The 60948-nt window shown below is 40.5% G+C and overlaps 1 protein-coding gene across 2 annotated transcripts; it reads right to left on the reverse strand.

Moving 5' to 3' along the window:
• Nucleotides 1–14773: 14773 nt before the first annotated feature.
• On the reverse strand, nucleotides 14774–60155 carry RALB (RAS like proto-oncogene B). Of its 2 annotated transcripts, none has more exons than XM_040069436.2 (5): nucleotides 59750–60155; nucleotides 22984–23140; nucleotides 21671–21879; nucleotides 18806–18983; nucleotides 14774–16681 (listed from the first exon to the last, which is right to left on the reverse strand). In XM_040069436.2, the coding sequence occupies exons 2-5, from the start codon at nucleotides 23095–23097 to the stop codon at nucleotides 16562–16564; spliced, it is 621 nt and encodes a 206-aa protein (XP_039925370.1). In that variant the 5' UTR covers nucleotides 23098–23140; nucleotides 59750–60155; the 3' UTR covers nucleotides 14774–16561. The 2 variants fall into 2 exon arrangements, with proteins under 2 accessions (XP_039925370.1, XP_039925369.1); XM_040069435.2 differs by lacking the exon at nucleotides 59750–60155 and adding an exon at nucleotides 38733–38818.
• Between the last annotated feature and the right edge of the window lie 793 nt (nucleotides 60156–60948).

Consider the following 60948-nt stretch of genomic DNA (forward strand, 5'->3'; position numbering starts at 1 on the left):
CTTTAGTTAAAGCACCTTTTATACTCTTAAACCATTAATAATATCTATTAGGTAACCTTACCAATCCTTTTGAGGTAGGATTTTCTCTACTGTACTGATCGCTGAACTGAACATAAGCTTCACATATGAGAGGCCTGGTTTGCACTAGAGATGCTTCTCCTTTGATCGCCAGCAAATACAAGTTTTACTAGCACAAGCATCTTTTTCTGCAAGCATTTCCCAAATAAAATAGGCTATACTGGCAAAAGCACTTTTTTTTTTTTTTTTTTGCTCATATAGCTGCATCTATATGGGGGATTTTTGCACGTAGTGAAACGCAATCTGTTTTAAATGGCACTTGGGAAGAGCATTGCTATCCCACAGAAGTTTCAAGGCTAGACCTTGAAGTATATACTTCTGCCTCATATCTGAAAGAGCTTTTACAAGGTAGCCATTGTCATCTTGCAGGAAATACAGAGAAACTGAGACACACGGATACAGGGGCGGGCTGGGAGTGCAGTGCTCTATCTGGAATTTGTATTCATTACATTCTTTAGCTTCAGATGAAATTATGTATCCATAATCAGACTCATTCCTCACTACACAAAATTACTTCTTGAACAACTATGACAAAGACAGTGGATGTTTCAAAAGCAGCGTAATTCTGTATAAAAGTCCTATTGAAAATCAGGTAGGTAAATGCCAGTCTGAATGACCTAGACATTTTCTGAGCTGTCAAAGGTAGACCTAACTCATGAAAAAATAAAAACACTAAGAGGTTAATCTGGCTTCTTTGCTCCTGCCCATGCTTCTTTAATCGAAAACTGTTTGTTAACAGAGATTTGCTCTCTGAAAGAAAGGGTCCTACCCTTGGAAACAGCACTTGGAAAAAGAGCAGGTTAGCACACAGAAACAAAAGACCTGCCCAAAGTGGGAACTCTTCATCTAGAGCAGGTACAATGAGAATCTGAAAGATGAGTCACAGAGAGATACAGTAGAGCCCTCAACAGGTTTTGAAGGGCACCTATTGAATGCCAGCTTTCAGCACAAGTGCCAGGCAGGGTGGGGGACATGAGGGAGACAGCAGGACAGGGTGGCAGGGATATACTCACAGCCTCAGCCTCCTGCTCCCATGGCACCTGCTTCAGCGTGGCTGGAGTCCCGCTCCCCTCACCTCAGCTACCTTGCTGTGCTTCATGGGCAACGTGTTGACCGATTGATCCTCTTCAGTGACCCCTCCACGCTCTGGGAAGGTTTGCAGCCGAGCCCCAGGTTCGCTGTGGGGAACGAAGCGTGGCTGAATCTCGTGCCCGTGGTGCGGTGCAGTCAGGTCTCTGCACACAGCAGCGTCCCCTTGCCAGAAGGGCTGACCTCAGGGATCTGCTCCAATCTCCGGAGTGAAGGGACCCAACTCCAAGAGCTATCTGCTGCTTGTTGGCGGCCCCGAGCGTTCTTGTTTTCCTCGCACAGTCTGTCCTCTGCCGTCCAAAGCCGTGGCCTCATAACCAGGCAGTGACTTCCTCTGAAGTTGCTTATATTGACCTAAATAGGTTGGGGCGGGTGAGGACACACAGAGAACATGAAAAAGCTGTGCTGGTTGCCCAACAAAGAAGTGTCTGCTTTGTGGTGAGCACTTTTAACATATAAGCACTTTTAACATACTGTAAAGAACATGATTTTCATGTTTGTTTAAGTTCACACCAAAAGGCTTGCAAAGTAGCAAAGTGGGTAAAAATAAAATCTGCATTTAAGTGGTAAACAAAATAGTTAAAACTTGACTTTTTGTAATTCGAACGCTACTTACTGAGGCAGCGCATTTAGAAGTCCACGGGTGCTTTTCTCCTGTACATCCACCCATGACCGATGTATCTGACAGATCTAGAAAATGAACTTTAGGATGGAGCAATGTCAAAATCAGCTGTCCTGAGAAAAGCGGTTATTATTGGGGAGTGGTGACAAGATGGAGATGTTTCCCTCCGGTTTTAAATGAAGCTCAGAATCAAAAAATGGCTGGTAGCTTTGCAATGCCGTAAGAGAAATGGAGTAGTCGAGTCATGTCACAATGGACAATCAGTAGCACTCCATGAGTACCTGAACATAAGCTACTTCTTTTTTTTTTTTTTTTTTTTTTTCCCCACAAGCAAGTAGCACCATGTAGAGGAAATGTCTACCCCTACTTCCTGTGGACAGGCTGCAGCCAGAAGTCCTGGGTTTAGGCCTGAATTTCTCTCTCTTTACCCCATTTTCACTGGCTGCAAGTTAGGATGACAGTATTCAGTCCTCTGTAAGTTGCTTCGAAATGAAGAAAAGAGGCATACAAGAATTCATCTTTTCCACGGAGCTTGACACAACAGCATGGCCTGGGTGCTGTATGTCAAAAGTAATTTTCAATCTGTTCATAGTTAAATTGCACAGTTTTGTTTCCATGAACCTTATTATATTAAACCAAAACTGTTGTGCAGTTCAGCTGTTTGCAAAAGAATGTCAGAGTGAGATTTGAAAGATGACTGTGAGATGATTGACTCTCTGCTAGAGCCAGGATCGAGGCACTCCTGTAAGAGCACCAAAGTGCCCCGGTTCAAGCACAGAGCCTCTTCCGTTGGGCCAGAGCAGTAGCACTGTCACAGTCAGTGGAGCTCTAGAGATTTACCCCAGCTGAGATTTACCCCACCCCCCACAACTCACCCTCATCTGCCCAGTGCTATTTAGTCACTGCAGGCCTCTAGCCAGAACGTTCACACTGCCTCACCCACCGCGTTTCTGCAAGGACATTGACTCCAAGCAAGGGCCTGTGCTACCGCGCAAAGTCACAGGAGAAGGTTATTAACAAAAATTTCTGAATCACCTTCTGCCCTGCTCAGTATCTATCAGTCATAAGTCAGTGCCTGAGTATGCTGTGGGATTAAAACAAAATGGGCTGCAAACTCTATTGCGGCTTGGGTGCTAACCTCTGCCATTTCTTCCAAAACGTGAAAAAGCACTTACACTGTGACAGCTTTTTCACTCTCCAGGCTACAAGCAGGTCTTCTTGTTCTGTTATTTCCCTGCCATGATCTCCTCAGAAGTGGGGGAGCTTATTAACAAAGAATAACCTTAAAACTTCTCCACAGCCCTTTGCCATTTCTGAGTAATAATCTTGCCCCCTCAGTGTTTACAGCTGTGGTTGAGATACTTACCAAGAACATGATTAAGAATAAATTATAATATGTGGAAATATTACTGTGAAATGTACCGATACTATTACACCAGGATAAGAAAACAAACCACCGCTTCAGAGATGGCAAGAGCAGAAGCACACGGATCATGCTAAGCAGACATTGGGTCTAACAAACCTACACAGGTACTGAAGTGTTAGCAGGGTGCAGAGCTGCAGCAGGAAAGAGTGTTGTTCTAGGGTTTTTTTGCTTAAAAGATGAGAGAGAGAGCCTAGGGGAGGGGAATGCATGAAAAAGAAAAGGATGAACTTTTTTTTTTCTTTTTGGCTACTCCACATGGGGTTTTCCTCTGTTTAAATGCTGAAGGACAGAAAGATTTTAAATTAAAATCTTAATAAATATAGCCCTGAGGCTAGTAACATTATTACATCCAAGATGATTACAGCAACCAAGCCACAAAATACATATATATATTTAGTTGAAGCATAATAACCCTCAGTATTTAGTTAGAAGAAGGCTAGGCAGCTAACTGACTTCCAAACTACTGAATTTTCCATTCCACTCTACCAAAAGTATAAACCAGCGTGGCATCTGGTTTGCAGAGTTTGTTTCATTTCTGTACAAGATAATGTTATTACTACTTATATTTTAGATACACATATATATTTTTCAGATCATATGCATGAGAGTTGGGAGGAAGAAACCCAAGTTCGCAGTAGGAGATATGGATAACTATTCAGCTTCATTGTGAAAGAAGGATCTAGGTTCCCCAGATTGCTCGAGTGAGGCGTGTTTTCCTTGAGACATTTGCCTTTTTCAGTCGATCCTAGTCTCAATAGAAGATTCTGCACTCTACGTGTTTATGTAGAGCGTTGGGGTTTTTTTAATTATGGAAATTTTTTAATAAAGGATACAGGGAAAATATGGGATACAAAGAAAAGGATACAAGCTGATAAAGATGATTAAATCATAGAGCGACTGCGGAGTGGGTCATGAAGTGTTATAATCCCCAACTCCCCTCTGCTTTCTGCCTCAATGTGTTAATGCATCACACTTTAGTACAGTGACACTTTCAGCCCTAGGTGGAAATTCACACATGATGAAGAGGTGGAGGAGGATTTCCAGATGGTCAGACCTCAGGGAGTGCGAAAAGGTGGGGGGAGGAAGGGAGAAACTGCTGAAAGGAATCGGACTTTGGTCACATCAGTAATTTCCAGCTGAAAATGGAATATTAAAAAAACCACCCAAACCCCAAAAAACAATCACAAAGGATCCCATACTGGGGCCAGGTGCATTCAGGTTTGGACATTATGTGTGATAAATCCTCACCAATACTGGTTGTGAAAGATCCCTAGGAAATATTGGTTTATTTGTGTGCAACTGAAAGGTGTGAGCTTCGTTTCTTTGGCCAAATTTTATCGTTGGTACTAAAGCACCCTGACACAGACCCAATTAGTTGTTCTATTCTACACAATTCCTCTTTACTAGAGGTTATTGTAAACTGGTACTTGCTCTGAACTGTGCACAGATTTTCACTCCATCAGATGCTGCATCCTTTGGGACCCTCTTCTGCAGGGCCACCTCTACAAGAACAGTGAAGGGCACTGAGAGAAAATGCAAGTTCTGCATCCAGTTGGTCCCATCACACCCCACAACAGGCCCCACTTTCCCTGTAGGGGAGCATAAGGCAGCAGCTGCTATCACACAGCTGGACTTCTCTAAGAGGACCTCAATTACTGTGGTCTTTCGGGGCGAATGGGAAGGTTGTCACAGGCCAGAGTTCAAGGGGTCTGGTCCTTCAGGGTGAGAGGTGCTAGAACTGTATAAAGAATTAGCAATTGATGGTATTTTGTAGAGCCACAGCTTTTTCCAGATGTCAGAGTTAGAGAAAATTTAAGATAACCAGTCATTTAGGCATTACATTACCCCTGTATATTGTTGTGTATGTGTTAAATGTAGTTTCTTCATAATGACATGAAAACTGAGCATTAGGTCTGATGGCTCAGATTGCATTTCTGAGGGCCCTTGCTTCATTCAGCTTCAGGTGTTCCTCGGGTCATGGGCATTTCCCCCACCACAAAATGTGCACTCGAGCTGCCAATGGTGTGCAGTCACACTGGAAAGGTGCTTTTGTTTAATATCATCAGTATGATTTCATGCTATTTACCAATATTTCCTGGACAGCAACTAAGTAAATTGACCACAGCCTGGTGAACTACTGGAGCAAATATCATGAGAAATAAGGCTGTTGCACAGATTTCACTTTGGGGAAACCTTTGTTGGTTGTCCAATCCCTGTCACTCCCAGTACAAATCACGTTTTGCATGCAGGTCAGGACAAAGTTCAAAGAGACAGAAGACAACTATTCAATTTCTACTAGAGCAACTTCAAATTTGTGAAATGTGTAGTTTTAACTGATGCTAAATTCCCACCCCCAATTATTGACTTTCTATGTTAAAATCACTTGGGTCATAGCACAATGCAAAGAAACCTTGAAAAATCTGATGTGGTAGTGACTTCCAAGATGATATATTTAAGATGCCCAGGTGCCTGTCGCTGGCTTTACTGGCAAACCAAAGGCCTCCAAACCTTGTAAAGCCTGCAGCATCCATCTCAGACTACAGTCCCTTGCAATTACTAGATGAACATCTCTGAATTTCTTCCCTAAGGACTCAATGCAGCAGGTGTTTTGAGTCTGCCCACCTTCCAGATCAGGTGTCCAAAAATGCAGCAATAAATATATATTTTTTTTTTCTTTGCTGTTTCTGAAAGAGCTCAAGGTGGGTGGAGGATATGGGAGTAGGCTATTTTTATTCATACCTTAATTTAGTCAGTAGTCCAATGGTTCATGAAGAGGAGCTGGGCTCAGTCTCCTTTTCTGCCTGACAGGAGTCCCAGGGAGCATGAGAGGCGGCTCAGGTCTTCTCAGAAAGAGCAGGCCATGGGGCGGTGCAGGGACAGGAGCGCTCGCCAAGCCTCCAGCTGAGTCAGTGCGTGACCAAAGGGAGCAGAAACCCGCAACTCTGTAAATAGACAGCTCAGAGAGCCACAAGCCCAGGCCTCCCTTCTTCCCACCCTGCTAGCCAAAACATTTGGAACTGGCTAACTCATGTGAGACCAGCTTTAAGAGGAGGGAGGCAGTCCCCTCCCTGGCACCAAGCGCACCGTGGCAAGCGCACTCTGCTGGGAGAGGAGACATACGCATTCCCCGGGGCAGAAGGGAATTGAGCCATGTGAAATTCCCCATGTTCGGCACTAGCCTTTTGAGCGCCGAGCACAGTGTATACAAAACACTGCTGCGCTGCCAACCATCCTGCCTTTCCCTTGCATGAACGGACCCACGCTGTGTTCCTGGAAAAAAGCCAAGAGAGATCCTAAATTGTGAAGCCCAAGGGATTCTCAGCCCCCAAGCGAGGTGGATTTGAGAGGCTGTGTTGCCCATGGCTTGCTCGGGCAGAGGAGCAACCTCTTGGTTTTGGTGGCTGCCATTTTGAGGTAAAGCATGGAAACATCGCTTCAAAAGGAAAAGATTTGTGGTGGCTGCCAAGAACTGGGATTGCAACACACCCCAGTGATGCTCAAGACCTTTTCCAAGCCTGCTTCCCCCAATCTAAAACATCTCTGTCGTTGCCATGCTATCACTCCACAAAGCAAGAGCAGAAGCAGCACCCCCAGAGTCCAAACAACTGCACGATGAATTCTATACAGACCCAGGTCTGCCCACAAAACAGGCGCTACAGGAGAGCAAAGCAATTGTGAGGTAAATGTGCCAAGTGACTCTCTTCCCTCTCAAAGTGACAAGGCACAAACTTGCAGGATTAAGCCTGCAGCAAAATTAGTCCTGCTGGAGCTTATTTTCTGTCTAGGTAGCAAGGCAGAGCTTTGTTAACAGTAATGGTCAAAGGACAATAAAAGGGGTAAGTAAGGGGGGATTTAGACAAGGCAAACCATCTGTAATATATCTGTCTGTATTAAGAATTGAAAGTAACCAAGTGGTTGGTGGCTGTCAAGGAAGACAGTACTTAGAGTAGAAGTGGAAGAGCTGAATGAATAGAACAATACATTATAGAATATTTGCCCATAACATGGGACTGCTGCTGTGAATGGCTACAGGCATGCAACAAGGAATAAACAGCTCCCCTGCCCCATGACTGGGATGTTTTGTTATTTAGCAGAGACCCCCTGGTGCACATCAGAGAAAACTTCATCTTCTCACTATGGACTTCCAGCCTTTAGAGGTTATACTCTGTTTTTGGGCTTCTGACACAAACACATGCAAAAGGCCTTCCCAGCAGGAAGTGCCCAGCTCCTTTAACTGGGAAGTCAAAACAATTAACAGTCTTGCTAAGACACCTTTCCTACCCTCACCCCTTGGTTATTTCCCAAAAACAAGAGGAACCACAAAGGAGCTTGTGATGACTGAAAGGAAGACTCTGCCAGCAGCAGAGTTTCCCCTGTGCATGCGTCACTTGCTGCAGCCTGTCTGGGGTGATGGTGCTGTCAGCAGGAAGGGGTTACCGGGAGAGGTGGGGCTGCAGAGCTTTTCACCTTTCACTTCCCTAGCTTTTCTGCAGCTAGGAACAGGCTACAAGTCCATTGCAATTTCTACATTTAGGATATGTGTTCATCAATTTCTTTTTTCTTTTTCTTTTTCTTTTTCTTTTTTTTTTTTTTAATTTGAAGTCCTGGGAAAGGATTTTAAGAAAAAAGAAAGAAAACAAAGTAAAGCACACATCCCTTTGTCATAGACTTGCACTTCAAAAACTCCAAACCTATTTAATACTTTTGACTTTACCCGATTTATGTCTCATAGGGAAGACTATTTCCCTGGAATCTATATCCTTATTTCTTTCCAAAAAAGAAGAACAAAAGATAAGTTTTAACTTGGTGTTGATGCAATATTCACCCCACCCAGAACCAACTTTGAAAGCTCATGTAAAAAACATGAAGAGTAATTTTTACTTAGCTCTTGTTATGAACAATTCAGAGATAAGAAACAAGGCAAGACACGTCTCAGCTGCAAGTGTGAACATGATCTCAACACTGCAACATTTTCCTTGCCTGGCTAGAGATGGGTTGGCAGCATGAGGTATATGAAGGTAGGTTACAGGTGACAAGAATGTAAAAAGCCTGTTATTAAACTAGGTGTAAGCAGTCTTGGAACTTCATTAGGGCCAGGGAATTCAGCCCTGGACATTGCACCTGCTTGATTATTCACTATTAAACAAATGCTGTAAACTTAGTTTCAAGTTGGAGAGGATTCACACAGCTCTTCCTGCCCTCTGACTGGGCAGCGGATGGAAAGCAGTTTGTGTCATGGACAAACTCCATGTGTTCACCTCTTCCAGGAGAGAAGCGAAATCTTCATCACAAGTTTTCACCAGGTGCAGAGTACAAGTCATTTGCTGTCCTCCAACTGCAACTATAGAAGGGGAGTGAGCTCCAGTGTGTTAAAGGTACATCTGGGCACTGACCTATTTTTGTTCATCTGCCATGGGAGAGACATGTGGAAACATTGTGGTTTGATGGATTTGATTAAAAATATGCTAATGAATAAAGAAAATTAAGTGCATCCCTTGGGCTCCTGGCAAGCTGCCAAGACAGATACTGGGACCACCAACAGGGGATCCTTATGTTCCGGCTTTTGCAATCCTTCAGATTCCTACTGCAAAGGATGGTGACCCAGCATAATGGGGCTTAAAGTTGGGTGGTTTGCATGTCCGGCCTCCTCTTCTCTCCAAATGCTACAGTATTTTAAAATTTATGCCCCAGGTGTTGGAATCAGCAAGCATAAGAACTTCTTAAATTTCATTGAAAAAAAGTACTTCTGCCATCATTGAAGAAAGAAATCTTGCAAACATAAAGCAAGGGTACTCAAAATGCTTGGAAACAAAAAGACTGTGAAAGAGAACTCCAAGATCATTTTCTAAAGCACCTCATTATTTCTAAACCAAATGCAGTTTTGGAGGCCTGACTTATGGTTTTTCAAGCTCCTGAGGCAAAGCTGCAAATGCGGCCATTATTCCCACGCAGGAGAAGCGCTGCCTGCCCTCCTCCCTCCGTACTGTTCAGGGAGGGAAAGGGGGGAAAAACAGCAAATCAAAACAACTCAAGCAGGCACAGTGTTACCCTCTGCTCCACAAGTGTTTGGTGCACTACTGTCACCATTCAAGCAGATTTACTCAGGGCACCATATTAGAAAGCTCTAACCTGGCTGCAGAAGTAGGTGAATCACATGTTCTGCTGCTGTTCTTCAGGTAGGAAGCAGCTTTCATTAGCAAAGTCTGAAGCGTCCAGCTCTCCTAGTGCTCATAATCCTTCTGTGAGCAGTTGTTCTTCCCATAGCGTGATTCATTCTGCTGTCCTGCAGTCTTCAGAGCTGGAATGAGGCAGCCAACCATAGCTGGGGGTGCAAGTACCTGTCACACACTGTGGCACTGCTCAGCACTAATTGGGGTGCAGTCACCAGGAGTGAAAGGAAAAGAAGGGCTCGTGTTTTATTAAGCTGCCTGAACCCAAGCAGACCTAGGAAACCCTCTGAACTCCTCAAGCAGTCTGTAGAGAAATGGAAACAGAGACCCCTGAGTGAAAGATGTTCTTTCACACCCATGACAGGGCACAAACTAGAAAATTAAAACCAAACACCAAGTCCATCCTGCAGGCATTTTTTTTCAGCAACTTAATAGGTTTGGGTTTTCATAACACCAGCTCCCAAGCAAGAAGCAGTTTTAGTTCCTGATTTCTGAAGCCTGTCATTCTGGGAAAGGAAAGGACACTTCTGTCAGGAAGGTCTGTGTCTGACCAGGACCATCTCTCACCGGTTCTCTGCAGACTTTTTAAAACTGAAGAGCCAAATTTCTAGGAGTAAAACTGCAATGTCGCCATGATGGTTTTCATTTGGAAGCAAGGAAGAATTTGGCTATTTTTTCAGATAATTACTCCTTCCCACAGTCCACAGTTGTTTTCCTTGTTTACAGGTATAGAATTGTTAATGCCATCATTTTGTGGGGAGAGTAATCATGTTACAGAGCACTCTTACAGACCACAGGTTGAAACACTCATCCAAACAGCAGGTTCAGTTTGTTGTATGTGTTTTCCTTTTTAAAATAAAAACAGAGCAATATTAAACAGTAGAGAGTAAGTTTCCTTGTCTCTCAGTGCTACAAGTGTGCACAAGTTTGTCCTTGAATTCAGGTATTTGGCCTATGAAGCCAACGTGCATAAAGTCTCCAATACCCCAAACGCTAGGCTTTAAAAACAAACCCTGTAAACTCTGATTATATCAAAAACATGATTCTGCCTCAAAGCCAAGTAACAAAGCTCATTGAAGGGAACCTACTGTAAACTCTGGATATTAATCAGCTCTATCAGGAAGGCAAGTGCAGAGCATGTGCTCCCAGTCTCACCTCAACTTTTTAGTTCCCTTTGGAGTTACAATGCTTAAGGGGCCATTTGCTGCTATATCCCCAGAAGAACCTATTCCCGTAACAGACACTGAGTTGTTTGGGGGAGGAAAAACCAAGGGCCAGGAAAAAAACATTAAATTGAATATTCTCTGCCCCACCCCCAAATTAAGGCTTTATTTCAAAGAAAGCCCAGCATCTTTAGTTACCCTTAGAAACAAAACATTTAGTGAACTAGTACACGCTCTCAGGGAACAATAAGTATTCTTTCAGGCATGCAAAATAGTGCTCAGCAAGCAGAACAAACTTACACTTGCAAAGCAAACTGGTTTAATGCCAGAGAAAACGTAAATCCACCATCCTCATGAGAAATTGGGTGTTCTGCTGCACAGAAGAATGTTTAGGCAAGATTTAACATTAGCATTTGCATGCAAAAGGAAAATTTAATTTTAGAACAAAGTCTCATACCACATGAGAGAATAATACGTCCAAGCAACAAAACCAGAAGAATCTAGCTAGTGTGGATTTCTACATGTAATTCAGGTGGCAGATAAATAGCAGTAACTTGTCTGCTCGTCTGAGCATGCTGAACAGCCCCTCTCCACAGCAGAGCTTCGAACTCCTAAATCCACAAGATGGAGCCAGCAGTTCTCAGGAAGAGGTGCCTGTACCATCCCAGGAATTGTCAGCACCTAGTTCACAGAACCACATTAAAATGTTCTGGTTGAGGCAGAATAGAGGCAAACACAAAGGCAGAAGCCCAGCTTTGCACGAGTCATCATCCTCCTGTTTCATCCTGCTGCCAACCAAAGGCAAGCCTGCTCCTCACAAGCACCTGCAGACCATCCGAAGGAAAAGGTGCCAGTCTGGGCTTTGGGTACAGCTGTGTAACACAGCTGTGCTCAGAACCATTTCCTGCCTCCTACACGACACTTTCCGTGCCACCCTTTCTCTGCCACAGAATATTTTAAAAATTACTTCACTGGGAAGAAGAGAAACATAAACCACCGTGGCAATCAGAAACACAGGGCAAACACCAGGCAAGCACAGTGTAAACAAGATTATGTAGATTGCTGTAGTCCTTGGCCAGAACTCATCAGCTAGAGAATGTTCCACTTCCAACTTGTACAGCAACGGTGGCAGAAACTGCTTGAAAGTTTACTGTGAATCCCATTGCTCTGCCACTCCAAATTAAGTGGCATTAGAGAGCAGTGAGTCTGTCCTGAGCCATCCTGCCTCAGAAGCATCTCAGCTTCTCTCCTCCAGTTCATTCACCACAAACCTAGACAGAGAACGGAGTCTGGCACACTCAAAAGACTAAGGACTAGTTTTTCCACACAGTGATGCTTATTCTGTTATTCAAAGGCACAAGACTGTCTGAAGAAAAGACAAAACAACTCTGTCATTTATATAGTAGATACAAAGCTGTCTGATCCAATTAAAGTCTGGAAAAATTACCTGTGAATGAACTAAACTACTATGTCAATTCAGTCCTGAAAAGCACACGTATCATTTCCAGAAAGCCAGTAATGAGCGTCTCAGTCTCCACTTCCTCCCCTCCCATAGTGTGCAGTAAAACCTTGTTACACATTTGATAGAAAGGTTAGTTATAGATATTGAAAATCAGTGGCTGGGTCATTCAAGAATTTGGGGATTAGGCATGCTTTTAGAATGCTGTAAAAATCAATAACAAACAAATATGAAGCTCTTTTTTTTTTTCTTTTTATTATCAATAGTAATACAAATCAGTTGTATTAGCATGATAATGAAAAGTGACCAGTTTTACAGACATTAAAAATGTTTGTGCAAGTTAGAGACAAAGCTCTGAAGCTATGTAAGGAAAAAAATAAGAATTTACATTATATAGTATAGCATATATAGTTTAGAGGCAGTTTCATTAAGTCTTGCATTTCACAATCACTTCCTCTTACACTAAACCTCTCACTTGGTGTTAGAGATAACACCTTCCCCTCCCAAGAGGAACACCTGCCATTTCCATGAAGTGTGGAGATTACGGTGAAAATCATAACTTTTTTTTTTTTGTTCCTCTTCCCTCCTTCTCCCAACCATAAAGTCATCAGGAGGTGAACACTGCAACATATGCTTATAGTAATTAAGGAAAGTTTCTGTCTACAAAAGCTCTCAGCTGAACTGGTAACAGTATCCTCTTTTTGAGCAAGAATTGATAGACCTGTCAGGCCTAAGAACTGGGTGAATGATTTGGAAAGCTTTAAAAAAATATCTGGGTGAGCATTCAGTTAGATATATTTTCCCCCTACATACCTCTTACTGCATTCCAAATTGTAGTTTTGTGCCTTAGACCTGAAGTATTCTTGAGCATTACACTTAAGCCAGACAGGACTCAACTGGAACCTCAGATGGTTATTAACATCTTACTAAAGTTTAATGCCCAGTAAATATGTGTATAAGTCTTTCTCCTCCATCAAGTCAAGTGTTCTCCTAGAAATTGCAGTAGAGGTGTATCAGTCTGTGTAAGAACGCATATGGCACAAGTCATTGAAAACACATTTCATGCTGCATCTGTACTCCCACCTGGAGAGATGCTCCTCTACAAGAGTCAAATCTGCCTTTGCATTCCTGGAGTTTAACCTGCTTTTCTTCATATAATGACTTAGCCCTTGTTATAACAGGGGCTTGTTTGCTCTGCTCAAACCAGAAGGAAAACAGGAGCAATTGAAGCTAAGCCACATATGGAAGATTGCACGTAGCAGTAAACAGTTCCCTGACTTCATGTTAAGCCATTGCGCAAGAATAATACTTGAATGTTTAAGTGCAAGTGCATAGTCAAGTCTTGCATGACCTCCAGCTGCAAATATCCAGTTACCTGCCTACAGCCATGCTCCAGAATGATTTAAGACATTATACCAACAAAGAGAAGTCTTGGTTTTTAATTACCCAACATGCAAAGGCTGATAGAATACGTCAGCTTCAATTCAGCTTTCAGTTTCCTCAGCTACAGAGCAGGGCCGGCAGGCAACCACACAGCCCCTGCTGCCAAAGTCATCCCTTATTTGAGGTACCTGGTCCCGTTACTCAAAGCTCCATTCACACTGCTCACAGGAAGCTGTACCATGTTATATTCATTCCATTCAACCCACCTGATGCTGATGTCTGTTGATGTCCAGTGAAGTACACCTGGAAGCCACTCAAGAATCCCCAAATCATATTGCCCCAGTTCAGAAGGGCATACATTCAGGCACTTCCACCATGAGGTGGAGGCAACAGGATTCCAGTCCAGGAGACCAGTTTTATTGCCTTCCTGGTACAAGTCAGAAAGCTTGCTGCCCACTGTTCCAAAGTAGGCAAGGTAGCTGCTTTATTGTGTTTTCAGCTGTAACTGGCAAGTTAGACTGAGTTTGTCACAAGTACAGAAGAGGAACACTGAAAAGCTGCTTTATTCAGTCTCCAGGCCCAGTCTTTTTGGAGCAGGTGACAAGAACAGAACACTGAAGAGATGCAGCATCAAGCCACGAAGCAGCAAGCACCTTCTTCCAAGCAAGTCCACCTCAGTGGCACAGCTTTATCAGCTGGAGAAAAAAATAACCTGAGTGAAAACAGCACATGGACTGTAAGAACACGCTGTTCTGAGAAGAAATTCATCTGTCCTATCAAATACTGTCAGGTAGTTTAAGACTAGAGATCAAAGGTCAAGGCATGCAGATCTCTTGAGCCAATACAGCTGAGCTGCTCCTTGTGAGCTTTGCTGAATTCATTATTCATACAGCAAGGACAGTCTGTTCAGTTTTGTTAGACACATTTTACAACCTGCCTTGGAGGGGCTTGACCTAGATAAGCTTGTAATGTGAACTCAACTGTTGTTTATCCTTTAGGGTTAATTAAGGACTTAACCTTTAAGTCTCAACTAAAACCAAACTCAACTGAGCTGCCTTCCTCCAGAAGAGGACATTCATTTGCTTTATGCACAATATACAGTCAGAAATGGACCTTTATCCCTGGAAGTTCAAGAGGAAACTTTGTTAGATGTATTACAGCTTCCGGTGTCCTATTAGGTGCTTAGGCTTTAGACACAGGTGACGCATCTCAAGTGACAAGTTTTGTAAGTCAGCAGGCTTCCAGCCTCTGCTTCAAAATACTATTGGGTATTACAAAGCCAACTTCACAATTAATTACACTGTCCACAGAGAAGCAATTCCAGCAATTCTTTCTGCCCATACAAGATAAGAGTAACAAAGAAGGAATTTAATTTGACAAGAATGAAGATTACAGCACCTTTTATTTAGTACAGTTTCCCCAATCCAGTGAGTTGCCTGACAAGACGAACTAGTTATGGAAGACAATGAGTTTGTGGTAAGTCCCTGTGAAACCTCAGGTCAACAGAGGTGCTGATATGAATACATCTTACTTTTTTCAATGTTCAGAGATGGAATGCACAAAAGCAATCTAGTACATGTGAAAAAATATTTTTCAACCTCAAATTACAACACTAAGTACTGAACAGTATTCACTACTCCATCTCAGGAAGAAACACCATTAGTTAATTTAGTGCTGCAGTGAGCTTCATCGAACAACCACTTAGATTACCTTTACCAAGCAACTGTGTTTTAAGCATCCAGCTACCAACAAGATACAACTACTCTCCAAGTTCCTCTATTCAATGGAGGCAGAAGATAGCCACAATTCATTGACAAACTCCACAACCAGAATAGAGTTTTTTTTCCACAGTGACAGAAGTGATTTTTGGCAACTGCACTTAATTTAAACTGCATCAGAAAGTTAATTTCATTCAGCTGACAACAGAACCTGCTAAGTACTGACTTTTCCCCTTTTAGACTGTTTTTTGTTGAACAGACACGATCACCACTGCATAACTGACAGCAAAACTCATCATGTGCTAGGTTGCTGTGCATCAGAAACAGTACATATAAAACCAACAGTGAGTAAGAGATGTGGCAACTGCTTGACTTCATTTCCTTTTTGACATCGTACAGCGCACTAGACAACTAATCATTGAGAGGTAGCATATATGCCTCACCAATTCAGGTCATGATTGTGTGATGGGACCCACCCTTATTGAACATTTTCATCTTCAGCAAGACAGGAGACAGATGCAGATGTTCTCACTTTCCAACACTATCATCACAAGTGTTCCAATATAAACATAACTGATTAAATCAACACCTATTTCCACTATTCCAGTACAAGGGAAGAGAAGGATGATAGATGTAGAGTGTAATTGAGTCGAGACACAATACATGGAAGAAACCCCAGACAACATTTCAGGGAGATGGTGATAATACTATTCCTTTTGAAAAAAAGGCTTGCAGTCATTTTCTCACCCCAAACCACTAATTTAAGGATGAGAAGACAGACCCCAGCAGGGAATGCATCTAGCCTGTATTTAAATATCAATTTTTGCGTTTCCTAAATAAGTCTGAATTGAGTCCATAGGCTTGATTCATGAATGCTGTATTGACTAAACAGAACACAGAAGAAAGTTTGTTTTAAGTTGACTCTCAACTGTCAGTTGCTATTTCTTACATGGAGTGTGGGGAGGAAGTCAGCAGATTTCAGTGTAAGAAATATCAGTGACAACTAAGAGAAGATGGAGACTCAAACCCTTTACTAGGTGTCATCTAGCCTTTCTGCAGTTTGCACCATCAAGGAGGGCAGCAACAGCGGGAAAAAGTGTTTGAACCTGAACAGCTGTGCTTGTTAAGGCCAATAGAGGTTCAAGAGAAACACGGAGAAACATTAGAAGGAGTTAATACAAAAGTACGTTGTGTAACCAAGTAGAAGGATTGTAGTTTTGAAACTATTTCTAGTTTTGAAAGTTGGAAGATGAAGCCCATTTCAGTTTAAGGAGGCAAAGGTTTTGTTGGATACTGGAAATGGTTGCAAAGTTGTTTTCACATTTTGAAGGTGTGATATGCAAAGCAAAAGGTAAGGGAGTCAATACAGACTTCCTTTCATGAATCCAGCCCTATATCCTTAGTGGTATTTTATCCATGCCACCTGTAGATAGATATTTACAGTTCCAAAGCATCACAGTAAGCAACATCTTTCTTTAAAGCTTTTCTTGTTCTTGCCGCTCTTCTTGCCATTCTTGTCTTTGTTTTCTGACATTTTCTTTGCTCTTATTTCTCTCATTAAATCAAAGAATACCTAGGAGGGAAAAATAAAGCAAGATTAAACAAGAACAGCCACAAGAAATCAGATAAAAACTACTGTATTCAGCAGCAAATAAAGACATAGAACCACACTGTACTCAGCACAACTAAGTCGAGACAAAGATTCCTGTGACAAACTCAACATCAGAATTATTTAGTGTCAAGCAGTGACAAAAAGCTGCACAATCTTACCTGGCTATCAAAAAAATTATACAGCCCTGTTTTAACAGCTTTTTATTGAGTACCATTCTTGCACAAAAGTATCATTCAGAGCTCACATGAGCATTTGTTGGTACCTTGCAAACATTTCCACTGCTGTTAACTATGGAAAGCAGTTGGTCCAGTCCTTTCCATATAGTTACTCCCCTGCTTGGTTTATAATTATGATGGTGCAGCATTCAAGTGACAGGGCACAAAAAATTCTCAAAACTATGTTATAAGAAAAATTCAGAGAAAGTAATGCATCCTTTCATGTATCTCTCTTTTTTGTCCAAAATTTAGGCAATTTCACCACTGTATTAGTGATATCTAGGTACATACCACTTAAGATGCAAGAGCTCTTTTGCTGTACAGTTACTGAGTATTTATTTTTAGGATTATTTTTAAAAAGTTATTACTTAAAATTATTTTTAGGATTACAGAACAAGAGTTTAGCATCACTCTGTAGAACTAGAGTGTGTTTTTTTCCAAATGAGGAACACTCAAGCCTTTGATACTTGGAAACAAGACCATGCTACTGACCAAAAGTAGATTAGTTTATAATTCAAAACGAACCCTCTTAATTTTTTTTTTTTAATTCTGCCACAGTATTAACACACAATCACCACAAAGAGAAATATCTTGTCGTTCAATGCACCAATCAGTGCTTATACAGAGATAACCAGTATGCCACACAAGCTAGCCAGTGAAGACCTGTAACAGCAAATCTAGATCACCATACTAGTACACTCCACACACAGCTCCACTGCTGTTAAACCCAACTGATCAGAAAACTAGTCTAAATATAGAACAGGCTAGCCATTCATTAGTAATATGCAATGCTTTTAGATTAAAGCAAGTCTAAACATTCATGTTCACTATTCACCACATCACCCAGTTTATGCAACTAATGCTGGCTTTCTGGTAACATTCTGAAAGTCAGAATGGTTCTTTACCGAACTGAAATTATGCCACGCCTTTTAAACCAAAAGGTCTCAGTTCAGGAGTTCCATATACTGCAGTTCTGATGAGAGAACGAGTTCCTGCCAGTAACTTGTGCACCAACTGCATTTCCACTAGTGAACTAATACAGAAGAACAGGAAGCTGTCAAGAAGAACTTAAGAGTACAGCTAGCTGCAAGTGTTCTTTATCCAAAGAGAAAACTGCTCAAAATTTGTAAACTTTAAACAGATGCGTATTAGTAAGACACATTTGGAGCCCTTAGGGTGCAAACAGTAATTTCAGATCATCTTCTGTGAATTGGTGAAGTAAAAAGGCACACTTTTCTTCAAGAAGTCCTCACTACTAACAAAATAAAGGGATGATTGAAATGGTTTTGTCCTCTATACAGGACAAACACTTCAAAGTCATAATTCATTTATCTTCTAGAATATCCCATCACCACTGTTTATGCAAGAAACCAGCAGTAAAATACCATGAGAATAACTGTTCTATACCACCAAGGACAGGGACACAAAAAAGTTCTTCTCACAATTCAAAGTAGCCTTGGCAGAAAACAAGAATAAAATGTTTAAGATTAACCACATGACACATCTAGCCTTATAGGAAAGGGAGAACATGTGCTAAGTGTCCATATCTTGTTATTTATTGGTGTTTTAAGGACACACCCTACAAACAAATTAACATACTTATGGAATCCTTAGAACCATCTACCCAAAGTACTATTGAAAAGCTATTAGTTCAGATAAAAACAGTTAAAACAAGACAATAGCATCAACTTGTTCCAGATCTCAGGTTCCCCAAGGTAGGTATGTGCTTAAGTGTATATGTTCCAGTAAGTTCATTTGGTTTGGTTTTTTTTTTTTTAATAAAAACCCTGGACTTGCTTTTGCCCCAGCGAGAGTCAGCTACTAAACATAAGGAGCATTGATCTAATTGAGCAGATATCATTTCTCTTACCTTATCTACATTTGCTCTAGTTTTGGCAGAGGTTTCTACGTACTGTACCCCCCATTCTTCTGCCTTACTTCGAGCCTCTTCTACAGGCACTTGTCTGCGCTCCTCCAGGTCAGATTTGTTTCCCACTACCAGTAAAGGGATTTTATCCTCTTCAGCCTTCACACGCAGGATCTGCTCCCTAATGCATTAGGTATTCAAAATAAAAATATCTGTGTTAGTAGCAGCAACAAAACTCCCACACTTATGTGGAGTGGATCAAGTGGTCTGCACATTATTAGTGTTTACAACTGGGTGTTTCACAACAGTTGGACGCATGCTTTAGAATTATTCCAAGATTAGCGTAGTAATGCTAAGGCTTTACACTACTGAAAGCCTCACACTTCCAGGAAGGCAGTTTTATCATTTAGTTAATGAGTAATCAGGCTCTAGGAGAGAAGAGTAAGGCAGAAGAGCAACTGGCAGCAGGAGTTCACGTTTGAATGAGGAAAAGAGTACAAGTGCCATGTTTGCCAAGTTCCACCTTGGCATTCAGTCACCATCTTTAATTCACAGTCTGCATCACATCTCAGTATAGGTCTGGGCAACATCAAGTCTTTGCCAGTAGTCAGTAGGTTGCAAACAACCTGAGTAGCTGGCAGAGATCATTCCTAATGGTTACCTAAACTTGACCCAAAGGAGAGAGTTACTACACGATTCTGAACTAAAATGCTAGCAACCTTCCTCCTTCAAAGACTCCAGGAAGGTACTCAAACTGTCAGCATTAGCCTGTCATGCTAAGAGGATGTACCGGCGCCCAGGAAAGGAGATGGAGTGATGTTGCATGTTCTCAGTCTATGCTGTTACTGGGGTAAAACACAAGCTGAAACCAGACTGACACATGCTGTTGTCCATCTAGGATGCTGGAAGAACTCTACCACTCTATTTCCAGATTGCTTCATCTTGTTATGAAGAAGAGCTGAACGAGGCATGAGCACAGTGCTACACCCTCTCATTTCCCTGAGTTACCACACTACTTCAGATGCCTGCATTTTCCATCTACAAAATAACAATGTATGGAGAGTATGTGAGATTCTAAAATAGCATTAACACTGAAGCAGACAATCTGCTGTTGCATTTAACTGTACCTTCACACATTTTCAGATTACAGAGGCACTGAAAGCAAACACTGAATGCACAGCATCAGCAGGAAAGCTAGGGTTTAAAGACAAGCCTATAGTTTGTTCACTATTAAACTTTTTCATAGCATTAGAATTCTGGCACGTAAAGGATCAATAATACCAATCTGCAGTTTGGCCTGGGATACCAGTGACTCATACTAGCCATTCCACACTCCTTCCTGAACCAAGGAGCTGGTTCTTGCATGTCAGCCTAAATATTCCATTTAACTAATTTCACTCTTTGTTTTACTTCTGAAAAGTAGGAGATTCCGCATCATCAAAGCTCTTAGGCCCTTCATCTTCAGGGCTAGCATTGCTTTTTCATTGTTTTGCTGTGCTGGAATCTTGAACCAAGACACTATTAACTTAGTTACAGGAGTCTGACAAAAAACCAAACTGCCAAGATAAATACTCCTACTCTTTTTTCATTCAAAGCCTTAAACCTTGGGATTAACATTCTGTTTCACTTAGGCACATGAGCCAAAACCAAGTGGTTCCACTTGTCTCTCATTTTCTTTGTGTTCTTTGAGTGTTACCTGACCTTTTCCTTCATCTTACGTTTCTAAGAGTCCTAGTACTCAGTTTTGCAGTCCTGTAACAGTTGAACTGTTGGCTTCTTTCAGAGCAAACTGAGGTCTGCTTGTGTGTCCCATGACTGCCAGCCTTCTGAAGCAGAACAAAGTCACATAAGTATTATGTGACAAAGGAACAGTATCTTTATTGTAAAAGATTTTGTGGTCTTCCACTGCTGTTGGAACAGCATGGGTTGTAAAGAACCTGGACCAAAGTTTTAGAGTGCCTTAGCTTTAAGAAAAACCTAGAAATAAGTGTCCTCAGCTACAGCACTTCCATTACTAGTTAGTATCTGTTAACCTTGCACAATTGAAGCAAAGGGAACATAAGGCAGACTGATAAAGAGCTTTAATTCTGACAAGCTTAAGGAACTCCTAAACTTCCCCTATGCTTTGGGAAGTTTCCTTCAAGTAATACAGCTGTTCTAGGCAATCTCCAGTTTACCTTCTACTGAGGCAACAGGTATTATCAAAAAGAGTTAGAACACTTGCCCTGAAGAGTGTGGCTACATGGATTCTAAAACCAGAGCAGTGGTTTAAATCCTTTTCTATTTACCCCCCACACTACACAAGCAGTTTCTGTGGTCAGTCTGGTGCCAATCTTTATATCAAGAAGAAAAATGGAAGTGCTTACTACTACTGTGTGTCTTTCTAGGAATACAATAGCAATGCTTGGCTGCCAATCCTTGTTTGGCACCAATCCATACCTGAGAGTGGAGGCTAATCCTTCCTTTCCTTAGAGCACCTGCTTCTAGCAGTAAGCAATACTGTATCTGAAACCTGGCCAAAAGACAGATTTAATTCCAGAAGTACTGTTCTAAGATAATTAAACTTCACATCCATTAAGACTGAAAATTGGCTGGAATATGCCTGTTTTAAGAGCCCAAGAATCTGTTACTTGCCTGAAGTTGCTGCTGGCATAATGTACTCCTAAGTTGCAGGCATGAAGACAACTAAAGCCAGAGGCTGAATACTGTGGTTTAGGTTATCAGTTACTGAGAGAAAAATGGTCAGGTGTCACTTTTATTGATCAAATGGTACCAGACAAAGAATAAAGAGCTGTAGCTTTCAGGAAGAGTTGTCAGAGCAACACAGGAACTGGATAACTTCCCCTGCCTAGGAGAGAAACTACTCACCGAAACTCCGCTGTTGCTGTGAAGGATTCATGCTCTGTTATTGAAAAGACAAGAAGAAACCCTTCCCCGCTGCGGAAATAGTTATCTCTGATAGCTGCATAATCCTCCTGTCCTGCTGTGTCCAGAATGTCTATCTGAACTTCTTCACCATCCAGAACTACTTTCTTTCTGTAGCTGTCAGCCTTGGTAGGTTCATAGTCTTCTACAAACTGCCAAGAGAGGGATTAGTGTTTAGAATTACTGTCAAACAGTCTCAGTATTTGTCCATCTTCCTTCTTTCACTTCAGTGACATTTAAATTCCCCAAAACCTTCTCATAATTCAGTCAGCCACTAAGTTACACCACTTCTCTTTTTTTAGTTTTACTATTAAAAGCAAATTATTTAAGCCCTTAATACTTCAAAGAAACAATTTGCCTAGTCAAGCTTTGCTACACAAAACACGGTTCAGTAACTTCAGTACAATTTAAGAACAGAGTCGCAGTATAAGTTACCAGCAATCTGCTGGCATTATCTAGATCTCCCACTTTAAGAAAATGCATTTGAAAATACTTCAGGTACAGGTATCTGAACTTCTAACAGGTGTAGATGAGAGCATCCAGCTGCTGAACACGAAAGCCTGCTCCATAATTACACAGGCATATACTTTAGCTCATTCAGTATTGAGCAGATCCACAAAGCCACTGCCAGTTCAACAGCACACATCCAGAGAAGTAGAGAGGTAAAGAGCCTCTCAGCCTCAGAACACAACAATTAAGCCCAGTTAAACTGGCTGGCTTTCATTAATGACATCACCTGTTCAGATATTTACATTACTATAGTATGTGTGGACACCCTATAGATAAATGCTAACTTTTGAACTACATGATCATGTATTCTTTCACATATTAGTGTGGGCTGCCTAATCCAGCTTCCTGTATACCAGTATGGAAGAATTCATGCTATGAACATGCCTACTTCATCACCTCAGAATGAGCTAGAGTGTTTACTTCTGACTTCAGCCTTAACTGACCTAAATTACAAAATTAAAGTTCAACTCCAAGCAGTAACAGTTTCTGTACACAAGCACCTGTACATTATGAATGTAGACCGTTCTTTCACAAATAAGCATCAATTTTGTCACCTTTAGCCAGAGATGTTTCCAGAGGGCACATCTCCCAGCTTTCTACATCCTGCTCCAGCCAGTTGGGTCATCAGGTCTTTTGCTCACCACATTTAGTTCCCATCCCACAAAAAAAAAAAAAAAAAAAAAAAAAAAAAGCTTAGCAAGCCATATGTACCAGTGCGTTGGAGAAGCTGAACAAAAGTTACTTACCTCATCATACATAAACTGAAGTGTGAGTGCAGATTTGCCCACACCTCCACTGCCAACCATAATGACTTTATGGAGGGCCAAGGAACTCTGGTTCTTGCTCTTGCTGGCAGCCATTGTCCTGCTTGCCACAGACGAAGTGCCAGGCAACCAGTCAGATCTGCAGAGAGAAGCAGCACAGTCACCCATCCATGACATTGGTGACATCAGGGTAGCATGCAGGTAAAGTGTCTCACAAGTACCCAAAGACCAGATTAAAACCCTGCCCCACAAGCCTAAAGAATGGGCCACTCCAATGCACTGGCATGCAAACTATGCCTAAAGTATGAGTAGGACAAGGTAATAAAACAAATAAATTCTCTCTGTGACAATAGAATGATTAATAAAATTGTCAAAGGTTCCTAACAAGCTACTCTTATTTGTAAACCCAGCCTACAAGACTACTGTCTAGAGCAATTTCTAAAGAAAAACTCACTCTTTATCAAATGACATGAAATTAAGTGGGTTTCACTGTTCTTGTTATAAAGCATTACACCTTTCTAAAATATTTCTTTAATGTTGATACAGTTATACCTTAGATCTGCTCATAGGCAGAGATCTGGCTTTTGATCTTCTCCCCATGTAGGCTAAGAAAACAGCAGAGATACACTATAAATTGGCAGGAACAAGTTGCAAAAGCTCCTAGTAGAAAGTCTTACGACATGGCATTAGCATTTATTTTATACTCTTCCTGCTTTTTGATGCTGCAAATCTAATTTGCTTAGGAAAAAAAAAAAAAAATCCTGCTTTATTGCAAAAAAAAAAAAAAATCTCAGTTCCTATTCTTCTCCTGATGTTGCTAAGCTATGAAGGAGTAAGCTTCAATAAACAAGCCCTAGCTAACAAGCCTCTGTTTGTGTGTTATGCAAGCCTAGTAATTAAATGCTGGAGGCCTCTTAAAAATAATACTGCTTCTTTTTTTTGGTCGGGATTTTTTTAAGAGTAACTGGACACAGTAGTTGTATCAGAAGCACAAGTAGCAGCTGCCACACTGATTAGCACAGAGCAGCATCTCAAAGGACAGCACACTGAAGATAAAAGCAGAAATAAGTGAAACAAAGATGTGTCACCGGTCAGGACTCCCACACAGAAAAAAACCCCCAGAATATGACTATTTTAGACACATGATGTGTGTATGGGAGATGGCAGGATAGAGACTCTTGCGTCCTCAGAGCACCACAAAGGACCCCAGCTGTTCATGTCCTGGCAGAGAGCTGTAAGGAGACCAGCAGTCCATTCAGAAAACACTGCTACAGGAAGTGGCTGTACCAGCCTTGATTTACAGCAGCACACTTTATTCCAGAAGCACAGAAGCAATGGACCTCCCAGGAGTCTCAAATTTACCTGGACACAATTACTCTAGAAAAACACTGCAACTGCCACATCATCAAGTGCTGCTGCATGGAAACACAAGGCCAACAACAGAAGTTACAGAGTAGTATATTGGAGAAAGCTGCAGGACAACCAGCTGCCCTAAACAAAATTAACAAGAGACTAAGGGATCATCAGCCTACAAACACACCACAAGATTATTTATTGGAAAGAGACCTTTGGATACTGTCCAGAGCAAACCTCCCCCTGAAAGCAGTTTACTCCAAGCAATCCAGTTTATGTGCCCTGCATTCTGAGACTGACGATTCCATGACCAATCTGGTCAACTGCCCTTGGAATACACTGATAGTGACTATTTTTTCTCCCCTTGTCATGACTTGATGTTCTGAAAGGCAACAAATCAAACTAAGTTCTCATTGACTCATGCATACAGGAACAAACATGCCAACAATCAAGAAGTGCCCTCAGGACAGCATTTTCAAACATCTGAGCAGAAGTATTTTTCCATGCAGAGTTTTTTTTACTCACACCTGTCTGCTACATACATTTAGTACAGCAATGCAAATTAATCATCTTTAAGTGCTCATTCTGGGATAAACACCAGTAAGTGAAGACAGATACTTTCCTCTGGTAATCTTCTCTATTATGTTATACTTCAGCTCTCTCATCCCAGACACTCCTTAGTACAGAAATGGGACGTGACAATTCCTACTTCTCCGTAGGTTCTCCCTGTACAGCACAAATGCACATTTGTTGGGGACAGTGAATTCAGCCATTGCCACAGACGTTGATTTTTACCTCTTAGTCACCAAAGAGGCAAGAAAGGAAGAGGACATTTCCCTGCCAAGGGAATGTGAAGAAACCACAACAGGTAGCATCTGAACTCCAGAAGTTGTTGCTTTGCCTATTGTCCACATGGTCTACAGATGGTAAACTAGAATTCAGCATGCTTGCACATAAATACCCAAAAAAACAAGAGCCACAGATTGACCACACAATGAGACAGTTCAGGGACTTTAAGTGTTCTAGAAATAACACAGCTTGCTCTTAAATTGTAGAGAATGCTGTTTTGTCCTAGCTCAAGAGTAGTCTGGCTTTCACAGTAGTAGATAAGCTGCTTTCTGGAGTGTGACCCTTAGCTACTTTTCAGTATAACTGACTGGTTTTAACCTGTGAGTATGCTTTTATCAGATATCCTAACATTGTTTTAACTGTTGTGTTATGTAACACAGTTTTCAAATTAGACATTTTTCTGGCATCACAAACTTAGGAATATGTAATAGGCAGCAGCACTAAATCCACTGTGCTGTGAACAGTAATAAAGGCACAATTTACTAATAGCCAAGAGAAAAGACTTCTCTGTCCTGTCAATACAAATACCACATCTTTACAAGGTCATGGTAAATGAATTGCTGTCTTTTAGGAAAAATACCAACAAGTTCGATTCAGTTCATCATAGAGGTAAGTGGAGACAGCATTTAAATCCTTCCTTCTCTATTCCACCCCAACAATGGCCTGCAGAAACTACAAGGTCAGCCTTAGAGTATCACCTGATTGATAATCAAAGTATAACATTAAACAAAACCCACCAAATAACACAAGAATTTACAGTTTGATTGCATCTAAAGCTCTTCATGGCCAAGGTACTTGATCTTCCTTGCAGAGCTGTTCCAAGTCCACTTGAATATTTTGGAGGATCCGGACTACATGAACACTGTGAACGCAGCAGTATGCTCACAACGCAGACCCTGTGCAGGGTGCACTCAGTGAGGTCCCAGAAACTTCACACAAAGCAGCTCTTCTTTGGTGGCACCAGAGGGAGCGTGGTCCCCTCCAGCCCAGAACAGCCAGGCAGTGCAGAAGTACCAGTGCTTACAGAACAACAGGCTAACAGCACGTCACTGGTTCAGAAAGGGGCATGGTGAGATTATAATAGGAATATTCTAATAAAACAACAAGAGAAGGCATTGGGGCCAACTGTTTGTTTATTTTTATCTCCACCTCTGCAGCCCAAGAAACAGTTTACATAACATGGTTCAAAGCTAAATCTAACAGTTCCTTGAGGTTAAAAAATGCTTAAAAAAATCTATTAACACAAGTGGAAGCACTCTCCTCTGTTATCTGAGTAGGCAAGGATGAATTTTCTTCCTATTCTGTACAGTAAGCATCCTTGAGGCAGTCAGGACACTGACATTAACTCATCTGTTCACAGAAAAACAAGTCTTGGGAAATCCAACCCCTCCTCAAAAAACGAGCAGCGTCGAGAAGAACCTGTGACAACTGCAGTTGCTTTAAAACATTACACAAGTCCCTTCAGTTTTAGGGGCATAGATTTAAGGCAAAGAGTCTTAGTGCATCTGAAGAGCTCACTCTGAGTAGGTGAACAGACAAGACACCTAACGCTGTGGTAAGATGCCTCCTCTCCCCTATTGCTCTTTACTTCGTATTTGGGCACAGTTTACTTTCCAGCAAGATTCAGCCTCCTCTGACAGGACAAGAAGCAGTCCATTAGGCAGTCAGTCAATCTAGTTCATTTCCATCTGTCATTTTACCCTCAGGTTTAATGACATCATGTTGAACTTCATATGCTAAGTGTCATAAGCTGTAAAAAAAAACAAACAAAAAAACCCCCAACAACAAATGAAAATCACACCCCAAACCTGCTGAAAGTTTATTTGGGGGAGTGAGGTAGGGGAGGTGGTTTTTCCTGGTTACCATTCATCCTGCTTTGAAATAAACTGCTAGATAGACCCCATGTCAGAGAATAATCTTTTTCTAGCGGTCTTTCTTCTTTAAGAAAATAGAAGTAATTACCTGTTTCATCTGTTTTAAAAGATAAGGATTAAGCCACTGTTCTGGTAATGCTGCATTTATCCTGAAACAGGTAACACACAGCCTTATGCACAATTGGAGCTATGTGATGCTAGTGAAAGATGTTCTTCAGATTAAGAAAGGAAGGTTACACCAGCCACAGGCTGCCCACATGAAGCATAGAATCTACAGTTCAAACCACAGGAGTTACTAATCAGCTGTTTTGATTTAGACTTCTGAAGAGCTCTGCTTGGCCAGAGGACTAATCAAACCATGCCACCTTCAGTGTAAGGTATCTAACCCTAAACTCACCAGCTATTTCAGCCTTCCCTTGTCTTATCTGTATAGATTACAATTTCTCCAAGTTAACTAAAGCCCCCTGCACAATGTTGTGTCATTCTTGGCTGGTCCCTTGAAACTCAGCACTTCAAGGCAAGTGTTTATAAACAGCTTAGTAAACTGCTTTTTCTCCACCCTCTCCTCAACCTAAACAGTGAAACTGCTCAGAACACAGTTTACAAACAGGACTGGTTTACCTAATACCAAGATTCAAAGACTGCGACTGAATAACTACATGTATTTCAAACCAGACCGCACTTCAACATGCCTGGTTTTTTCACATGCATTAAAACATTAACACACCACAGCTGCAAAGGAAAAAGCTCTTGTCACTTCACAAAAAAGAAACTTTGCTACAGTCCATCCAAGTACATAAGGAAAAAAAAAAAAAGAAGGTTCACTAAGTCTACCTGTTTACCAATAACTATTCTGCTGCTGTAATAAAAGAATCTGAGACCCTCCAAAGGCTTTAATTGGAATTGCTGCTAGCTCTTCCATTCAGTCTGAGATTTAAAACTGAAATAATGCTCTAAGCGCAAAATTGCTGAGATCAGCCCTTGTTCTCTTGCTGTGCAGCTGATATCTTTGGACATTTCTTTTCATTGCTATCCTGCTACTGAAAGCAGCCATTCTTTGGATTTTAAAACGGGATTCTAGGAACCCTTAGTCCAATAGCTTGACAGAGGAGCTTTGTTAAACCCTTCAGATATCTACTTTTAAAGGAAAACTGGGTATTCAACCTATTATAAAGACTTAAATATGATGTCATCAAAAGCAAGCACAGAAAGAACAAGGTTTTGCAACAGTATTTTAGTGATCCTCATTTATCAGAATATGAATTAGAGGCTTTGAAGTGTTTGGTTCTGTGATATGCCCACAAGAATGCAGTCACAGAAATTCCCTGGATCACAAAACTAATTAACAATCTCACTGAGCTATGAACTGTAAGAGCTCCTCAGCCATTCTGAGGTTACCCAGAAAATATTTAAGTACTGAAATTCCATTAGCTTCCAATGGACTGTAAATGCTCCAACTGGTAATTCAACTAAAAAAAAAACCCATTGGAGATTAAGTGGCATATTTAATGCCACTGAAAATTTTAGGATATGCAGGCTGAAAAATTACAAATATTACTCTGTCTTCTTTTGTTGTGCTAATATCTTACCTCTTGGCATATATCCAGTTAATGGTTTCCAAGCTAAACAGAGATCATGATGGGTTTGGAAGAAATTCCTGCTTGGGATATCCTCATATCCTTCCCCATGTAACACTGGACATTTCTACCTTCTCAGTTGTGCTTGAGATTTTTCTGGGCCATGTTTAATTGGATCAAGGAATTCATTCAGCTTGAGGTGTCTTGCAGAGCACATTGGGACAATTTTGCAGGCCCCATTTATAGCACTCAGTGCTGCCATTGCCATTCCCTGTCCCTCAGTCCCCTCTTCCTTGTCCCTGGCTGCTCCAGCCCATCTCCTGCTGCAGCAGAGCCATTCAGCACAGCCCACTGGGCCTGCCAGTCACATCTGCAAGGCCACACACGCCTCAGTGCTGATGTGAAGGGAGAAAAACAGTTTCTACAACTAAGGCCAAAGAAGGTGGAACTGCAGCAGCCAAGCAGTTACTTACATTGCTGCCGAAACAGAGCAGCTTCCTGACCCTGTTCACGATTCACTCCTTAGACAAGTGGCAGCCACCACCCTGCTGCAGTGGCCAGACTGACCACTGGAGTGAAACCCAAGTCTCAGATTTGTTTTTGGTAATCAGGCATTTTCTCTCCCTAAGTGGAGTTCTCCCTACTAGTAGTCTTGCAGTTGCCAAAATAAGGGCACTGGACAGGAAGCTCAAAATAGATTTTAAAAATTTAATACTTTAAAATATCAGGATGAAAAGTAAGAATTTAAGGCAAGGAACTACTTTACTCTGTACACATGAAGGGATCTAACCTCTTTATATAGGCTAGATTCTTGTTCAAAGTGGCAACAGCCATATCCCTAAATGTTACAAGAAAAGACACAGAATAAATACATTTGCTTGACCCACTGAAAGTTACATTACCCCAGTTTCAGTCAATTATAATTAGTTACTAAACCAGCCTAAACCCCCCAGACCTGTGTGTACACTTGCAGACATTGGCTGTCACAAATATGCTCTGGCAGGAGCCACAGATACTGCTAATTGACAGACACTTGAAGCAAGACCAGGACTAGCAAGTTCACTGTGTTACAGCAGTTGAAGGTTAAAGCAGAACCTGAAGCCAGGTTATTATTCTTCTCCTACAAGGCTGGGAAAATGATAGGCACAGATTGAAGAACCATTTCAATTCAGAATTGTTTTTCATCAAATGAATCAGAGTGGAAATCTGGAAAATATCACAGGGAGTATAAAAACAGTATTTTTAATATAGTTGTGATCAGGAGTCCTCTCTGCATGTATGAAGAGGACACAGATATCACACTAAAATATTCTAATAGTATCAATAGCATCAGACATCCAACCACTGGATATCAGCCAATTAGGATTAAGAATCCCTACTAGTGACCCTGGTCTCCATACCATATCTTACTTTTCACTATTCGACACATTTGCATGCAAAGCCATCTCCAGCTCTTCACTTAAACTAAAAAAAGTTTAATAAAATCAAGTAATTTTGAGAAGAGTGGACTTAGTATACAAAAATATTTTTGGCACCTACAGTTATGTAGAACAGGAAGAACAAGAGATTCCCAGGTGCATTGTTCCTTTAACTGATTATTGTCCTTGCAACTACAAAGTCTAGCAAGGTGCTCTTTCCAAGGGGTTACAGCTAGACTTGGATAATTCCATCTTTTAAGGCTCTGTTCAGATCTGGACCACCACAACAGCGATCCGTTTTAAGTACAAAATACTTGTACATACTCACATTCTCCACAATTCCCTCCATTCTTGTTAAGAACAGCCCAATTCTTCTTACAAGTTTTCAGAAATGTATCAGTGCAGCTTGGAGAGCAAATCTGATGACATTTAATTTACATTTACTTACTAGATTAAATTCTTAAATATATGCCCTCTCACATCATTCAGTACAGACCATTCTGGATTACCCATCACAAATAGACAGACATGACCTTACACATCACCACTAATCTCAAGCCAATAACCTTACTAAGAATTATCATGATATCTAAGGAAAACTGGAACTAAATCCTGTCCAAGTCTGTAGCCAGGTTGCAACCTTCAAAGATTTAGTCACAGGAAAGAATCAGTCTGAACAGCTGCTCAGAAGAGCAACACTTTAAAGCAATCCTTTAAAACTCAAACCTTATGCTGAAGTGAAATATAAGCAAATATATATCCCTGTTCTTAAGGAATTTAAATATCTAAATTTGTTTGTTTGGGTTTCTTTTTTTTTTTTTTTTCCTCAGAGATTTTTGTTGTTTGCTTGGTTATTCATAGAATTCCATCAGAGTGAAAGAAAAATAGCCAAGTAACTTGTTTCTGAGCAGTAGCTCGGAGAAAAAAAAATGACTTCCTTCAAACAGTGCTTTTAAGGCACTGGAGCACACCCTGTCCCTGCCCCCCCCTGAAAAAATCACATACATCTATATTTAAGTAAATAAGGTTTCAATGTCATGCTCTAAAGCTAATGCTCTTAATAGCCAGGTATCAACAGTATCAAGAGATTGCCATTGCATGTAGGCAATTATAATATTGTCTCACTATTGCACACATAGCATACAACCAGCACAGTTACACAGTTTTATGGGGGGAAAAATTAAGAAACCACTCTCCACATTATTTTCCATATTACTCAGTACAGAGCAACTAGTAGAGCATATGTAGCACCAGATAGAATATACTCTTTATTTCAGCAAGATAGTGTTACCTAGAGTGAAAGTCATAAGACAGTAGTACCATTTCAGCTAAAACCACTTCTTCTGTAGGGAGATACCTAGCCAGACGTCTCCAAGTATTTTCAGAAAGCCTCCAAGTCTAATATTAACACCCAGAAGACATACTGCAGTCAGACTACAGCAGGGAGAGATCTACCACATTGCTCTTACCCTGCAAGATCTTGCTAGAAAACCTGATAGAAATCTTCTACAAGCACAAAGACTGAGTTAATGCCATTAATTAGTATTACTGTGCTAAGAGTTTGTCATTGTGGTGCTAAGTCTAGTTGTCTAATTACTTAGGGCGAATTATGACACCACTAGTTCACACTAGTTAATTTGGCTCATACCAGTAGAGTCTCACTCAGGCAACAGACTTGTTCAACAGCCTCACTGCCACTGACTTGCAAAGTGTATTTCAACTATACTTCCTTTGAAAGCTCACCCATGCAGAAACATGCCCAACTTTGACACACAGCATACACAAAGTCCATCAAACCACTAAGAGACAGTGGTGACACACTTCAGATAGTTAATCTCATACCAATTTTTAACTGGATCTCCAGGGGCCTAACAAGTACAACAGCCATGTCAAACATCTCAGATCACACAGTGTCTTAAGTGGCACACTAGAGCTCAAAATTACCAAAATCTTACCTCAGTACCAGGTTACAACATGGTTCTGGTTACTGCAGTGAAAAAGCTGCAACTACATGATCCGTAAGAAAGTTATCAGTACTACTGATTTCTCCAACAAACACCAATTCAACCAAGAAGTGTGCTACAGAGTTGCAGGAGCTCTCACTGCTATTATTCTGTCCTGGGGCTGTCAGACCCAGCCCCCAGGTCTCATAAACAGGGCACCAAACACTGCAGACATGCCACAAGCTGCTACTGTTGCTCCCTCAAAGGATGTATCTCACTAGATCGTGCTTCTCCAGTGAACTGGATGTCTGGGATAAATCACAAGTCACTTAGGTAATACCAGCAGAAGCAACTGTCTCTTCCCATAAATTACATTCCTTGCTTGCAAACTGAAGTTCACATCTCATGCTCACATCTCCATTTGGGGAAATGTAAGCCACTGTTGAGACCACATTTGAAGCAGATAGGCAAGTAATAATCCCCCATCCTGAGCTCACTCTTAACCATAGAATCCCAGCTCCCTAGGAGCACTCAGGGATCATCTTCCTACAGCCCATGAAAGTACTTCCAGTATTTTAAGCACTTCACTGAGGGGTTCACAGATGTGTACTGTGAGTCACTAAGCTCCGTCAATCAAGTGCCAAGCACTGAACCTTTCCCTCCATCTCTCAATCAATGCATTTATATCACACAAAGCAACACAGTCACATTTAGTACCTATAATTCAGCTGCTGTGATAAGTCACCTTTAAATAGGTTTCTTTACTCCAGTTTCCCCCATCAGGTAGAGTGAACACCATACCAAGGTATTCTGCACATACAAGAAGCTGCCTTTCTACTAGACTAGGAGCAGATGTTTTCAATAACAGACAGTTTTCCAGACTACTGTATTAATATACTTTACACCAAAGCCAAAATCAGCATTTCTATCTTCAAATGGAAACTGGATTATTACACCAGTATAGGGGTCTTATGCAATTTCAGTACCCCTATAGTTAAGAAGACTACCAGGCTGTGGAGAGCTTTACTTATGGGAGAAGTGCTATCCTTGGTCTCCCTCATGGAGTGCTGTGCCTACCACTATAAAAGCACTTACAGCCAAATGTGAGCTCTCCAACACAGCCTCCAGAGTGCTGTAGAATGAAGAATGGCACAATGCAACAATGTGCTTGGTAATTCTGGGTTTGGGTGGCAGACTATTAACTCAGAACCACTTGACTTCAACACAGAGAATTAGGACACATTTAGTTCAGGACACTTCCCTTTATGACCTAGCAAATGACAGGTCACATGGACATACAGAACTAGTGCAGCATATAAACTGTGCATTTATTCTTGTGTGCTCCTGGAGACATTGCCTATCTCTGCAGAGCACTTCACCAGAATAAAAAAAACCCTACTATTCTGATACACAGCCAGCTCATCTCACAGCTCGTGTCTTTCCCGGGAAATCAGCACAACAGGGTGCTTCCATACACGAATGAATGCAGAACAGGGAATGAGCTGGAGATGTTGGGGGGGGGGGGTTGTGTATAGCTGCAGGGGTTAGAACCTCCCTGGGATCACAGAGGTGAGCTGGAATAGTTCTCATGGTTACATTGCTGCTGTGTGGATGGCCACAAGCTCCTTAGGAGAGAGCAGCAAGGCAGGAGAGTTGTCTTTCCCATGAGAAAAGCTGGAGTGCACAAAGCTCTGCCTAGAGATGATAATGACGCATTTTATGAGTCAGGAGTAGCATAGTCAGCAGGACTGGACTAGGCAGTCTCCACAAATGTCTTCCAGCCTCAGCAACTTTAAGTCAAGTTTGTGCCCAGCAATGCAGTTGCTACAAATCTTACCTGTGGGAAGGCCCCTTTTTTCAACTTGCACAAGCAGTACACCAGAGCTAGAAAACTTAAAGCAAATCCATCATGACTAAACACTTAATTAGAAACCTTATCTAATACTTATTTACAAGAGTATAACAGGTTCATGTTCCGCTATGGCCCCTGTTATACTATTATACTAGATGATATTAAAAGATAATTGCGAATACTGAAGGAAAGGAGTTGGACAAGAACACTGCTTGATCCTGTTCTACAAGCTAAATGAAGATAAAGATGAACAGTATCACTACCAATTGGTCTGCCTAACAATTAACTAGTTTCCTTCCATTAAAACTTCAGAACAGATTCAACCAATAAAGCCTACTTTGAATTTAGTTTGCCTTATAAAACAAACTTAAAAGTAAATTTCCAACGCCTGCAGAATTGTTTTAAAAATTAAATTGATTCCTAAACTGTGTTTTGAAACATGATAAAGTGCAAAGAGAGATAGGAATGTGTGCTTGAAACTGGTGCTGTCTTCCGAAACACCATTTCCTTAAATTTCTTGGCTAGTCTATTTTATGACTCGGTAGATAAAAGCAGAAAGCTGCCATAAAAGTCAGTCAGTGAGACTTCTTGGTGAGTACACTAATGAGAATTCCATACCTACCCAAAATGAGATCTCGCTGTAAGCCAAGAACACTAAATAGCAAAGGAGTACCATCATGGAGAGGAGTTTCTAACGGCAGCAGCAGTTTAGCGGAAAGGCTGTATCACAGACCACGACATACTTTACAATTAATTTGTTTTAATCAGGGAACAGCTTCCCCAATTAGCAAAACCACCTCTTTTCTGGAAAGCTGAGGCAATAGCATGCAACTTGATCTAAAACTACTTAAATGTCTGCTTTAGACTGGTGCCCAAGACAGCGTCTTCTGGAGCAGGGTAGCATTAACCTTATAAAACATCTTCTTTAAAAAAAAAAAAAAGCCACATTAGTGTGTGTTCTGCAGGATGAAGTCCAGGATTCAGGTAGTTCCTACAAATAATCTTTTAAAGTGCTTTGTCATGTTAAGTATAATCCTGTAATGCAGTACTCTGTAACAATCTTGTCTATAAAGTGGGATTCTTTTCTCTGTTAAACCTGTGATTCAAACCACCAGCTTGGAAAAAAAAAAGTCATCAATATTAAATCCAAGTTGAAAACATTCTTTAATATGTCCATCTACCATGCCCAAAATAGGGGCTGAGTCTAGGTCTCCAGCACTCTTCTGAAAAATAATGTTTCACTACAGGTAAAAATATATACAGAAAGAGCTGTAAGCCAGAGAAATCACTTAATTCAGCATGTTCTCAGCTTTCCAGTTCTATGCTTTGACTTCAGATTAGGTTTGACACATTCCAAATTTAAGAAGAACATATTAAAATCTCCAGTTTTGCTGCATTATTAGTGGCCTAAAACATTTCACACTAATCACTTCAACTGACAGCATCACTAATTCACAAAGTAACAGCTGACAGGATTAAGACTTTAACAAATGCTTATAATCCCAGAACTGATTTTTTCGGTCTTTGACTTGTGATCCAACAAAGATTCCTAGTCAGGAGTGCATCTCCTTTAAGTCTCATATTCGTGTAATCAACCATTATTCCTTTGTCAACAGCTTCAGCAAGGACAGCCATGGGCTCAAGGCTCCACAGAAAAAGAGTTGAAGTTCTAAGCAAGCACTTTGTTATTTAGGCTGATGTGTAAGTAGCTACTTGATTCTTCATGGTAACATTCTCACATTACACGACTCCATGACTTTCATTTTGACAGGTCTTAAAAAACACATTTGCACATCTCAAGCATAAGAGACAAAACAGATCCTCTAATATTAGTATTAAAGAAGTATTTGGAAGAACATAAAGAGATAAAGCATGAGTTATACAGACTTATCTTGCTTAAATGACAAGACAACTTGATATTTCTGGGGCAGGCAAGGAGGAAAGTTGGTTAGTTCTGTTTAATGAGCTAAAAGAGCTACCAACAAAATGATTGCTCCTTAGCAGCTATTAAGGACTTTTTAAATACATGTTCTTTAGCCTCTTATCAAGAAGCAAGCATCACTGTATCATACAACAAAAGCCACAAAGTTGACTATTACCACTAGGAGAGTGAAACAGCCACAACTGCTGACCTTCCTGCTCCAAGCAATAGCAGGCAACAAGCAATGGAACCTTATCACCACTGCTTGACAGTGATGCAGAACAGCTGGCAGAGACATGAGGCTCAAAGGTGGATAAAGAGAGAAAACCTAAAAAACGCATTTTTTTTAACAGCAGGATAGTATTTCCAGCTCATGACAGAATGAGTTTGAGAATATAAGTTGCTATATAACCTGGCTGATAATTAGGATCAGCACCTCTCCCAAGTCAGTCATGCAAAGTTACTTGAAATCAGGCACACAGGAAGTGAAAAGCAGCAAGCACCTACATTTATTTGCTTCTGTGGCCTCCCCAGACACTGCCTTTCACTCAAACCCCTGGGCACCACTACTGCCATCCCGAGTTGCTTGCTACACCAACAGGCACAAGACACCAACTGACCTCAGGCACTGCTTGTCTAGATGGCACTCCCATGGGTGCTTAGTGCCTGCACAGCTGTCATGAAAAACAGGCTCCCACAGTACTCCTGCTAAGACAGGCTATTAATTCACATGAATTCGTTGTGTAATAAAAAGCAATTCATTTAATCAGTCACATGGAGCTTGAATCTAGTTAGTAAGAAATGATCGAGTTAACATGCAATTATCCCCTGCCTGGAAAGTGAACAGGTTCCTAGGACAAGAACAAACTATGAACCAGATTCCCAAATCACGATGCTAGAGCTTGTTCTGCCCTTTCATGCGGCCAATTCTGCTCTGTTCACAGCACAATTTTGTTCCAGGTGAAGCTCGGACCCCAGCACTTCCTTGAGAAGCAAGTAATTTTATCCAACATTTGGTCAAATAACAGTAGATGCAAAACCAATTGAGCAGCTGAAAAAACTTAAAAGTCCAAATGAGGCATTAGTTCACAGAAACTATAAACCATAGGATTTCAGTGTACACATCCAAGTTGTCCAGGCAGTGTCCCATCATTACTGACTTCACTTGATCAAAATGCCTCAACTGCTCTTCTACCCAGATTTGTAGTACCACTGCACTGACAATTAGAGACAAGTTTGAGAGTTTTAAAGGATGGGCAAGAAAGGATATTGTCTGGTCAAATTAAGCTTTCAGTTAAGAGCATTCCAGCTAAATCTTTACACTAGAAATTCCTCTGCAGTATATACATAACACTAGCAAAAATAGGTCAGCTTCACTTTCTTCTAGGCATGCAAAACAGATTTAAGTTGGCTTACTCCAAAAGAAGTAAAAATAAACAATTTACTACTAGAAGTCTAACATAGGAAACTTGTTTACAGGACTAATCTGAAGGCTACTCTATTCCTAAATGAAGTATTTAATAGAGGAAATAAATGCAAAATATTCCACCATGTTAAGTTGGTATCATCTGATCATAAGCAAAAATCTGTAGTTAAAATTATTCTAGCAAGTGTGCTATACATGAATAAGTACAAAGATGCGTGTCAAGTAATATTGAGATGTTGCTATTAAATTCTCTGTAATAAATTAATTTTCAGCCTTCAAGCAAATCCCTTCCAAGAGCCACAAGTCTGTTTCTCCGTTGTTAGTTCCTACTCTCACCCTGACAACTTTAACTGGGGTGGGGGCGGTTGGGGAGGGGAATAGGGGGGGGTGGCAGGGAGTGGGTAACGACATTTAAAAAAACAAAAAAACCAGCTTTTCCTGAAAATAATGTACCTTTGAGGACGAGAACAGACAGGTACATCCCTGTCCCTCAGAAGAGAAACAAGGATCTTGAAACCAGAGAAGTAACATTGGAACAGAAAAAAAAAAAAAAAAAAAGGCAAAGCCCAAAACTACTCGGACTGCACACTTCAGCTTTGAAAATGGCAAGACTGCTCCTTGTGCAGGTGCAGTCTCCTTGTTCCCTTCCACCAGGTATAGTCAAGGCTAAGTCTCCTGTTCTCAGAAGAGAATCGATTCAACAGGGCTCCAGCAGAATGACCGAGTTAGGCCTCCACCAGCTGTTCAGGAAACATGACTGGGCTGCTTTGTCCCACCTCACTCCCTGCCCTTCTCCAGGTAAGGTCACGCTCAGACACCACCCATCTCTTCCTACAAAATCTACACCGGTAAGGCTGCAGGGAGGATAAAGACGGGCACAGAGAGAACCTACACAGATAAAACAAGATCCCCCAGGAACTTCTGGTTCAGCTGAGACCGACAGCATCCCAAACCCTGTTTATCTCTCACAGACGAAACGTTATCACTTATCCGAGGGCACCAAGGGAAGGCAGGGCAGCCTGCACTAACGCTCAAGGCCAGCTCCTCCTCGCCCTTTCCCGCCCCCACGTCCCACTTGTAGATGGGAGCCACAGCGGTCCCCGCTCCACCGGGAGCCGCAGGAGCGGCCGAATCCACGAGCGGGGCCTCTCGCCTCCCACTGCGGCTCCCGTGCAGGCCCGACGGTCACCGGCTGCCCCCGCTCGCCCTTCGCCCACACCCCGTGCTCTCCCACGGCCGAGGAACCCCCGGGTAGAAGCCGTGGGGCTCTCCTCGCCCCATGCACCCGCGAGAGAGGGGCTGCCCCGCACGGCCGGTGACCATCGGGCACCCCCGTACCTTCCTTCCGTCCTTCTCCGCAGGGCGCGGAGACCGGGGGGCTCAGCCACATCCCCAGGCTACGGCCAGCACCCGGAGACTTCCGCCTGCCTTCACCGAGGGCGCGGGGCCGGGACGGCTGAGGCCCCCGCAAGCCCGGGGTTGGGGTGGGGGGATCCCGAGGTGGCTGCTCGCTCTCACCTGGGGGCTAAGGCCCGGCTCCGCACGGCGGCTCCAGCCCGGCTCCCGTCTCGGCTGCGCCCCCCGGCCCCGCCGCTCCCGCTGCCGCCGCGCCCCGGCTCTCATTGAAGGGGCAGCGCCGCCGCCCGCGCGCCCCCGCCGCGCACTTCCGCCCTCGCCGGCGCCGCTCCCGCCGGGCCCGGCTCCCCGCGAGCGCGCGCCCGCCCGCCCGCCGGTCACACGGCTCTCGAGACCCAATCAGCTCCGGGGCGGGGCGGGGCCGGCGGGAGGGCCGTGAGGGGCGGGCCCCGCCCTGTGAGGGGCCGAGCCGGGCGGGGTGAGGCGCCGGTCCCGCCAGCGCAGCGGCCGGGAGCCGCGAGAAGGGGCTCCGTGCCCGACGGCTGCCTTCGTCTGTGTCTCCGAGCTCTGTGTAGAGCTCCTCCGGGAGGCTGAGCCCGTAAGCACCGCAGGCTCGGTTTGACCCAAAGGAATCACAGAATCATTTATGTTGGAAAAGACCTCTGGGATTATCGAGTCCTATCCGTGACTAAACACCACCGCGTTTCAATTAGACCGTGGCACTGAGTACCACGTTCAGTCTTTCCTTAAACACCTTCAGGGACGGTGAGTTCACCACCTCCCTGGGCAGCCCATTCCAAGTGTCTAATCACCCTTTCTGTGATTAAATTCTTCCCGATGTTCAACCTAAACCTGCCCTGTCGCAGCTTGAAGCTGTGTCCTCTCGTCCCTGATTGCCTGGGCCAAGACCCCGACCCCTACCTGGCTACAGCCTCCCGTCAGGGAGTCGTAGAGAACAAGGTTCCCCCTGAGCCTCCTTTTCTCCAGGCTAAACATCCCCAGCTCCCTCAGCCACTCCTCATAGTACTTGAGCTCTAGACCCTTCACCTGCTTCATTGCCCTTCGCTGGATTCACTCCAGCACCTCAATGTCCTCCCTGACTGAGGGACACGACGGGATGCAGGATTTGAGGTGTGGCCTCATCAGCTCAGAGTGCAGGGGGAAGAGAAGTTCGGAAGGGCTCCGTCTTATATACAGCACATATTTTAATGCAAATTCTACCAAAGGATACAGAAATTAAGTCAGAATACAAAGGAATGGAAATGTCCCTGATTTGACTCATAAGGGTTGGGAGTGCTGAGTGCTTTATTAAATCATTGAGCTGCAATACTGTCACGTGTGTGCAGCATGGAGCAGCTTTCGCTGCTCAGGAAAAGAAAATAATGGCTGTTGCTGTATTTACTGTGATTATTTCTTCAAGTCTTTATCGGTTTCCAAATCCAAATTCTCTCAGGCCATCTCTAATGATACTAATCACACAGTCAGGCACAGCTATCTTGCCAATTAGAAAAGAAAAGAAACCTTTTCTCATAGCTTTAATTTGCTTAATTTTTCTAGGCTTCATTGTTGACCTATTTGAATTCCACTCGCTAAATTTAAGAGTGAGTATGTTGAGTAACATTATTCTTTCTGGAAAAAATATGCTTTGCATGATAACACCCACTTTAGGAAACGATAGAAATTATGGTTACCACTGGTCTCCGAGGGTTCAGCTCCTCTAGGACAAAAGTAATACGTTAAGAAACTGTGTAAACTTCTATGTGGCCTCCTGCAGAAGAGAAAGGGAAAGAATTAATTACGTTCTAGTTCTATCCATTGATGGCTGGGCGAAATTGCATTTTCAAGTTGGAGAGCATAAAAAAGGATGTCACTTAAAAGAAATGCAAAAAAAAAAAAAAAATCAGCCTTAAAAAAGTGATAGGTGAAACAATGGCCTATTGCCAAGGCTAAATAAGATGGAGGAGGAATTTGAAAGAGATTTACTAAAATCTGTAATTTCAGGGTGGGGAAAAAATGCCAGGAATTGGAAAAAAGAAGTTGCAGAGGCAGAAAAAAAAAGTGGTTGTGTGACTCTGAAAAACATATGAGTACTTCAGGACTGCATAAAAAGTAGGTAATTTCTGAATTTTCCCTCTTTTCAAGGAAACACCATTTTCTATGTTGCTTGTAAGTAAATAGAATTTACATCATCATCAGTTTCTCTTCCTAACTCAAACTGCAAACCACCAGATTTTAATTAACTCCTTGTGAGAAAAAGTGAAATTATGAAATGAAGGTATTATGAAAGGTCCTGATCACAGCTATTCTTTGCTTTATATAGATTGTATCAGAACTGCATCAATATTCATCCTGCACTAGAAGCTGGCAGACTGAGAGCTATTTGCTATTTGATGCCATCCATGCAGAGAAAGAATAAGCACAGAAAAAAATTTGCCAAATGTGAAGGAATCCTGTTTTATAGCTAGCACTTAAATTAGCCAATCCATGGTATTTCTAGGATTAAACAGGAATAGTTTTTAATATAGATTTTGTACGCTTGTCTGTGGTCCTAAAAACAAATGAACAAGAAGACCCAAGCAAAAATTAATTAGCACTGTTTACTATTTATCCTGTAACTGTCTCCATGGCCATCTTTCATGCCATGTGGTCATTGTTGTGGATTTCAGCAAATTGTATCTACGACTAAAAACTGCCAAGAACCTGGGAAGCTGAGTCTTTTCAAACTGAATGCAATACAACTCTCCTGCACATACCACAGTGATGACACTTCCCCTTTCTCTTTGCAAAAGAAGAGGGTCAAGAAATGAACCACATCTACCCTGCTTCTGAAAATTGATAAGGGGAAATCTACTTCTTTGTAGTAATCCACTCATAACAAAGAACATTTGTGTGATGCCACATTTTGAATTATTATGCATGTTGCCTGGTATAATCTCCATGGTTACAGATATATTTTTTGCTTCAGTACTTCAGGAAGAAAAATTCTATAGAACAATTTAGGGGAGAAAATTCCTTTTCATTGTCATTTACATTTCATTTATTTTATTCTATGTGCTTCCACTTTCTAAACAAGTAACATTTCAGTAGAGATGGAAAAATTTGTCTCCGGCTGTTGCTTTATCCTGCCACAACATCTTTTAAACTGCAAATTCCTGAAGATGGGGACAGTATTATTTGTGCATGTATTTAGTTTCTAAGAATGTAACAGGGCACTGTGTGTCACTGTCAGAGTCATAAACAACAGTAAGTGTGGTGGGATGACTGAACAGTAAATATTTTTTCCTTGCAAAGTTTAGGATTCATGGTTCCCTTCTGAGCAGTTCTAAATAGAAATTAGAAGAAGTTAGTTCCAGAAACTGGTGATGGGAAAAATGTGAATCCCAGATATTCAGCTCTTTTCCTACTCAATTTGCACACCTGGTTATTCTTTGATAGTATTCATAGGGGAAACAGAGGGATGCCTGGGAAACAGAAGCACTCCCCCACTGTATTATCTAGAATGCTGTGATGTCCCATTTGTTCCCAAAATACACAGTTGTATGTACAGAGTTGAGCTGCCAGTCAGTCTAGGCTCAGATAACTTGTAAGAAGAGGTACATGTACATACTGTACCCTCAAACAGAGTTTGTTCTAAATTAAAAATAATGTAGTCAAAAATGATTTTCTATTTGGGCATGGATAGCCTAACAAGAAGTAAATTTTACAGATTATTTGTATACTTAAGAGAATGCAGCTGACCTCACCATTATTTATGAACTTCAGCATTCAAAACCCATAAAGCAATAAACTAAAATATATCTGAAACAAGAAATAGCAGATGAAATATGACTCTGGTTTTGGTCTTGTAGGAGATTATGGTGTTTTGACTGTACCATTCACTTTATTTTTGTTGCAAACAGCCAGAAGTCACCACACTAAAATAAAGTTCACTGTCAAATAACCTTTCCATTTCAGATACAGCTGGGATTTGTCAGGATCATATCACAAGGTCATTTTTAAGGAGATTCTCACTGACATTTTGTGAGGTAAGGGATTTCACATTCCAGTTTTACAAGTGTTACACTTCTGATCGTCATGATTATCAACACCATGACAGATTTAGGGCCTGATCTTGGAACTTTTACAGAAGGAGCTAAGTTTATTTTAAATAACTTGATAGCCAAGAATCAAAAGAAAATAAAGGGTCTACAAAGAGTTAGAAGAGGTCATTCCATGGCCCAAAGCCAAGATCAGTTACACATATATAATTTTTGGCATGCAGTTTTTTAAAATGCAGTTAAGATTGTGGTATTATCATAGCAGTTTGTTTAAAGTACTGAACTACTTTATCGTAAGAAAAAAACCAACAACATTTATCTTAACTGTCGCTTTCTGCAGATTAAGCATATTAATTAGTTGCATACTGGACATAGCTGTGAGATTAATTTTTTCCCCTTTTTTGCACCAGTTTGATAAATATTCAAAAATCATTACTTTTTTTCATTCTTGATAGTTCTTTTCCTCTTTCAAATAACACCTGATTTTACAGTTGTTTTTTGTAGGTCGTATTTCCTAATTGCCAATCACTCTCCTTCCCCTTTGGACTCCCTCCAGCTGGCCCATGTCTCCTGAAGTGAACTGCTGAAGCAGATACATTAAGTAAAGCTTTACTACCTCTGAAATGTAGAGTAGAAAGTGCGCCTTAGTGTCTTATAGACCACACTGAAGCCAATTTGGTAAAACATGAATTATTACAAAAATAGGTAAGGCAGGAGACTTTTTTTTAGAATAATAAGCAGCTAACACAGTTGAGGATTTACCTCCCTGAGTTGAACAGTGCTACCTTGTTGAACAGCTGCTGTTGGAACGTGATGCAAGCATACTTGAAAAAAATTCGTGCTGACAGATCTTGTCCCCCTTATTTTTAAATCAAATTTTCCATATTAAATTATTGACAAATATATTACATTAATGATGAAAATTACTGGCTTTTATAGCAGCCAGCATTCTAGCAGTGTGGGAGCAATACTTCAGGAGGAAAAAGATTTTTCATTTAAAATTATGTTATTTTTAAATATCTACTTCTGTCTGCAATCTCTAATTAAGTTGATGTAACTGAGAATTAAGTTAAAATGTCCTTATGAAAATTAAACCAGATAATTTTTTTTATGCAAACATATTCTGACCATGAAAGCCCTTAAATTTTAGTTTACTATCTTCATTACTATAAGTGCAGTTTTCCCTTTTCCATGTTTAATCACAACATCTTTTGCAAATGTTTGGAAGCTTTGATGCCCCTTCACCGTTTAAGTGGCAATAGATTTTTTTTTCCTAAAGCACCTCCCAACTTAGCAGAGAAATCTTGGCAACTGAATTTTGTAACAGTTTTTGTTATGACAGTATTTTACCTATTCATGAATAGCACTCCTTCTAGAATAAACTCTGACACAACTCGGGTAAAAAATATCAGATTTTTCTTGGACCTACAACATAACTTTGCACTATTGTGCTTGGAAATGTCTAATTAAAGAAGATCTAAATTGAACTTGAATGGAAAATCTCTTCTGGGAGTTCTGTATGAAGTGATTTGAATGGTGGAACAAGTGGCTACAAATTTTGTCTATAAAAATTCCTCTTCAGCTGCACTTTGCTAGAGATACTATTCGCTAAATTTACACCGTATAACACACTGTTGGTTAGTTCTGTATTTAAATACAGAGTTGAAAGCCTTTATAAAGTGGGTAAACCGGGTAGTAAACCTATAGGAACTTACTCCACCAATGAAGTTTATAAGGAAGTATGTGTGCTTATGAATGTAATGTAAATATCATATTGTTATGGCATTACATTGTCCTCAACTAGAGAGTTCGTTAAGCACACAATACAGTCATAGGATAATATTGCTGCCTTTGAGAAGTTTTCACTACTGAGCTGAGTGTTCATGTGTTAGTTTATACAGCATTCTTTTCTAGAACAGACACACTACTTGTGGTTGATAAGTCTACAAAGTCTACTAATACAGTCTACAAAGAGCCCATCCTTTTTTTTTTTTTTCAGTGTTAAATCGATAAAGAGTACAACATGCTTTACATTAGAGAATTAAGGAAAGCAATTTCAAAACAAGCATGTATTGTATCCTGTAACATTTGGGCTTTTGCATTGGTTTTTATCTTTTCATTGAACAGTAACACACACTTAGGATCTGTCAGAAGGGTCAGAGATTAACTTTCTAGATAAGACTATTTGCTAGAAGCAAATTATGTCACTAGTAGCAAATTGCGATTCAATATATTAATAGGTTTAATCAATATTCAATCTGCTAACTCATTAAAAATACATTGTAATTAGAAAAAAAAAAAAAAACCAACAACAAAAAAGCCACTACATTCTGTCTTCCGATGCCACTTACAGTAAATCTCTTATTCCTTTGGAAAAGCTTGGGAGGAACTGTGCTGGTTTGTGGGGTCCTCAGTCTACAAAAGTAATGTACCTTGGCCAAAATATAAGTACAGAACTCTCTCAGTTCATATCTACGGCATAAGCTTCTCTTCAATCCTCAAGTTTTGTTATTTCATTTTGATGTATTTCTGGAATACTATAAAAAATAAAACAGGAGCACTGCAGTAAAATGAAGACTAAAACATTGCCAAGAGCCAGGATGTTCTGAGTTGAAACTTCTGATACTGTGGATAATGTGAGCAAGCAAAGGGGAAATATAAGGAGAAAGGAACCTGTGAAAGGAGAGAGAGATACATATATGTGTGGGTAAATATAAATTGTAATTTAAAAACTGAAACTGTTGTGATTTTGCATAACTTAAATAGTGTTTAAGGGTCAGAAATACTGCTTGTGCCCAAATTCATTGAAGCTACACTGGGTTAAGCACAAGAGAACTGCATTATGTAGTCACAAGCAAATCCACCCACTCTTCTACTTTGGCTGATCTCCTCAAAATAAATAACTGAAATCCCAAATTCATCTCATATTTGCAGCCTAAAAGAACTTGGTTACTGGGAAAGAGTGAGTATTTCCTTTAATTTAGTCTGGCTTTTCCCTTCCATTGCAGGACCATGTTTTAAGACCTTGCAAGTTGTGCTACAGATTTGCCTAGAGCAGAATGGCCCAAGAATGTCTTCTCTGTACATTTTTTGATAAACCACAATTTATTGAATAGTATCATCTCTTGGCTTTCTCAAATCTTGTTTTCTTGTTTTGACATTTTAATAGATGAGAGCAGAATCTGTGTGTAACATTTACTGCAAATCTGCACCTGTACTACTGCTGAATCAGTATGTCTGCAATGCAAATGCTGAACAAATTAATGCAAGACGTTCCATCTATTCAGAAAGAAAACCTAAAATTTACAGTAAAAAATAAACCTATGTCGGCATCTTCTAAAAGTCCTTGAGAACTATGATTCTCTTTAATCATACAAACCACCTTTGTCTAACTTTGAGATCTTTAGTAGGAAGCTTTACACAACCTTTCAGAGAACAATAAATCAAATTTCGACTTTTCAAAATTACTTCGCTGCACTCAGGCATGAATTTCATCTTAACACTGGATCTCTTGAAGGGCAACAACAGACCTTTAGCCTATTTTTCCTGATCAGATTTTCAGTAGCAGAAAATGAATTGGCTTGATTTGGCTCACATAACTACAGTTATTCCCTTTATAACTCTTGCCATTTTTTTAGGCTGTCCATTTTCTATGCAATTGTTCACTAACATTTTAAATGGAATTATAACCAGGTCATAAGATGTAAAATGCCTGCTTTTCCCCTGCCTTTTTTCTCCTGTACCAATTCCTGTGTGTGAAAACATCTGCAAAATACTAAATGTCATTTGATTCACATTTAATCACTAGAGAAATGGTCACAATGTTGAGAGGTGGCCCATAATCATAACTTTTCATTCTCTGGAAACAGTGCACAGTGCATCAAAATTAATGTGGAATCTTCCTTCAGTTCTTTTAAAAAAAAGCAGTCCTTCATGCTCTTTGGAAAGCAAGATTGCCATGGATTTGGCCATTGTGGCTGCAGATATCCATCATGTCAGATGCAAAATGCAGTCACGTCATGCCCATGCTAGATTCAGCTTGATGTAGTTCTGCCTTTTCAGTTTCCTTTCACAGAGCCTAAGCAATGTGACCACCTGCTGAATCCCTGTCTTTAGCATGTAAAGAATCCTTTGTTTGGATCAGCTGGGCTTCTTCGACTTTTTAGCTCAGAAACAGTTTCCTTGTGGCTTTTCTTATACCTCGCCAAGGATTTTCTTGGAGTAACTTGGCAAACTTTCAATTCAGGAAAAGATGGTAAAACTCAATTCCTTTTCCACTTAACTGATTTTCACTTTCTTGCTTTGTTGTATATTAGTGGAGATGGGTCTAAGCTACCATTTCTAAATACAGTCTGAACCATGACAGAAAGAGTTGCAGCACTATTCTGCTTGCAGTTAAAATTTCCTTAAACTTCAGGACTCATCTTTAATACTTCATTAAATTGAGCTCATCTTCACAATTCTTATAATTTCTTGCCCAGAGACAGCTGTGATTTTACAAAAGTTTTCAGTTTCACTGAGCCATAGCTAGGTTTTCTGCCATTAAGCTTCTACATATCTTATGGATGTTTCATTTCGTACTTCTTGTCATGCAAACAAGGCAATTAAAAAGTAGAAGCAGGTAAAAATTTCCTCATGAAAAAAAAAAAAATGAAACTTCTGATGAACTATTTTGCACATAGAAGTAAAAGATTCACTTAGGACATTCACCTGTGTTAGAAGAATTGATTATCAGCATTAAAAGTTAGGAATCATTGTAATATGATTCCAGAGGGCCTTAGGAGACCTCAGATACAGGAGTCTACTCGAGTTAAAAGCAAATGAGATTTGTTCAACAGCTTGATGACAGTCTGTCTCATCCCCAGAATTTTCCAGCTTGGTTTAAAGCTGTGCTCATGAGGCAACACCACACACAAGATCCTTATGATATGTAGCTTGACTGTTGGCTTTTGACATAGCTGTTGCATGACACAGGTGGACTACCTGATAATTACTTGGTCCAGTTCTCAGAAATGGGCATAAATCAAAAATAATCCTTCCTGTCAGTTCCCAAAAGACGTAAGTATAAAAACAAGGTGGGATTGCCATGATTTGTCCTTGGTTGCTGCATCTACAGCATCAATTCACCAGCAGCTTTCACTTTCTCCCTTCTAAAAGCTTTATTAAAAGGGCTACCCTCTTACCATGTTAGTTGTTATAAATGCAGCTGTCATAAAGGAGGATACTGCCTGATTTTACAGATCTCAATGTCACAAATCAACAATGAAAAAGGCTGTAAAATTTATTTCTCTAAAAAGATGGTTTTCATCTCCCTCAAGCTAAATATATGTTTCTTTTGGCTACAGAAGAAATAAGACTTTTTGTGCTTTTCCAGACAGCTAATGGAAGACCATGCTCACCTATCCCTTTAGAGACTTCTTTCAGTATGTAACCATAATTAACAGGAAGACCAGCCTTTAAAGCTGACCAATAAAACATCATCTTTTTAAGATGCACGTTCCTTCTCCATTTAGCAAATTTCAAAAATGTGTCACAGGTTTGGATCATGGAGAGACTCTAAAGTTGCTGCTAGAGGTATGAAAACATGTGAGTACAGATTAGAAAGTGTGTAGCAGACAGAGCTATGATTAATACATTATAAGGCACCACACTTGTGGCTACTCCTGATCTTATTTTAGATCCACAGCACACAGCTATTTCCTATTTGTATTTTCGTCCATGTGCGCTTTTAGCTCTCTGAGAAGCATGCTTTGTGTTCCAGCAGATTTTGAGACAGTTTTTTTATTATTAACCAATATTAATTCTAATTCCGTTTTTGCTAATTCCAAACTTTTGACTATTCATTTTTCAGGAGAGTGTCAATGGCTCCTTGCTCCAGGACATAAATCATTTGTATTCTCAACTCACTAAAGTAGACTTTTCCAGCCTGCTGGAGACACAGCCCCAGTTATTTAGGCAGCCAGGGCTCTCATTCAAACCCTAGGTTTTGAGCTGAACCTTTTTCTCATATGCTCCTGATGTTTTCCAAATCTACCAAACCAGTCTGCTGGCAGCCTTGTTTCAGTTATATAAAAAATGTTTTCGTTCCAGCTCTTACTCTGTTCCATGTACAACCATTTCGTTCTACTTCTGCCAAAACTTTGCCACTCTTATTCTAGTTCCTATTAATAAAATGCACTGTTTCCTGGTCTGCATCCTGTTAGTGCTGACACAATCTCCTCATATCCAGTGTGGGTTCATCCCACCAAGGACAGGAAATGTGCTGCTTTGCTGATTCAAATCCTACCAGAAATAATGCGGACAAAGAAACTTTTAAGAGGGGTAGTTTAGGTAAGAACAGCACAGTTGAGAATGTAATGGTCAAAGTTACAATCACAAAGGGACAAAATATCAGAACTGGCTTGAAAGTCCTTGATAAATGGCAACAGCAATAGTAATGAAACAGTCTGAGAATTTAGCCTAATATCACCTTTCTTCTTTGAGTGTTTTTCCTAAGGTTTTTGTTGTGGCTTTTTTTGCATTAGTTCTTTTTTTTTAAATGTATTCTTCTCTGTATAACTTGTTATTTACACTGGTGTAAGCACATACCAATTTAAATTTATATTATTTAATAAATGTTTTACAAGGATTTTTGGAATTTAATGTTGCTAATATTAACTTTGTGTGGAATCACCTCATGAGGTTGACAGCTTTAGAACTGCCATTTAAGCTGCCATTTGTGACCAGTTGTCTGAAAAGACAACCAAACCCACTTCTAAACAGTTAAAACAATAAACTGTGTGATTAACTGTGGTGGGTTCTTGAAACATTAATAGTACAAAAACTACCTGTGGAACTGGCAATTACTGGACAAGAAGTAAAGGACTATTATGGTGCAAGAGGCTGAACTCTGCGGACTCACCTTGGCTGAGGGGATATGGAAGTTCTGTGTATAAAGGCAAACCATTGTTATTCGAACTCTGCTACTTAGTCACACTAAATATATTTGATTTTCACAAATTATCAAATAGTGTGCAGTAATTGTGCTGCTGAAAGAATGGAAGTTCTCAGCTGAGAATTTAAATGGGACATGGCATAAATATTTAAGCCAAGGCATAGCACAAAAAGGTGAAAACTGACCAAGTGTGCTTGATAAAGGGAGGCAAAACAAAGACAGGTCTTTGAAGAACCCTCGGGTTCTTCATTTCACAGCTCCCTTGAGCAAATTAGAAAGTCACAGTGTAGGAGAGTGAAGTTTAATGGGTACTTTGCACAGTCATATCCAAAATCATGTCTTCTTTTTCTTAATGAAATCTGAATATCTTTCTGCTTCAACAAGGATGGGTAAGGGATTTGCTGTATTAGTAGGGACCCTTTAGCTGATTTAGCATGACTAGGCAGGATGCTCTCCTTCCTCTGAGATTGCCAACGAGTGTCAGGAAGTATTGCCTTCCTTCCTGGCTCCAAGCTTGCTACCTCTACAACATCCTATGCCTCTTCTGGCAGGGCTTCCTTGCCAGAATACAGAGCAGACAGATATGCATACTGTGAAAAAACAGAGGGTCCAGACTTCTCTGGTGGATGCAGTAATCTTATTTCTTTCGTCTCCTCTGTTGTATAAATAACCGTCATGTTTTATCTAGTAGTGGGTATTTTGGCTGGGAAGGATCAATCTCTAATTAACTTTGTTATGATAATTATTATAGCAATGTAAAATTTTTGACAGATTAATTACAATTTTGGAAAGCAAAAATTTTGATATATGCTGTATCAACAGATTTGGGTGTGTTCAATATACCTGCAAAATTTGAGTATGTTCAAAATACCTACAGATGTAATTATTTTCTTTCAATTTTAACTGTCATAATTAGAGGTTCCACCTCTGTAATAATGGATTTTTCCCAGTGATGACTCAGAGGAAATAGTCTCTCCATGCAATTTTTCACAGAGTAAATCACAGAAGTTTCACAAAGTTTTCACTGAAAAAAAAAAAATGCTACTGTAGAGCAAGAATTTAATGTAACCCCGAATAAATACTAGCCTAAATATACGACCAAATGTAACTTCATCAAGTTGTGACCTCACTAGAATAGCATTGGTTTGGGAACCTTTTTACACTGTTACATAGCAGATGTGCACTTCTGAGCTATATTAGCAGCCTATAATACAAGGCAGCACAGACTTAGCATTGTCTTGCAAGAGTAAGCCTTATTTAATGTTTGCATAGTCTAAGACAGTGGGAATGAATTGTATTAGCTGCAGTATTACTGGCCTCCTCTCCCCTTCAGTCCTCTCTGTTTCAAGAGCTATGACTATATTCCATTCCAGTGACTTTAGCACCAAATCTGGATATACATTGAGATGGTGGAGTAAAATTTGACAGCTATTTAAGATGGAGTTAATTTGTACCGTAAAATTACTTCTTGTTTCCTCAGAGTATGGTGCTAATAACAAGATCGTTGTTTGATCCCCATATGGGCCATTCACTTAAAGCTGGACTCAATGATCCTTATGGGTCCCTTCCAACTCAGAATATTCTGTGATTCTGATTACAGAAAGATACAGACACAAATATGCCTTAAAAGGCATAAATGATGCTTAAAGACAAATGCCCCTTCCTTGTGAAGATTATAACTAACAATAAGTAATAAAACCACAATATAAAGAACTACTGCCAGGAGGCAATAGATTCTTTCCAGAGACTATGCTTTCCTATGGAACATGCATGCACTTAGTCATTCTTAGTCTACAATCAGTCCAGATTAAGTACTCTGTTTCTTTTAAAGATGTAAATAGCAACGCCTAGTGGATTAGCATAGAAACATGTTATGGAAGAAATACATCATAGAAAGGATTTGAATTAAGATAGTTTTGAATGTGAGTTCTTCCAGAAATCTTATCAGAAAAGATTTTACATTCAGAAAAGAATAGTTGCTGCTTTTTCATCACAGTTATTCTCTGAGAAACAAGCACTGAAGAGAGATAAGGAAACTTTCTTGTAGACTATTTCTATTATCAAATAGCAACTTTGCTCCACCCTTCCCTTGTATTTGGCTTCTTACAGAGTGCCTGGAGCTGCCGTTTTGTTCCAAGATTACCTTCAGAAAAATCCCCTGCTATTATCAGACATGCTAACAAAAGAAAGAAGTGTCTACTACTTCCAAGGAGGAAAAGTGTCATTAACTGTCGTTGATCAAAATCTGGAGAGGTACCCCCATTAGCTTGACTGAGATGACAATCAATAGGAGTTCAGGACTGTGATTTCGTACCTCCTGCCATTCACACTGTCATACTTGGGCAGTGAATCAGACTTGAGGGGAAGGCTGGGTGGAGTGACAGGCTGCAGGGGGAAATTACTGTCCCTTGCTCCCTACTCTGTGTCCAATCCCTCCTCCTCACCCCCCAACAAGTAGCAAATGAGAACAGCAGTGGTGGAGACGTGCTGCTGCTCTTACCTGCTCAGCAAAGAGAGAAGGCAGCAGGCTATCTAGGAATGTTTCTTTCACATGTCCAAGCACAAAAAATCATTCAGACAGAAGCACAGCAACAACTTCTCTGTATCAGGGTGCTATCCTTGCCCATTTCCCTCTCTTTGGGCTGAGACAGAAGCTCATCCTGAGAATAACCATCACTCCTTTCCTTCTCTTTGGGAAGAGGCAGCAGCTTGCTAGCTGGAATTTCCATAGAAGAGGTGTTTCAGACAAAACAGAAGACCCTGCAGACCAGATTGGGCCAGAGGGCTGCATTTTGAACCATGCTGGTCTAGAATCTCCAAGATTCGTCTCTGTCAGTCTGCATCCACAGACTGTGTTCTGAGTTAGGTCAGTGTTAAGAGCTTTTGGAGATCACTGTTTATATCTGGACATAAAGACTTATTCTATTCTCATTGTGCAAACCTTCTCTTTGCAATAGGATACTGCTCACAGCAGGGATACAAAACCCTATCAGGATAGTCTCAGACATTGGGCAATATTACAAAGGAAACTGTCATTACCCAAGAACTGCACACACAGTTTGTGGCTTTTGGAGTCATCAGTCCTTACTAGAAACAAACAGAGACCAGTATGAACAGGCTGAAGAATTATATTGAACTCATAATTCTGACAGTTGCAGCCAGTTTGATTTTTCCTTGGTTACCCCATTTGTTGTCACAACACTTCATTCTGGAACAGAAACCCAGCGGACAAAGCATGGGATTAGTAAATTAGTAATTTAACTGCACCCTTAGCACTAGTCCTTACGTACTGTGACAATGGAGATTTTTGCACAGTATTATGAGGGAGAGTTGTGTCACAGTGCTGAGGTGGGAAAAGGACTGTTTATGACTGTGATTGATACTGTGTTGCTGCAGCATACTTTTAGTAAGAATAATGCTGCAACATAAATGTTTCTTTCAACTGGGAATATACCTTGTTTGTTAGACTACAGGAGTAGAAGGAATTGCCAGCATTCAAGCTAAGCTCATAAGATGCCTTTTAAGTGAAAACAGAGACTTGGCTGACTGAGACTAAGACGACCAGGACTGAAGAAATTTGGCATTTAGACCACAGTAGTAGCAAAACCAGATGACAAAGCAGAGCTTTAAAAAACCTCTCAGATGGAAAGGTTTGGGATGGAAAGGAAGTGGGAGGAATGGAGGGTGTAGCTTGTTAAGGGGAGCAGATAGGAAACAATGATGCTATTGTGGCAGCAGAGCTGATGAAGGTCAGAGACGATAAGCTCTGATTTGCATTCTTTCAAAACACTCATACAAAGTTAGTGATTTTTTAGTGAAAGATTAGGGACATTGTGGCCAGGGAGTTTGCTGTGCTCGTATGATTGTAATCTGCAGTGCTTTAGTTTTTTAAGCAAAAAACAGTGCCTTCAGCAATTTCATGCAAAGGATATCTGCTTTGCATTAGACTCGCCATAAGCCTTCTGAAGAACTAGCTATAAACATTATGATCTGCACTTTACAGGAAGCTCTGGGAAGGGTCACTCCAAGATCTGGTGTCTGGAGAAGTCACTGGAGGACATGGAACAAGCAATGAGGCTGTCAGGTCTAACTCCATACAATAGATACAAAGCAGAATATTTCCACTTTAAATACGTGCTTTTGTGGCCACCTATTGAAGAACTGTGCCAGACACATGAGACAAGTGTCCCAATGACATGAGACCATAGGTAGATTTTGTGAAATTAATGAGGGTTAGTCCTACAGGGGATACACGTTAAATTTCTTTTACAGAAATTGCTTATACATATCTATCTCCTAGGCAACAGTATTTATCTATATTAACATTCTTTATCTAGTACTAGATGTATAGAATATGCCTAGGATCAGTGCAGTTTAGATTTCCCTTCTTTAGATTTCCTACAGCTTGCCAGGATGTCTGCTTCTGCAGAAACAAAGGTTAATTAAACATATCCGCCCATTAGATCAAGGAGTGAACATTATTACAATCTGGCCCCAAGCTACCTTCTTCAGCTGTCAGCACTGAAAGACACTTGGAACTACAAAGTAGTCCTCAAGCAAAACCAGTTTCAGCAGAAACCACTTATTTCATTGAACAGAGAAGGTCTTCCCCATATTTACAGTTTTTGCTTGTACTTGTCTCGCTGTACCTAGTTCCAGCAAGAAACATTCTAGGGGTATTCTGCAAGTTGTGTGATCCAAGGTTCTTGGACCTTTACAGTGCCATGTTAACACATAATAAGGAATGTTAGAAAAAATCTACCTTGTCTGCATTACTAGTGCCATATTTTATAATTAATAGAGTTTAAGGTAACACGTATTGGATTTTTTTAGTTGTATTGCTTAGCTTTGCCGCTTTCACTGTGCTTGGGCCCGTGTAAGAGGCTGGAAAATAAACTGGTCAACTAACTTACTTCTTTTCACTTTCTTTTCCCTTTCATTTTCTGTCTCTTACGTATAAGCACCATATTACCACAAATGCTTTCTCAATTCTGTGAGTGAAATCTAAAGAATAACACATTAACTATATGAACTCTTCAAAGTAGCACTATGGCCGTACCTCAGTTTCCCTCTTGCTGTCACAGGGAACAAAGTCTGGCAACATATACCTTTCACAAACACGTACTGTTCCATGCCCATAATCCCCACTACTTGAAGAACTGACATTCTTAAAATGTTTTCTTTCTGAGCTGAATCAACAGAACAAGGCTGCGATAGACCTGCCAGAGAGCACTGACCAATAATCCGGTTACTTAAGGTAGGCAGGACACATTGAGGTCTTCTCTGAAAGAAGGAGTTTAAAAAATATTAATTGTGTAAAAAAGCACAGTATCTACTTATTTGTAGAAGCTGGCTTGTATCTATTCTCTTTAATAATAGATGAATTAAGTATAATTCTGCATCCAAAATCCAAGGCCCCTATTTTGTCAGAACTCTTCTCAAATGTGATAGTGTATTATGCATCCCCCATTCTCATTCAGATTATCCACAAGTGATTTTTGTCTCAAGCTGACTCATTCTTCATACTTATTAGCTGAATTGTTAATGAAAAGGAATCTCTACCCATGAACTGAATGTTCATGTATTAATTTCTACTGGTTTGGCTAGTTTTGATCAGACACACAGACCACAGATTTTTTTTTCCTATTCCCAATCTGGAATAGAACACATGAGCATCTTATTTTGAACCCTGTTTTTCACAAATATTGTATAATGTTTGATTAAAATTTTCAGCTTCTCAAACACTATTACCATTACACTTAACAGGTTAATAATAGGAACTACAGATAAAAGGAGACATAAATGAAGACCTACAGAAAAAAAAAGAAAAAAAAAAAATCAGTTATTTGCATTGCTTTCTTGGGTTTGGTTTCAAAGTCTATAAAAGTCACAAAATTGTCTTCTTTGCCCAATTTGTACTGGACAACTCCTGCCTGCTTTTCAAAAACCTTTCGAAAGGCAGCATCTCTGTCCCTGAGAGTCGTACACAGACACAGTGCTGTCTTGCAAACTGCTCATCACTTGGCATCAAGATATTTTCTGATGTCTCTGAGAAAAACCTCTTGCTCTCTAACAAAAACAGAAAGCAAAGCTGAAGTGGTACTCTGATGGGTCTTGGACTGCTGATCACTGATGACATAGCCCTAGTTGCAAAGTGCAAATTATGCTCATAGCTAACGTTTTAAGAATATAAACCCCAAAGGAAAACTCCATGGTAAACTAGAAGTATTGACCCCAAAGAGGAAGCAAAATGTGCTTTTTGGAATATCTCTCCTTGGCATCTTACCTGAAACATTCTGTCTAGCCTGTAATACAGTAGGCAAGATGTGACAATCTTCTTTACAAGTACAACGTGTTAAATTACTTTAGAGTTGTTTCTATAAATATAACATGCCAATGCTTACTGACTGATTCTGCCACCTAGGAGCTTTATTTGCATTCAGCAATGAAGCAGTTGAATTTTTAAGGTATTCTGTTGTTAAATTCCAATTGAGATGTAAGGCTGCCTACGCCACAATGCCCTATTCATTACGTGTGGCAAAAGTCTTAATAAAAATCTTGGAGCTGACCATAGCCCTTGCTGCTTGTCTCACCCACACTAAAAATACTGTATGATACAAAGTATTGTATTGTACAGGTTTAATAGGGAGCAAGCCATGGTAATATAATTTCTTCATTCCTCTTTCCTGTGCCTCTTTAAGTCTTATGCCTACATACATATTTTCTGGGCCATTTATTCTATCCTATGCTGAAGAATGCTATTAAACAGGTAAAATAGCAAGGATTAGAAAAATTTGTACCTGCCCTATCAGCATAAACAACTCTGTGAACTGTGCTCAGGAAAGCTCTAAAGCTGCTGGAGCATTTCATTAATCTGAACATGGGTACTGTTCATTTAAACAAGTCTGCAAGGATTGCATCTCTTTCTCCACCAGTTTATTCAGAGATGACCCAGCATGTACTGCACTTCTAATTCTAAGCACATATTTCTTAACATGATCTTGCTCTTTTGTGTTTCAGGGTACATTTTCATTTAGGCATGACAACATAACCAGCAGTCTATCTTTTGTTTTCTATGGGCCAATAACTTTAGTGAGCTCCATTAATTAAAGCTATGGGCATTATTAAGTGGAATGGGCCTATGCTCATGAGAGTATGAAAAAAGTTACATTGACTGAAGGAGATGCTGGGACTTTTAAGGGCATTTTAAAAGTGTACTTTTTTTTGTGTGTGTGTGTGTGTGTGTGTGTGTGTGAAGATCTGCTAGATAATATTTTTGAAGTTCAGGATCACTGTAAACAAAACATATTGAGCTGATAACCTGAAGCAATATCTGAACAAGAAAGACAAAAAGGTCTTAAGCAAGGAAAACTTTTGTAAATATTTCAGTGGTAAGCAAGGCGATTAAAATATAATATTCCAACATGAAATTGAGAACAATTATTTTAATAGACTAAGGAGTCCATTCAGCTTTAGAGTTAAATCTGTTTTGATGATTAAAATACAGGGAAAAAAAGCAGAAGACATAAAGTCTATTTTCAGCATTAGCACTGACTCACCGTGTGATGTTGAGCAAGTCACTTAATTTACTGCCTCACTCTCTGTCTCACCTGTAAAATGAGGGAGACTGCCTCACAAGTGCTGTGTGGGATTACTTAATTAAACATTTGCTGCACATCTAACATTTCTTGAATGCAAGGTGCTGGAAAATTTATTTTTGAAGACGTATATAAACAGGCTATAAGAGCAGAATCAGGTAGTTTCTATAGAGGAATATATATGCATCTCTTTCATTTGATTCACTCTTTTCTCTGGATTTTCTAAAGCATGGCAACAAAATAATTAACTACAGGAACTATTGGTCAGCAACACAAGTGAGCTAATTGGTGACATCAATATTGGCAGCAGCCTGGGCTGCTGTGATCACACTCTGGTGGAGTTCGCAGTCGCCAGGGATATGGGTTAGGTGAAGAGTAAAGTCAGGCCCCTGAATTCCAGTAAAGCAAAATTCCAGCTCTCCAAGGAGTTAGCAAAAGGAGCCTCCGATAAACTGCCCTCAGAGAAAAAGGAGCAGAACAGAGCTGGCAGACCTAGACATTTTCCATAGAGTGCAGAGCCCTCAATACCCAGATGTAAGAAATCAGGAAAAGGCATGTGGGACAGGGAGAAGATTTGAGATATTCTGCATGGCTTCATCTAGGCCAAGTGGCCAACCTAGTGGCCTGACTACATCACATCTTGTAAAGTTTTAAAACTCTGAGTGAAGCCCTTGAAATAAGTTTATAAGTTGAAAAAAATCATTGCCATTAACTAGACAGACCAAACTATAAGTAGGAATAAAAATATATCATTCTTCTTCAGTAGATCACACAACTGAAATACTAAGGTGGGTTTTTTCCATGACGTATAAGAAAGCTTACATCTAATGGAAGAGAATGGCAGCAATTTAAATCCAGATAAAGGAAATAATGTTTTTCTAAACCAGAATTTTTACTGAACTCATGGCCACACAACTTTGTTGGAACCAAGGTCTCAGTGAATTCAAGAAACAAACATTTCTATGGAAACGTGAACATCCACTGTGATATTCTATGAAATGAAAGAGTTGCAAATCCTTCATGTTGCACAGTGCAAGCCAATTATTAACTGGAAGACATGTAAAAGTACTAATTGGTAGGTATGTAAAAACACAACCTGTGAAGCCTGTTTGACAGCTGATCTCTCTGTGCTGCAGCTGGATCAGAAGCACCCTGTACAGGTCATGGCAGAAGCCTGGAGGAGGTGTTCTAATGGTCACCTCAGGTATAGCAATCTCCATGCTACTGAGGCTGAGCAGCACACAGCACATCTTTTGCATCCTGCTACTCTTATCATAGCCACGTTATAGAAAATGTCAGGTTTGTTCTATCACAAACCTAACTACATCAGCTATTTTTAAACAAAGAGGAGTCTTTACCTCACAGTGCAGTTTAGCAGACAACAAAAAGCAATGCTCTTTGCTAATGCTGTGCTGTGGTCCCATGAAGGAGCTGATCAAATCCACAATGAGCAAATTAAAAACACTAAGTAATGGGATCAATGCCATATGCAAAGGTTATGTGTTTCCTGTTCACACTACCAAGGATTTTTTTGAAGACAGTTATTGTTATCTTAAGTATTCACAAAAATATCCCTCCTGCTTTCTGTTGCTTCCATCTAATCCTAGATTGAGGCCTTTATGTAAAGCATGGTCATAAGTCCTTTACAGCCTTGGAATGAAGTTAGTATTTGGTATTCTAGAGGAAAACAGACACAGGAAAATTCAGATGCTTTATCCTTTTAAAAGCAACTCTCTGGGTTAATAAATAAGTTCCACAAGTTCATTTGGTAGATATAAATGCATTGTCATTTATTTACTTTCATTATAACATTTTTTACGCTGTGAAACATGGATCATACTACCTTACTCTTACATATATTAAATATAATCATAACTATATTATTGATATATTTACCTAGTTTCTACTAAACTAGCATGTCAGAGACATCTAGACAAAACCTTAGCCCTCCACCAATGGTACCAGAGCCTTTAGCTCTACATTTCAGAGCTACAGACCAAGATGGAAAAATGCAGCAGTAACACCACTACAGGTTATAGTTATAATAAAAAGGGTCAATGACTCACTGTGAATGTTTACTTGACCTGCATGCTTTAGGGATGACTGAAGATTATTGAAGACAACTCTTTCTTTTATTCTCCTTTTATTTTGCTTATTACTAGCTGGTACTACTACATTCCTTATATGAAACCAGATTAAGAATAAACAAGAGGTGCTTGTCATCCAGCATTAATCCAGTACCATGTGCTTGGACACAGCTGATTGTATATACATTTTAGCAGTTCTTTTTTTCCTGTCTCTCTGTTGCATCCACAGCAAATAAGTATGTTGCCTGGCACAATACAAGTACCCTTTCTACACCTAGTCCACACCTTTAATCTGATCTCAGCACCCTGAGAGCCTCCCATGCTGCTGCTGTTCCTTTTCTCACCCCACCTGGGCCAGGGAACACCCTTCTCAACTTCACTTCAGCATCAAATACTGACGGCAAGTTTTCCTTTTACTTTTGTGTCCCCAGCTGCACATAAATGTAAATAAACAGAGCAGTGATCGTTCTCTGATGCAACTTTACAAACTAGATAACTGGTTGCTTTCTCAGCTGATACTCACTGTGCTTAAAGGGTCGTTCCTCCTAGAGCAGCAGTTTCTTAAGGAGTATGAATTAGGTAGGCAGGAGGTGGCAGAAGGAGCTCCACTACAGTTTTACAGCCCAATCCATATGATGACTGTAGCTGGACTCCTCCTAGTGCCTCAGAAAGTTACAAGAAAAGGGAAGGGCTCAGGATATGATATCATGCACTCATTCTAAAAACAAGGAAACAGTTGTAGATAATTAAAAAAGTAACAACTTAAAAAATCCTGAATGGCCAATAAGAGAAAATTACTTTTCTAATTCATCTTTTCTACCCCTTCCAGTGGAAAGCTTCAATAAATAAAAATTACAAACTTAGGAAAGTGTTTGCATTGTTAGTAGGACTACCCTAAGAGACCTATTACAACTGAGCCACCTCAGAGCAATGCTTGCTGCTGCCTGTGTCAGAGCTCAAGCTCCGAGCTTGTTACCAGCCCTATTGATTGAAACGTATCCAGCCCCAACACAGCTGGGGCTGCAGCCACAGCTGGGTCTGTGTAAGCAGCAGGGACCCACGTGTATCCACTCCCTGGCAAAATCCTGACTTGCTTATTGCCTTTCTCAGCAAAAGTAAAATCTTCTAAAGCATCTAAGTGATTCAGGAATCTAATTAATATTTTCTAAAGCAATGTAAGCAAACCGGTTTTTAAATTTCACGAAAAATCAATGTGATTTTGTGCAGATTTGCAGGGTTAAGTTTTACTCCTTATATCCTTTTCTAATTGCAAGTCTGCTTCAGGAATAATAATCCATTTGCAGGGATAAATTTATTTACCAAGTAATTGCATATAGCTTTTAAAAAATAAATTAATAAACATTTGAAGCAAAGCAGATGTCCTAACTCAGCACAATTGATCTTTACCTGGATTTAGCTTTGAAGTTTTCTGGTTTTATTTCAGATCTGAAGCAGCATTTGCACACCTGGAAGCTTCTTTGTCCTTTTCAGCTTTATCAATTTGTCTAAAGGCACTCATTTTTCTTTCAAGTTGTCAAAATAATTTTGTTTCTGATATAATCCCATAAAACACACTCAGGAAAATTTAGCCCAGATTTCAAGCAAGCAACATTTTAATGCTGTGTTAGGAATTGCTACATTCTCCATTATGGCAGTCATCATGCTTGCCTTTCAAAATTCTTATTTTGTATTAAAATTTTCCAGTGATTTTGTTCATGCAAC

Source organism: Hirundo rustica, chromosome 7 (assembly GCF_015227805.2).
Source record: "Hirundo rustica isolate bHirRus1 chromosome 7, bHirRus1.pri.v3, whole genome shotgun sequence".
NCBI lineage: Eukaryota > Metazoa > Chordata > Aves > Passeriformes > Hirundinidae > Hirundo > Hirundo rustica.

Bases quoted from the DNA above. Each gene is read 5' to 3' on its own strand.
- RALB (XM_040069436.2), bottom strand. From the start codon at position 23,097: ATGGCTGCCAGCAAGAGCAAGAACCAGAGTTCCTTGGCCCTCCATAAA. The intron at 21,880-22,983 runs GTAAGTAACTTT...CTCTCTTGGCAG, and splicing joins TTCAGTTTATGTATGATGAG to TTTGTAGAAGACTATGAACC. The intron at 16,682-18,805 runs GTAAGAGAAATG...TTTCCCTCCTAG, and splicing joins CTAGAGCAAATGTAGATAAG to GTATTCTTTGATTTAATGAG.